This window comes from Hordeum vulgare, chromosome 5H, assembly GCF_904849725.1.
Source record: "Hordeum vulgare subsp. vulgare chromosome 5H, MorexV3_pseudomolecules_assembly, whole genome shotgun sequence".
In the NCBI taxonomy this organism is placed as follows: Eukaryota; Viridiplantae; Streptophyta; class Magnoliopsida; order Poales; family Poaceae; genus Hordeum; species Hordeum vulgare.
The window spans coordinates 546,617,713-546,689,801 of record NC_058522.1 but is presented as its reverse complement, the minus strand read 5'-3'; the positions used below and the strand labels follow the sequence as shown (position 1 = coordinate 546,689,801).

At 43.9% G+C, this 72,089-nt stretch overlaps 1 protein-coding gene and 1 long non-coding RNA gene across 14 annotated transcripts; one reads left to right on the top strand and one right to left on the bottom strand.

Annotated features, from left to right (window-relative positions):
• Positions 1-38,087: 38,087 nt before the first annotated feature.
• Positions 38,088-42,124, top strand: LOC123452689. Of its 11 annotated transcripts, XR_006632640.1 has the most exons (6): positions 38,088-38,612; positions 39,066-39,460; positions 40,045-40,112; positions 40,212-40,265; positions 40,395-40,738; positions 41,392-42,124. It is a non-coding gene; the product is annotated as an uncharacterized LOC123452689 (long non-coding RNA). The 11 variants fall into 11 exon arrangements; XR_006632643.1 differs by lacking the exons at positions 40,045-40,112; positions 40,212-40,265 and having other exon boundaries at positions 39,066-39,319; positions 39,407-39,460; XR_006632636.1 differs by having other exon boundaries at positions 39,066-39,319; positions 39,407-39,460; positions 40,045-40,738.
• Positions 42,125-52,178: 10,054 nt separating this feature from the next.
• On the bottom strand, positions 52,179-56,104 carry LOC123398830. Of its 3 annotated transcripts, XM_045093278.1 has the most exons (5): positions 55,601-56,104; positions 54,733-55,522; positions 53,496-53,568; positions 52,814-52,885; positions 52,179-52,501 (listed from the first exon to the last, which is right to left on the bottom strand). In XM_045093278.1, the coding sequence occupies exons 1-5, from the start codon at positions 56,051-56,053 to the stop codon at positions 52,363-52,365; spliced, it is 1,527 nt and encodes a 508-aa protein (XP_044949213.1). In that variant the 5' UTR covers positions 56,054-56,104; the 3' UTR covers positions 52,179-52,362. The 3 variants fall into 3 exon arrangements, with proteins under 3 accessions (XP_044949213.1, XP_044949211.1, XP_044949212.1); XM_045093276.1 differs by having other exon boundaries at positions 54,733-56,104; XM_045093277.1 differs by lacking the exon at positions 52,814-52,885 and having other exon boundaries at positions 54,733-56,104.
• Between the last annotated feature and the right edge of the window lie 15,985 nt (positions 56,105-72,089).

Here is a 72,089-nt window from a genome sequence, read left to right as displayed (position 1 = left end):
TCGTGCTAATCGATTTAGAGCAGATAGCGTCTATATGCAAGGAGCTTCAAGAACACGGCAATGGCGGAAGTTCAAGCGGAGAGTAAATCTATTCCTAAAAGATAGGTGGAAGCCTAACCTGATGCTGTCGGGTGAGAAGAGCCGACGGTGATGGGGTTTGCTGGAGAAGCACGGGCGTCCCGTCAAGCGAAGAGGTTTCCGGCGGCGGCGAAGTTCGTGGTGAATGGTGAGGTGACCGACGGTGATGCAGTCGACGATGACGATGGCGGATGTATTGGTTGCGGCACGAGAATGGACGACGGCGAAAGCCCACAGGCGGCACCGAAGCTCCTCGCGTGAAGGCCGAAAGCACGGTCGGCGACGGATTCCTCGGAGCGATGCGGTTTTCTCGCTGCACCGGTGGGGAGGAAGGTGACAGGACTGGTAGGTGGGAAGCGCCAGTTCTGTCCCCCCCGGCCTATTTATCAAGGCAGGTGCTGGAATCGAGGCGCCATGAGCGGGAACCGCCGGGGGATAAAAGATTCGGTATAAATGTGCGCCGAAAATTTCGGGATAACAATGCGCTAAAGATCCGTTGGAGTTGTGGCGGTCTTCCCGAAAAAAGAGGAGTAAGAAAAGGCCAGTTAGCAATGATCTGGCGACTTAAGGGGTTGTCAGTGCCCAAAGGCGATGGCGGGTGTGCAATTTTTTGACATATGAAGAAAAATAGGAGATGAATCGCCTTCCATGAAGTAGAGGTGTTGGCGTGAAGAAGAAAGGTTCAAGTCAATTTGGGGCCTATTGTTGGGGATGTAACCTGTGGATGACCCGCCCTAGTTGGGCCGGGTTATCCATTGGGCAATTCATCTAAGTGTTTAGTTGGGCCTCGTTTCGGCCGAACCAAGGTCGTACGACGAGGCCGGCTCTTGGCGGGTCTCCCAGCTTTGGAAGATGGCGACTTAGAGACCGCATTGGTCACGAGTTGTAGAAAGAAAGGAATCCTTGTAAACCCTAGGGAATCAACCTGTATATAAAGGCAAGGTCCCGGGGGACAGAAGACAAGGTTGAAAATCATCGAGTGCTACGTTTAGGCGAGTTACGCCTTCCTTGTAATCGAATTCATATCAATACACACCAAAGCAGGACGTAGGCTATTACCTCCTCTCGAGGGGTCGAACCTGGGTAAATCGCCGTGTCTCTCCCGCTTAACCCCTTTGAGTCGCCACCAGGGTGTGATGGCTCCAGTACTAAGTCCTTTTACGAGGACATCTGCCGTGAAAAAACCACGACAGCCTACCCCCAGATCTCAACCCGACCCACATGTTCGTTACTCCGCAAACTCCCGGGGCGGGAGCCGCCCCAGGGGGAGGACCGGGCCAAGCACCTAACCCGCCGGTTCAACCAATTGAGGATCGCATTCCCCGATTCCGGACACCTCAAGGTCACTTTTCCAACCAAGTGGATAACGTCCTTGCTGCAACTCGCCATTTGGAATCTCTTCCGATTCACGGCAATACTCCTGCCGAGATAGAAGCAAGGAACGCCATTGAGATGTTGAAGACGGCGGTGGTTCAAAATGCCCAGTTCTCACATAGCCTAGATAGGCTGCATTCCACTCCCCAGGCAAGTCACACCAGGAGTCGGCCAGAGGACCAGCCCGCTGTAAACAGCGGACCGCGACTCATCCCCCAGGATAACCCGCCTGATCATCAAAACCCGCCGGGCCGGGATCTCCCGAACATCCAAGTCGCCCCAGCCCCTCTCGTCGGGAGTGATGGACGAGTGGGGGTGCCGTGCTTGGCCCCTGCCCTTCGCAACGAAAGAATTCCCAAGGATTTTAAGGGACCAAGAAAGGTGCCTAACTACACCCCGGACCTTGAGCCGGCATCATGGGTCGAGAGTTATGAAATCGCCATGGACATGGTCGACGTAAACGAAGCATTTTGCGCCAGATACTTCACGATGATGCTCGAAGGGTCAGCACGCACTTGGTTAAAAAACTTACCCCCCAACTCCATCCAGACCTGGGCTGAATTGAAAGAGTGCTTCATCAAAAAATTCCGAGGAACCTGCAAACGTCCAATGACGATTGTCGATTTGCAGCACTGCGTTCAGCGTCCCGATGAGTCGGCCCACCATTGGTCACGGCGGGTCGCAGAAATTATCCATTCATCAGATGGTATTACGGCGGCTCAGGCTGTGTTGATCCTCGAGCAGAATTTCCATTACGAACCCCTGGTGCAAAAGTTGGGGCGACTCAAGCGAAAGGTCCAAGACATGGGGGAGCTAATGGATACCCTCACTAGGTACGCTGAAGCGGATGACACCAAAGATCCCGGTGAGAACGGTAAAGCTAATTCGCCAAAGAAGGGCGAGTCATCCAAAAATCATACCCGGTTCCAGGGACGTAACCGCCACAATCAGGGAGCCAATGGCAAGAGAAGGCAGCAAGAGGAATCTTCGGATTTAGTCGCCAATACCAACACCAACAATGGCAACCAACGCCAGAAGAAAAGCAGGGGATATAGTGGTAAGAAGCCGCGTAACTATGAAGAGTTACTCAAGGGCCCTTACCCGCACCATGCCATGGAAGACGGACCGGCGACTCACTCCTGGGAGAACTGTTTCGTGATGCGGGAGTTTCGGGCGGAGGCCATCAAGAAAAGCCAAAATGATGACCCGGACCAACGGCAGGAGCAGTTTGTTGCACCCAACCAACGTCAGAACCCCTTTGGCGGTTTTCCCGAACCGGGGGCTCAGGGAGGCTCACAGCCGAGTAGCGGCCAGTATCCGGTGCATCACCAGCGGCGGTATAACCCGCCCGGAGCTTTTCAGCAGTCGCCCCCACAGGGGGCTTCGCAGGGTCAGGATGACAACGGGGGCTTTCGCAACAACCCCAAACAGTTAAGCAATGGGCAGTACCACGTTTTCACCACCAATGCTTGCAGACGTGATAAGAAGGTGAGTCACCGGGCGTACAGTGTGTCTGAGCCGGCACTTTCCAGGTACCTCCACTGGTATGAGCAGACCATATCATGGAGTAGGGAGGATCACCCGCCAAGAGTTGACAATCCTGGCGACTTAGCGTTGGTCGTAGCTCCCCAAGTTGGGGGGTACACCCTGTCAAAGGTGCTAATGGATGGTGGTAGCAGCATTAACATCTTGTATTTTGACACTTTCCAAAGGATGAACCTATTGGAAAAGGATTTGATGCCATCAACCACAGCTTTCCACGGAATCGTCCCTGGCAAGTCGGCGTACCCCATAGGCCGAGTCAGACTCACAGTTGCATTTGGAACGGCATATAACTACAGGAGTGAGTCGCTGATGTTTGAGGTGGTCAAATTAAAAAGCCCCTACCATGCGCTATTTGGGCGGCCGGCTTATGCCCGGTTCATGGCTCGCCCATGCTATGTTTACCTTAAACTCAAGATGCCTGGCCCTAAGGGACCCATTACGGTCGATGGTGATAGAAGGATTGCAAAGGAATGTGAAGAAGGGGACGCGGCTTATGCGGAAGTCGCCTGCGCTGCAGAGGAGCTCAAAAATCATCGGGCCAATGTTGACCTGGCTGACATGTCACCCTTAAAGAAGCCAACGACAGATGCTGAGTCGCCCCTCAAGTTCAAACCAACGGATGACACTAAAACGGTTGATTTCGTTCCTGGCGATTCATCCAAGCAGTTCACCATTGGGACAGGTCTGGATCCCAAATAGGAAAGCGCGCTCGTCAAATTCATCCGTGAGAATCGGGACATCTTCGCATGGAAACCTTCTGACATCCCTGGTGTGCCGAGAGAATTCACTGAGCACCATCTTAATGTTGACCCAAAGGCAAAACCTATCCAGCAGTATCTTCGCAGGTTTAACGAGGAGCGACGCAAGGCAATCGGGGAAGAGGTTGCCCGTCTCTTAGCCGCCGGATTCATCGTGGAAGTTTTCCACCCCAAATGGTTGGCTAACCCGGTCTTGGTACTCAAAAAGAATGGTACCTTCCGTATGTGCATTCATTACACGGACCTCAACAGAGCTTGTCCGAAAGACCCTTTCGCTCTTCCCCGCATCGACCAGATTATTGACTCGATGGCGGGATGCGAACGTTTGTGCTTTTTGGACGCCTACTCTGGATATCACCAGATCAAGATGGCTATGGAGGATCAAGAGAAAACAACTTTTATAACCCCCTTTGAGGCTTTTTGCTATGTGTACATGTCGTTTGGGCTCAAGAGTGCAGGGGCGACTTATCAGCGCTGCATCCAGAATTGCCTCCACAGCCAAATCGGGCGCAACGTCCACGCCTACGTCGACGACATTGTGATCAAAACCCGCCAGGGGGAGACGCTACTGGAGGATCTCAAGGAAACTTTCGATAATCTGCGGGTGAATCAGATGAAGCTGAATCCCACCAAGTGTGCTTTTGGTGTTCCTGCAGGGAAATTGTTGGGCTTCCTGGTGTCTGAGCGTGGCATTGAAGCTAACCCGGACAAAATCGAAGCAGTTACGTCCCTTGGAAAACCGGCAAATGTTAACCAAGTCCAACGAATGGCGGGTCGCATTGCGGCTTTAAGTCGCTTCGTAAGCCGCCTGGGAGAAAAGGCGATTCCCCTTTATCAATTACTAAAGAAATCTGACCATTTTGTTTGGACAGATGAAGCAGACGAAACTTTCGAAGCCTTGAAACGGCAACTGGTCAACCCGCCGGTCTTGGCCGCCCCGACTGAGAAAGAACCCATGCTTCTGTATATTGCGGCAAACTCCAAAGCAGTGAGTGTGGCGGTGGTCTTTGAAAGAAAGGAGGAGGGGAAGGAGTACCCAGTGCAGCGCCCGGTGTATTTTATCAGCGAAGTGCTAACCCTTTCCAAGCAACGGTACCCACATTGGCAGAAGTTAGTGTATGGGGTGTTTATGGCGAGTCGGAAACTTAAGCATTATTTCCAAGAGCATCCCATCACGGTGGTTAGTTCCGCCCCCCTCGGGGACATCATCCAGAATCAGGAGGCAACAGGGAGGATTGCCAAGTGGGCGATTGAACTTGGGCCGCATCACGTACGATACACCCCTCGCACAGCCATCAAATCTCAAGCCTTAGTTGATTTCGTCAATGACTGGACGGAGTTGCAGGCCCCGGAGGACAGGCCTGATCTTACATACTGGACTATTTATTTTGATGGATCCAGACAGCTGGAAGGCTCGGGGGCTGGTGTGGTACTGGTATCCCCTCAAGGAGAGAAATTCTGTTATGTCCTCCGACTCATGTTTCCGTGCACTAAAAATCCTGCGGAATATGAAGCTTTGCTTCACGGCTTGCGACTCGCCAAGGAGATGAACCTTACGCGAGTCAGATGTTTTGGCGACTCTGATCTGGTGGCGCAGCAAGTTTCAGGCACTTGGGATTCTCGAGACCCCGTGATGGCGGCTTACAGAAGAGTTGTGTCTGACGTGGCGGGTCATTTCCATGGCTATCAGGTTGATCACATTGACCGGCGCCTCAACGAGGCAGCTGACACCCTTTCACGTCTTGGTTCCCAGCGAAAGCCGGTTCCCCCCAATGTTTTTCTGGATATTTTGCATAATCCATCCGTGAGTTTGCCGTCGGAGGAGGAGTTGGCGATACCAGATCCTGAGTCTCAATTCGTGGCGGCTCTCCACGTCACGTCGGATTGGGTTCTTCCCTATCTGGCCTATCTCGCCCGAGGCGAGTTACCAACAGACGAAGTTTCGGCACGCCAAATTGTTCGACGGAGCAAATCGATGGTGATCATCAATGGCGAATTATATAAGCGGAGTGCCTCTGGAGTTTTTCAACGATGCGTTTCCTCTGAAGAAGGATGCATAATCCTAAATGACATTCATTCCGGGGATTGTGTGCATCACGCCGGGTCACACTCTTTGGTTTCAAAGGCATTCCGTCATGGTTTCTTTTGGTTGACGCCTCATGCAGATGCAGAAGAGATAGTTCGTCGGTGCGAGGGATGCCAGTGTTATGGACGACAGGCTCATGTGCCGGCTCAGGAACTAAGAATGATTCCCATCACTTGGCCTTTCGTGGTCTGGGGGTTAGACATGGTTGGCCCCTTTAAGATGTCATCCAACAAGAAAACCCATTTGCTGGTGGCGGTTGATAAGTTCACCAAGTGGGTTGAGGCACAACCTATTGCAACTTGCGATGCGGAGACAGCGGTCAAATTCTTGAAGAAGTTGATCTTCCGGTTTGGATATCCACATAGTATCATTACTGATAATGGCACTAACCTGTCTCAAGGGGCGATGCAGGAATTTTGCCGTCGAGAGCATATTCGGCTCGATGTTTGTGCGGTCGCTCACCCGCAATCTAATGGGCAGGCGGAACGGGCGAATCAGGAAGTTTTACGGGGAATCAAGCCCCGACTCATGGTTCCCTTGGAAATAACCCCGGGATGTTGGGTCGAAGAGTTGCCTTCAGTGCTATGGAGCATCCGGACCACCCCGAACCGGTCCACGGGTTTTACCCCTTTCTTTCTGGTTTATGGAGCAGAAGCTGTTCTTCCCACTGACATAAGGCATGACTCACCTAGAGTCGCCGCTTATGTGGAACAGGACAACGAACTGGCGCGTCAAGACTCCTTGGACGCCTTAGAGGAGGCACGTGACTTGGCTGCGGCCCGTTCGGCCATCTATCAGCAGGATCTGCGGCGTTATCACAACCGCCGGGTTAAGAGCCGAACCTTTCAGGAAGGCGACTTAGTGCTTCGGTTGATACAGGATCGTGCTGGCATGCATAAGTTGTCACCACCATGGGAAGGACCGTTCGTCGTCAGCAAAAATCTTCGCAATGGCTCTTACTATCTGGTGGATCTCCGGCCTAACTGGCCAACCACGGAGGCTGAGTCGACTCGCCCCTGGAATATTGCCCACCTGCGGCCTTATTACACTTGAGATTTTGAGCTCTGCATTTTGTAAGTTTTTCGGTTCTTATTATAAAAGCAATAAAATTAAAACGCCTCCCGACTTGGGGGCTTCCTCTCATTGAGATCAATTTCGTTATCGTGTCGCGACCTTATGAGCCGACGAAATCATTATCTTGGGTGGCGCTCGAGCTTTCTGACTCGCCCTATCCTGTCGCGACCTTATGAGCCGACGAAATCATTATCTTGGGTGGCGCTTGAGCTTTCTGACTCGCCCTATCCTGTCACGACCTTATGAGCTGACGAAATCATTATCTTGGGTGGCGCTTGAGCTTTCTGACTCGCCCTATCCTGTCGCGACCTTATTAGCCGACGAAATCATTATCTTGGGTGGCGCTTGAGCTTTCTGACTCGCCCTATCCTGTGGCGACCTTATGAGCCGACGAAATCATTATCTTGGGTGGCGCTTGAGCTTTCTGACTCGCCCTATCCTGTCGTGACCTTATGAGCCGACGAAATCATTATCTTGGGTGGCGCTTGAGCTTTCTGACTCGCCCTATCCTGTCGCGACCTTATGAGCCGACGAAATCATTATGTTGGGTGGCGCTTGAGCTTTCTGACTCACCCTATCCTGTCGCGACCTTATGAGCCGACGAAATCATTATATTGGGTGGCGCTTGAGCTTTCTGACTCGCCCTATCCTGTCGCGACCTTATGAGCCGACGAAGTCATTATCTTGGGTGGCGCTTGAGCTTTCTGACTCGCCCTATCCTGTCGCGACCTTATGAGCCGACGAAATCACTATCTTGGGTGGCGCTTGAGCTTTTTGACTCGCCCTATTCTGTCGCGACCTTATGAGCCGACGAAATTGCTATTTTTTACCTTCCTGGTACTGCCACAAGGTTTTTCAGACTTTTTTTCTGATTCATCTCAAAATATTTTGGGACGACTGCTATTTGTTATCACTTATTATTCATTAAGATGATTTCACATATGTTTTTCAAGCTTAGAACAGGTCGATGATCAAAATCACTCTATCCATGGCGGATTAAGCATCATAAAAAAGCTTCAAACGGCGGATCAAGTATTTCAAAACGCCTTAAGGGCGACATAAGGATTTTTTAAGGTATCACAAAAGCAGTGTCGATTCCTAAAGGAGACCTATTACATGGCTCTCATGGACAATTCAATGAAATTTTATTCTGCTGACGCCCTTGGATCAGCTTGTTGCGAGCTTTGACCAACCTCAATCTGCAAGTCGCCCAGTACCCAGTTACACTTGGCCAGAGCGGCAAAGTCATCTTCATCGGTCAGGATTGATGAAAGATCTGCGTCCAAGTCAAAAGGATTCTTGGGTTGCCGCGGAGTTAAGCTGGTCATCACAAATGTTGGTGGGTTGACCTTCTTGTTCTTACTCTCATAGGCGGCCTGGTATTTTGATAAGTCCAGGCTTGCAGCAAGGTGAGTCACCGCCAGACGGGAGTCCTTGACAACACGCTGGTAGTCCTCTTCGGCGAATTCTGGCCCATCATCCTTAAGTTGAGGAAAGCCCGCCGCTACTTCTTCTGGGTTGATCTCTGGAACATATGCTAAGCATCGACTCAGCGTAGTCAGCACTCCTTTCCGGGCGGCTGACCGAGTTAACTCGCCAATCTGGGGAGGAAGCATGGATAGGCAACCAAGCATCTTCTTTATTGATGTTATAGGCTCCTTGGCGCCCATCACCGCTTTCACAGTCAGCACACTGCCGGTATATAGCTGCTCTATCAGCGTGTAAATCGCCTTCAGCGTCAGGATGCAATCATCTTGAAGATTGGCGGCTCTTGGACCTGTATAAGGGGTAATGATAGTCAGCGACTCAGGTAAGAGGTATTTCTTTGCAAAAGTCAAGAGTTAGTTATTTACCAAAGATGGCTTGTGCCATGTTTGAGATATGACGTTTTAAGCCGGACAGTTCTTGTTGCACAGTACCAATTTGGCCTCAGCTTTCTCTGCTCGCTTTGCTAACACATCTTGGTCAACTTGAGCCCTTTTTAAGTCGGCTTTTAGCTTTTCCATCTCAGCTCATCAGATAAGCTTTTCTTCAAATCGCCAAGTGTTGATTCAGTTTGGATAAGAGATTCCTGTTGAAGCATATAATTAAGGGGCAAGTCTCAGAACTATTTCAAGCAATATCCCTGACACTTGGGGGCTAATGTATAATTTTCAGACAAAATTATACATCATCAATACCCGGCTCATCTTTTTACTCATGACCCGGCCCTTGGGGTTTACTGGTCGAAAGTTTTTTAAGTCATCAAGACCCGGCTCATCTTTTTACTGATGACCCGGCCCTTGGGGGTTACTGGTCGAAAGTTTTTTAAGTCATCAAGACCTGGCTCATCTTTTTATTGATGACCTGGCCCTTGAGGGTTACTGGTCGAAAGTTTTTTAAGTCATCAAGACCCGGCTCATCTTTTTACTGATGACCCGGCCCTTGGGGGTTACTGGTCGAAAGTTTTTTAAGTCATCAAGACCCGGCTCATCTTTTTACTGATGACCCGGCCCTTGGGGGTTACTGATCGAAAGTTTTTAAGTCATCAAGACCCGACTCATCTTTTTACTGATGACCCGGCCCTTGGGGGTTACTGGTCGAAAGTTTTTTAAGTCATCAAGACCCGGCTCATCTTTTTACTGATGACCCGGCCCTTGGGGGTTAATGGGGATAATATAGTATACAACAAAACTTACCTCATGTTTGTTTTTCAACATCCGAAGCAGGCTTTTCTCCATCTCATAACTCGCCTCCAGGCGACTTGCAAAACCAGAGCAAAGTTCTTTGAATTCCAAATGTTCATATTCAGAGAGCTTAGCCTTGGAGAGTTCATACTCACGAACAGCTTGAGATGACGATGGCACATGCTTCGATAAAACCGTTGTGGCCGGTTTAGAGAAGCTGGTACCAGTGATAATTACAGAGTCCGGGTCTTCTGCTGTTGTCAATCGACTTGGCGGCTTGGGGGCATCCATTGTTTCCTTGGGAGAACTAGGGAGATCCATTTGATCCTCAGGTTTGTCTTGGTCCGGGTTATCTTGGATCGGTGCCGGCTCTTTGATTGGCTCCGAGATTATGACGGGAGTTGACCCGCCAGTTTTCCTTTTCTTCGCCTGTGTCCTGAAAGATGAAAGAGGCGCGTTTAAGGACTGCAAATTTATCATCATCAGACTCAAAGTAAAAATTATCAAAAGACTTACCCAGGGACACGGATCATTGGCGGAAGTGCCGACATTACTGAGTCGCCAGATGTAGGAGGAGAATTCTGCAAGAGTTGTACGTCGAAAATATAAGCGGGTTACAAATGCGATCCAAAGAGACATGAAGAAGTGTTGTTAAAGGATACCTCATTTGGCCTTTTCATGTTCCTTTTGGTAAACCAGACACCAGATCACCGGAATGACTTCGGGTCTTCCGATTTGAAGTGTATTGTGCTTTCTTCAGAAGAATATTTGGGTCCAAACAAGCATTTGGATGTGAGAGGGGAACTTTCCCACAAATTCTCCTGGCCGGCTTAGGTGGAGAAGGAGATGAATCGGAGGAAGCAGAAATTACCTCTACGGAATCCTCCTGGCTTTCGTTGTCTTCATTCTATTCAAGAGATGTAGAAGTATAAATACAAAGTTAATAGTAATGGATGGCGAGTTAAGAGAAGATAGGTTTTTACCTCCGAAGGTGCGTCGCCGACTTGGGATTCATCGGCCTCGGATGTTTCAGTCACAGCAGCTTTGCCCTTGCCCTTGGTTTTCTTCTTTGGAGGCGTCCTAGCTTGCTTCATGGCTGGCTTTTTGGGCTTCTTGGACCAAAATTTATCACCTTTCTGAAATGGCATATGTTATAAGAGGCCATAATTCAAATGAGACATAAGAAGTAAAAGACAAAAGGCGGGTTAAAGTTGCTTACCTTGGGTGCCGGATTAATCTTGCAGAAGGGTTTGAGGCCTATTTGGCCGCATTTTCCCGCAGGCTCGCCGGTCAGCTTCTTGATGATGGTGACAATATCACTTTCCGTTAAAGCCGTGCGGAAGTAACATTGAGGAAGATCTAGAGTGCCGTCAAATTCACACATTAACCCGTCCCGGCGACTTAAAGGGAGGATGCGCCATTTGACCCAGCAGCAGATCAAGTCAACCCCAGTAAGGCTGTTGTTTGTCAAAGATCTTAACTCGGACAATACTGGAATAAAATCTGATTCCTCCTCTTCGGTGAGCTTGTCCGGGAGCTTGAAATTCGTTGGAAGGCGATCTTCCCTATAACCCAGAAGCTTGTTTTCACCTACAGGCGGGGTCTCTTGACAGTAGAACCAAGACTCGCACCAGCCTTTGGGGTGGCTTGGCATGGCGAGTGACAGAAATGGGCTATCCCTGCGGCGCTAAACATTTACACCGCCGAGCTCCAGGCTGGGGGCGTTGTGAAATTCCATTTGGCGATTTAAGTGGAAAAAATACCAGAATAAGGGAACTGAGGGTTCCATCCGCAAGTAAGCCTCAGAAAACACCTGGAACTAGCATAGGTTGCTTATCTAATTGGGCCCTAGATCCTGGAGGCGGACATTCATGAAAGCCATGGCGTCTCTGAGGAACTTCGATCCAGACGGCTTAAAACCTCGCTCAAGATGTTCAATGAAAACAACTATTTCCCCTTCTTTGGGATTGGGGATTTCCTCTCCGAACCCGGTACGCCAACCGATAACATCCTGAGGGTCCAAATTTCCCGTTTTCACATAATCCTCTAGTATGGCATCATTGACCTTGGTAGGGAGCCAGTCACTTTTGAAGACGGCGCCCATGCTACAAAGGGATAAAGTGCGGGTGAATTGATATGCCAAAACATCTATTGTAAGAGGTGAAACGATTTCATTTGACTCGCCAAGTAATTTGTCCGTGGGCAGAGGAAAAATTTTGATCCGCCAAATGAAGGCCCGAGTCAGGTTGCTATGGCGACTTATGAAGCTTTGACTACTTAAAGGAGTGGTGTTTCAAGGCGTCAGAGGCATTTATCCAAAAATGGCGAAGTATGAAGACTACAAACAGTTTTCACATAACTAGCGGTAGATTATGGATCTAATGGACAGATGAAAATAAATGCGGAAAATGACCGGATATGGCAACCTACAACCCAGATGGGATAATGTTGTTGATTTGGTGAAATACTACTCTAAGTGTGCAAATCGAGAGCGGACAAATAAAGGTATTAGAGACATTGGTTTTCTCGTCGTCGCCGATATCAACTAATCAGGAACAAGTAACAATTATTCAGGAAAGCACCAAGAACATGGCAGTGATGAACTTCGAAAGAGAACTTGGATCTACTCTTAAGATGGCGGAAGCTAACCTGGTAGATATGGCCGGAGATGTCCGAAGAAGGGCTTGCCGCGAGCGCTGCGCGGACGGTGATGAAGGTCCCGGACGAATGCGAGAGCTTCGAGATTGCGACGAGATGTTCGGCGACGACGAGGTGGACGGCGGCGACAAAGTGCTCGACGGCGGCGAGGCGTTCGATGGCGACGAAACTGCTCGGCCACAACGAGGTGTGCAGCGGCGACGAAGTCTTCGGGCAGCACTGAAGCTTTCGAGCGGCGACGAGGTCTTTGAACGGCGGCGGAGCTCTCGGGTGGCGACGAGTTTTTCGCTGTGATATGGGGAGAAAAGGTGACAGGACTGGTGGGTGGAATGCGCCCAGTCTTGTCCCCCCACCTATTTAACAGGGCAGGCGCTGGAACCGAGGCGCCACGAGCGGGAACCGCCAAAGGATAAAGATTCGCCATGATGGCGCTCCGAAAATTTTGGGATAGCGATACCAAAGGATCCGCTGGGATTACGTCATGATCTTTTCCAGAATTCAAGGGATAAGAAGATACCAACGAGAAATGGTTTGGCGATTTAAGTCTTTCCGCAACAGATGGCGGGTTAAGTTCATGGCGTATGGAAGAGGATGAAAAATGAATCGCCCTTAATTGAGCAAGAATATTGGCGTGAAGAAAATTCAAGTCAATCTGGGGCCTAATGTTGCGGATATTATCTATTGATAACCCGCCCTAGTTGGGTCGGGTCACCAAATCAGGCGATTCATCTAAGCATGGTACGGGCCTTGGCCTGGCAAGACCGAAGGTTGTATGGCGGTTTACAACTTCCGGAAGGTTTCCAAGCTTTGGACGATGGCGACTTAGAGATCGTAGGAGTCACGGTTTGTAGAAAGGAAAGTACCCTTGTGAACCCTAGGGACTCGGCCTGTATATAAAGGTGAGTCCCGGGGAAGAAGAGGGCAGGTTAGAAATCATCGAGTGCTAGGTCTGGCGAGTTACGCCCTCCTTGTAATCGAAACTCCATCAATACAACTCAAAGCAGGACGTAGGCCTTTACCTCCTCACGAGGGGCCGAACCTGGGTAAATCGCCGTCTCACTCCCGTTCAACCCCTTTGAGTCGCCACCAAAGTGCGATGGCTCCAATACTAAGTCCTTTCACGAGGACATCTGCCGTGACAAAACCACGACACAATTCCAACTGTGCGTTAAGCTTGCATCGAGCTTTCCACATCATGTTGGTTGTCCTGAAAGGCAATCTCAATCCTAAAGTTAGCAGTCTTATCTGTGATTCCGACAACCTCTTTGCTTCATCATTCCCTTGTTTGATGTCGTCGCTGAACGATTATATCTTCGTGAAGCTTCTCGATAAATGTGTCGTGATAATCATCAGCATTCTGAGCTCTTGCAGAGTATCGACCGAATGCATGATGAGAGATACCATCCCTCCCCCTCGATGAATAGTATTATCATCGACATCCTTGTTTGCCTTCCCTCCAACACAAATGTGTTCATGTTTTGTGTTGTCCCTTAAGTTCCTTGCTATTCGGCTTATGTTATCTTCTACCTTGGAGTATTACTATCTTTTATGTCAAGAATGTCGTGAGAATTCCACACGTCTTAAGAATTCTTGATATAGTAATACTTCTCGCCATCTCCAGTCATTTCTTGGTCCCGTGTTATTTCAAACCGGAATACCAACAAGTGAACTCTGATGTGTGATCCCAATACTTTTGGCAACCCTATTGCCTTGAGGTTAAAAACTGATTGATCCATTCTTGGTGTGTTGGTTGTCGACTCACTATTTTAACATTGGTCATGCTACTCAGTCCGTATTTCCGAGTGCACCTTTTCACCAATGTTTAATTGTTGTTGTTCCCTCGAGCATACGACATTATATTATTTTGATTGACAAATGATATATCCTTGATGCTATAAACTTGGAAGTTCATCCCTGTCAAAATCTTGAGGGATTGTAGTTGAGCCCATCAGCCACACCCCCAACTTATTCATGGTGCGACGGTGAAGCTCATGAAAGCATTAGCCTTGTGCCTAGCTCATGAAGGATATGTTGATAAAAGAAGTGTTTTTCCCAAAGTTCTCGTGCACTCTTGCCGCCGTGAATATGAGAAAGTTTTGTTTCGCTTCCTCTCGGGAAATACCAAATCATTCACGCATGTGCGAAGTGTTATATGTTCTGAAGATTTGTTATCTTCACTTCATATAACTTCTCTTAGCATGTGAAGCCACTGACTGATTTGATCAAGGAAAAGAAGTTCCTTTCATAAGAGCTAATCGAGGCTAACACAAGGACCTCGATATCCTCGATGATGGTTCACAAAACAGAACTCGGTTGCATTGTGTTCTAAGAATTCCATGTGGGCACGAATGTCTTGACATTGTGTTCACGCATGTTACAATCCAACTCATAATCCAATACTTGCTTACGTAGTTCATACCCCGAGAATCTTGCATTATCATCTCGTCTGTTTTTGGTGGTCCCCTTTTTCGCTCACACATCCTGAGCCTTAGGTGTCGTTGTTGGAAATATGCCCTAGAGGCAATAATAAATTAGTTATTATTATATTTCTTAGTTCATGATAATCGTTTATTATCCATGCTATAATTGTATTGATTGGAAACACAATACTTGTGTGGATACATAGACAAAACACCGTCCCTAGCATGCCTCTAGTTGGCTAGCCAGTTGATCAATGATAGTCAGTGTCTTCTGATTATGAACAAGGTGTTGTTGTTTGATAACTGGATCACGTCATTGGGAGAATCACGTGATGGACTACACCCAAACTAATAGACGTAGCATGTTGATCGTGTCATTTTGTTGCTACTGTTTTCTACGTGTCAAGTATTTGTTCCTATGACCATGAGATCATATAACTCACTGACACCGGAGGAATGCTTTGTGTGTATCAAACGTCGCAACGTAACTGGGTGACTATAAAGATGCTCTACAGGTATCTCCGAAGGTGTTAGTTGAGTTAGTATGGATCAAGACTGGGATTTGTCACTCCGTGTGACGGAGAGGTATCTCGGGGCCCACTCGGTAATACAACATCACACACAAGCCTTGCAAGCAATGTAACTTAGTGTAAGTTGCGGGATCTTGTATTACGGAACGAGTAAAGAGACTTGTCGGTGAACGAGATTGAAATAGGTATGCGGATACTGACGATCGAATCTCGGGCAAGTAACATACCGAAGGACAAAGGGAATGACATACGGGATTATACGAATCCTTGGCACTGAGGTTCAAACGATAAGATCTTCGTAGAATATGTAGGATCCAATATGGGCATCCAGGTCCCGCTATTGGATATTGACCGAGGAGTCTCTCGGGTCATGTCTACATAGTTCTCGAACCCGCAGGGTCTGCACACTTAAGGTTCGACGTTGTTTTATGCGTTTTTGAGTTATATGGTTGGTTACCGAATGTTGTTCGGAGTCCCGGATGAGATCACGGACGTCACGAGGGTTTCCGGAATGGTCCGGAAACGAAGATTGATATATAGGATGACCTCATTTGGTTACCGGAAGGTTTTCGTGCATTACCGGAAAAGTTTCGGGCTCATCGGTAGTGTACCGGGAGTGCCGGGAGGGGTGCCGGGGACCATCGGGAGGGGTGTCACGCCCCAAGGGGTCTCATGGGCTATGGGAAGAGATAAACCAGCCCCTAGTGGGCTGGAATAAGTTCCCACTAAGGCCCATAAGGTTTGAGAAGGAAAAAACACAAGGTGGAAAGAGTTTCCAAGTGGGAAGGTGGAATCCTACTCCAAGTAGGATTGGAGTAGGACTCCTCCACCTCCAATTTCGGCCAAACCTTTAGGTTTTGAGGCTGCCTCCTCCCCTCCCTCCCACCTATATATACGGAGGTTTTAGGGCTGATTTGAGACGACTTTTCTCACGGCTGCCCGACCACATACCTCCATAGTTTTTCCTCTAGATCGCGTTTCTGCGGAGCTCGGGCGGAGCCCTGCTGAGACAAGATCATCACCAACCTCCGGAGCGCCATCACGCTGCCGGAGAACTCTTCTACCTCTCCGTCTCTCTTGCTGGATCAAGAAGGCCGAGATCATCGTCGAGCTGTACGTGTGCTGAACGCGGAGGTGCCGTCCGTTCGGTACTAGATCGTGGGACTGATCGCGGGATTGTTCGCGGGGCGGATCGAGGGACGTGAGGACGTTCCACTACATCAACCGCGTTCTCTAACGCTTCTGCTGTACGATCTACAAGGGTACGTAGATCACTCATCCCCTCTCGTAGATGGACATCACCATGATAGGTCTTCGTGCGCGTAGGAAAATTTTTGTTTCCCATGCGACGTTCCCCAACAGTGGCATCATGAGCTAGGTTCATGCGTAGATGTCTTCTCGAGTAGAACACAAAAGGTTTTGTGGGCGGTGATGTGCGTTTTGCTGCCCTCCTTAGTCTTTTCTTGATTCCGCGGTATTGTTGGATTGAAGCGGCTTGGACCGACATTACTCGTACGCTTACGAGAGACTAGTTTCATCGTTACGAGTAACCCCCTTTGCTCAAAGATGACTGGCAAGTGACGGTTTCTCCAACTTTAGTTGAATCGGATTTGACCGAGGAGGTCCTTGGATGAGGTTAAATAGCAACTCATATATCTCCGTTGTGGTGTTTGCGTAAGTAAGATGCGATCCTACTAGATACCCTTGGTCACCACGTAAAACATGCAACAACAAAATTAGAGGACGTCTAACTTGTTTTTGCAGGGTATGATTGTGATGTGATATGGCCAATGATGTGATGTGATATATTGGATGTATGAGATGATCATGTTGTAATAGAAATATCGACTTGCACGTCGATGGTACGGCAACTGGCAGGAGCCATAGGGTTGTCTTTATACTAACATCTGTGCTTGCAGATGCGTTTACTATTTTGCTAGGATGTAGCTTTAGTAGTAATAGCATAAGTAGCACGACAACCCCGATGGCAACACGTTGATGGATGATCATGGTGTGTCGCCGGTGACAAGAAGATCGTGCCGGTGCTTTGGTGATGGAGATCAAGAAGCACGTGATGATGGCCATATCATGTCACTTATGAATTGCATGTGATGTTAATCCTTTTATGCACCTTATTTTGCTTAGAACGACGGTAGCATTATGAGGTGATCTCTCACTGAAATTTCAAGACGAAATTGTGTTCTCCCCGACTGTGCACCGTTGCGACAGTTCTTCGTTTCGAGACACCACGTGATGATCGGGTGTGATAGACTCAACGTTCACATACAACGGGTGCAAAACAGTTGCACACGCGGAACACTCGGGTTAAGCTTGACGAGCCTAGCATGTGCAGACATGGCCTCGGAACACATGAGACCGAAAGGTCGAGCATGAATCGTATAGTCGATATGATTAGCATAGGGATGCTTACCATTGAAACTATTCTCGACTCACGTGATGATCGGACTTGAGATAGCGGATTTGGATCATGTACCACTCAAATGACTAGAGAGATGTACTTTTTGAGTGGGAGTTCTTAAGTAATATGATTAATTGAACTAATTGTCATGAATATAGTCTAATGGTCTTTGCGAATTACGATGTAGCTTGCGCTATAGCTCTACTGTTTTTATATGTTCCTAGAGAAAATTTAGTTGAAAATTGATAGTAGCAACCTTTGCAGACTGAGTCTGTAAAACCGAGGATTGTCCTCGTTGCTACGCAGAAGGCTTATGTCCTTAATGCACCACTCGGTGTGCTGCACCTCGAGCGTCGTCTGTGGATGCTATGAACATCCGACATACACGTTACTGATGACTACACGATAGTTCAGTGCAAGATACTTGATGGCTTAGAAGCAAGGCGCCGAAAACGTTGTAAAACGTCACGGAACATAAGTGATGTTCCGAAGAGATGAAATTGTGATTTCATGCTTGTGCCCTTGTTAAGAGGTACGAGACCTCCAAACAAGATTCTTTGTCCACAAAGTAAAGGAGAAAAGCTCAATCGTTGAGCGTGTGCTCAGATTGTCTGAGTACGACAATCGCTTGAATCAAGTGGGAGTTAATCTTCCAGGTGAGATAGTGATGGTTCTCCAAAGTCACTGCCACCAAGCTATGAGAGCTTCGTGATGAACTATAACATATCAAGGATAGATACTATGATCTTTTGAGCGATTCGCGATGTTTGACACTGCGAAAGTAGAAATCAAGAAGGAGCATCAATAGTTGATGGTTTGTAAAACCACTGAGTTTCAAGAAAGGCAAGGGCTAGAAGGGATACTTCGTGAAACGGCAAAGCAGTTGCTGCACTAATGAAGAGACCCAAGATTAAACCCAAACCCGAGACTAAGTGCTTCTGTAATGAGGGGAACAGTCACTGAGGCGGAACAACTCTAGATACTTGGTAGATAAGAAGGCTGGCAAAAGTCGAAAGAAGTGTATTTGATATACATAATGTTGATGTGTACTTTACTAGTACTCCTAGTAGTATGAGGGTATTAGATACCGGTTCGGTTGCTAAGTGATTAGTAACACGAAATGAAAGCTACGACATAAACGGAGACTAGCTAAAGGCGAGGTGACGATACGTGTTGGAAGTGTTTCCAAGGTTGATATGATCAAACGTCGCACACTCCCTCTACCATCGGGATTGGTGTTAAACCTAAATAATTGTTATTTGGTGCTTGCGTTAAGCATGAACATGATTGGATCGTGTTTATTGCAATACGATTATTCATTTAAGGAGAATAATGGTTACTCTATTTTCTTGAATATTCACCTTCAATGGTTTATTGAATCTTGATCGTAGTGTCACACATGTTCATGATGTTGGTGCCAAAAGATACGAGTTAATGATGATAGTACCACTTACTTGTGGCACTGCCGCTTGAGTCATGTTAGTATAAATTGCATGAAGAGGCTCCATGCTGATGGATCTTTGTACTCACCTGATTTCGAATCACTAGTGACATGCAAATCATACCACATGAGCAAGGCCTTGTTTTCATTAAGATGAAATAAGATAGTAACTTGTTGGAAGTGATACATTTTGATGTATGCAGTCCAATGGGTGCTGAGGCACGCAGTGGATATCATTATGTTCTTACTTCACTGACGATTTGAGTAGATACTAGAGTATTTACTTAATGAATCACAAGTCTGAAATATTGAAAAGTTCAATTCTGTTTCAGAGTGAAGTTCGTCGTAACAAGAGGATAAACTGTCTACGATATGATCATAGAAATGAATATCTGAGTTACGAATTTTTGGTACACAGTTAAGACAATGTGGAAATTGTTTCACAGTTCATGCCACCTGGAACATCATGGTGTGATGATGTGTCTGAACGTCATAGCCACGCACTATTTAGTATGGTGCATGCTGGGATGTCTCTTATCGAATTACCACTATCGTTTATGGGTTATGCATTAGAGACAACCACATTCACTTTAAATGGGGCACCGCGTATTTCCGTTGAGATGACACAGTATAGACTGAGGTTTAGAGAAATCTAAACTCTCGTTTCTTGAAAGTTTGGGGCTTCGAAACTTATGTGAAAAAGTTTCAGTCTGATAAGCTCGAACCCAAAGCGGATAAATGCATCTTCACAGGATATCCAAAACAGTTGGGTACATCTCCTATCTCAGATCCGAAAGCAAAGTGTTTGTTTCTAGAAACGGATTCTTTCTCGAGAAAAGGTTTCTCTCGAAAGAATTGAGTGGGAGGGTAGTAGAACTTGATGAGGTTACTGAACCATCACTTCAACCAGTGTGTAGCAGGGCGTAGGAAGTTGTTCCTGTGGCGCCTACACCAATTGAAGTGGAAGCTGATGATGGTGATCATTAAGCTTCGAATCAAGTTACTACAAACCTCGTAGGTCGACAAGGTCGCGTACTGCTGCAGAGTAGTACGGTAACCCTGTCTTGGAGGTCATGTTGTTGAGCAACAGTGAACCTACGAGTTATGGAGAAAGCGATGGTGGGCCCAGATTCCGACAAATGGCTGGAAGCCATAAAATCCGAGAGAGGATCCATGTGTGAAAACAAAGTGTAGACTTTGGTAGAACTACTTGATGGTCATGGGACTATTGGGTAAAATGGATCTTTAAAAGAAGACAGACGATGATGGTGATAAGTCACTATTAAGAAAAGCTCGACTTGTCGCAAAGATGTTTTCGACAAGATCAAACAGTTGACTATGATGAGTCTTTCTCACTCGTAGCGATGCTAAAGGTCTGTTAGAATTATGTTAGTAGTTGCTGCATTATTTATGAAATATTGCACGTAGGATGTCAAAACATTGTTTCCTCGACGGTTTCCTTGAGCAAACATTGTATGTGATACAACCAGAAGGTTTTGTCGATCCTAAAGATACTAGCAAGTATGCAAGCTCCAGTGATCCTTCAATGGACTGGTGCAAGCATCTCGGAGTTGGAATAAGCACTTTGATGAGATGATCAAAGATTTTGGGTGTGTACAAGGTTTATGAGAAACTTGTATTTCCAAAGAAGTGAGTGGGAGCACTATAGAATTTCTGATAGGTATATGTGGTTGACATATTGTGGATCAGAAGTAATGTAGAATTTCTGTAAAGCATACAAGGTTGTTTGAAAGAAGTTTTCAAAGGAGTACCTGGATTATGCTACTTGAAGGTTGAGCATCAAAGATCTATGGAGATAGATCGAAAGCGCTTAATAGAAGTTTCAACAAGATGCATGCCTTGACAAGTTTTTGAAAGAGTTCAAAATAGACCAGCAAAGAAGGAGTTCTTGGTTGCGTTGTGAGGTGTGAATTTGAGTAAGACTCAAAACCCGACCCCGGCAGAATAAAGAGAATAGACGAAGGTCGTCTTCTATGCCTTAGCCGTAGAATCTAAAGTATGCCATGCTGTGTACCGCACCTGATGTGTGCCTTGACTCAAAGTATGTTGAGAGGTACAGAGAGTGATCCATGATTGAATCACTAGCAGCGGTAAAAATTTATCCTTAGTAACTAATGGACTAAGGAATTTTTCTCGATTATGGAGGTGGTTAAAGAGTTCGTCGTAAAGGGTTACGTCGATGCAAGCTTTGACACTAATCCGAATAACTATGAGTAGTGAAACGGATTCGTATAGTAGAGTAGATATTCTGAGTATTTCCGAATAGCACATAGTAGCAGCATCTATAAGATGACATAAAGATTTGTAAAGAACACACGGATCTGAAAGTTTCAGAACCGTTGACTAAAACCTCTCTCACGACCAAGACGTGATCAGACCCCAGAACTATATGGGTGTTGGATTCGTTGAAATCACATGGTGATGTGAACTAGATTATTGACTCTAGTGCAAGTGGGAGACTGTTGGAAATATGCCCTAGAGGCAATAATAAATTAGTTATTATTATATTTCTTAGTTCATGATAATCGTTTATTATCCATGCTATAATTGTATTGATTGGAAACACAATACTTGTGTGGATACATAGACAAAACACTGTCCCTAGTAAGCCTCTAGTTGACTAGCTCGTTGATCAAAGATGGTCAAGGTTTCCTGGCCATAGGCAAGTGTTGTCACTTGATAACGGGATCACATCATTAGGAGAATCATGTGATGGACTAGACCCAAACTAATAGACGTAGCATGTTGATCGTGTCATTTTGTTGCTACTGTTTTCTGCGTGTCAAGTATTTGTTCCTATGACCATGAGATCATATAACTCACGGACACCGGAGGAATGCTTTGTGTGTATCAAACGTCGCAACGTAACTGGGTGACTATAAAGATGCTCTACAGGTATCTCCGAAGGTGTTCGTTGAGTTAGTATGGATCAAGACTGGGATTTGTCACTCCGTGTGACGAAGAGGTATCTCGGGGCCCACTCGGTAATACAACATCTAACACAAGCCTTGCAAGCAATGTAACTTAGTGTAAGTTGCGGGATCTTGTATTACGGAACGAGTAAAGAGACTTGCCGGTAAACGAGATTGAAATAGGTATGCGGATACTGACGATCGAATCTCGGGCAAGTAACATACCGAAGGACAAAGGGAATGACATACGGGATTATACGAATCCTTGGCACTGAGGTTCAAACGATAAGATCTTCGTAGAATATGTAGGATCCAATATGGGCATCCAGGTCCCGCTATTGGATATTGACCGAGGAGTCTCTCGGGTCATGTCTACATAGTTCTCGAACCCGCAGGGTCTGCACACTTAAGGTTCGACGTTGTTTTATGCGTTTTTGAGTTATATGGTTGGTTACCGAATGTTGTTCGGAGTCCCGGATGAGATCACGGACGTCACGAGGGTTTCCAGAATGGTCCGGAAACGAAGATTGATATATAGGATGACCTCATTTGGTTACCGGAAGGTTTTCGTGCATTACCGGAAAAGTTTCGGGCTCATCGGTAGTGTACCGGGAGTGCCGGGAGGGGTGCCGGGGACCATCGGGAGGGGTGTCACGCCCCAAGGGGTCTCATGGGCTATGGGAAGAGATAAACCAGCCCCTAGTGGGCTGGAATAAGTTCCCACTAAGGCCCATAAGGTTTGAGAAGGAAAAAACACAAGGTGGAAAGAGTTTCCAAGTGGGAAGGTGGAATCCTACTCCAAGTAGGATTGGAGTAGGACTCCTCCACCTCCAATTTCGGCCAAACCTTTAGGTTTTGAGGCTGCCTCCTCCCCTCCCTCCCACCTATATATACGGAGGTTTTAGGGCTGATTTGAGACGACTTTTCTCACGGCTGCCCGACCACATACCTCCATAGTTTTTCCTCTAGATCGCGTTTCTGCGGAGCTCGGGCGGAGCCCTGCTGAGACAAGATCATCACCAACCTCCGGAGCGCCATCACGCTGCCGGAGAACTCTTCTACCTCTCCGTCTCTCTTGCTGGATCAAGAAGGCCGAGATCATCGTCGAGCTGTACGTGTGCTGAACGCGGAGGTGCCGTCCGTTCGGTACTAGATCGTGGGACTGATCGCGGGATTGTTCGCGGGGCGGATCGAGGGACGTGAGGACGTTCCACTACATCAACCGCGTTCTCTAACGCTTCTGCTGTACGATCTACAAGGGTACGTAGATCACTCATCCCCTCTCGTAGATGGACATCACCATGATAGGTCTTCGTGCGCGTAGGAAAATTTTTGTTTCCCATGCGACGTTCCCCAACAGTCGTGTCACCAATCAGATCTGAATCTCGGGCAGATATGCTGGTTGGAACATTATCCAATAACTGTAACGTTGGTCATATGTAACCCGATACGGTGATGTCTTGTCTAGCACACCGGGCCGAAGGACCTATTGTTATAAATTCTTCCATATGTAGGATTCGCCACCTTCCATGCGGAAACTATATGACTTATTTCATAAGTTGTTCCATCAATCCTCTTTGTATACCCATAAGTCCAACCTTTATCTGATGACCACGTCGATGCTACCCCGAAGCATGGGTGTGGTACTTCAAATTTCAACAGGAACATTGGAAGCGCAATGCTAAATTGTTCTTGATCGATTATCCAAACCATATGGTATGGGTAAACATCATGATTCTCCTTTTCCTTTTATCAAAATGGGTATTTACTTCATGACCTATCATGTATACCATACTCTATGTTTTCCTTGGGAATGGAATACTTTAAATTCTTGAGTGTGTGAACACATTCTCTTTCCCATTGGTCTGTTTGACCTTTCTTGTGGCATAACTTATCTAAGCAGTGTTAATTCCCTGCTTAGGTAAAAATCTCGGTATACAACTTTGTCAGTAAGACCCTGTTACTAGTGTGGATATCATTCCGGTAGCCGCCGGTGGACGAGAACCTTGCCTATTGGTCCGCCTCGTTTCAACGAGCAGGAAAAATGGTTCTATTCGTCCCCCGCCCTTGGTACCGACGTTGTTGCCAACATAAGTGACAGGCTATCCTCTGACATGTCTTACTACCAAGACCGTATAATATGTCATCCCTATGCCTACTCCCAGCCCACATGGTGGACCCATAACCCAAAGTTCCACAGGATTGAAACCTGACTCTCCTGTACATCTTTGACTCCAAAGTATCCTTTACACTTGGCTTCGTATGGAATTCCAGAGCCACCGTTCAATGGACCAATCACTCTTCAGTCCGGATATTATCCAACATACTAAAGGTCAAGTCCGCATTATTCATGCGAATCTGAAGGTTTCTCAGCCTCGTTAGAAGAGTTAGTATGACAATCATCATCAAGATATGGTCTATCAACCTGGCGAAAAGGCTTATCTTCGTGTCACATCAATGAGAGTTGCACACCGTTTTGAGATCAAGGGCAATTTAGCTCCTCGCTATATTGGTCCTTTCACTGTTCTCGAAAGGCGTGGAAAAGTGGCTTATCAATTGGAACTGCCGGCGAACCTTTCTCAGGTTCACGATGTCTTCCATGTGTCTCAGCTTCGTCGCTGCTTGAAAGATCCTATTCGAGCAGTGGATCATGATATGCTTGAGCTGCAACAAGACCTCTCTTATAAAGAGCATCCGGTCCACATTCTCGATCAGGCTGAACGTAAGACTCGTCGCAAAGTCACCAAGTTCCTTAAAGTGCAGTGGTCAAATCATTCTGAAGATGAAGCCACTTGGGAACGCGAGGATCATCTTCGTGATGAATACCCCGAGCTCTTTCCTTCTACCTCTTAATTCTCGGGACGAGAATTCTTGTTAGTAGGGGAGAGTTGTGACGCCCCGGTAAATTAAGCTACAGTGATCACACACTAATGGTGCCATGTCACCGTAATTCTATCATTGATCTCGTGCTAGTCGAAATCGAGTCAAATTCAAAACTTAAAAATAAATCAAACGGGAAAAGTTTTCGAATGTAAAAATTAAAAATGTCGGATGAGCTGCAAGAATTCCCTAATACTTTATCAAATTCAATCGGATATTTTTAGAGTTAATTAAAACACTTAAATATTTAAAACAGAAACTATTTGGAAAAAAATATAAATAAAATAAATAATACAAAAAAGCAACAACAAAGCCCCTGGTCGACTCGGCCAAAGTGGCCCAGCCGGCCACACCCACGAGCGCCCTGAGCTCCCAAACCCTAGCGCCCCCGCTCCCCGTGTCCTCCCACGCGTCACCAGGGGACCGAAACTCCCACCTCTTCAGCCCCCGTGGCGCGAGCCCCCCCCCCCCACCTAACCCCGTCGCCCCTGTAATCACTCCCACGTCGCCCCGCTTCCCCCACCTACCGCTCCCACCAACCCCAGGCGCTCGTGACCCCTCCCCAATCCAGTCCCGTTCCCTCATCACCACCCACCCTCTCGCTCGCCTCATCTCCTTCCCCCGCGCGCCGCGCCTCCCGCCCCATCCCCTGGGTCTCCCTCACCCAGCGTCGGTCCTCTCCCGGCGGCCTCCCTCACCACGTGCGCCTCCTCCCTCCGGCACACAACCCCCCATCGCCGGCGACCCCTCCTCTCCCGGCGGCCTCACCCCCCCCCCCCCCACCTCGCACCATCGGTGACCCCTCCTCTCCCGGCGGCCTCACCCCCCCACCTCGCGTCGCCGCCTCGCCCCTCCGGCGGCCCCATCTAGGCGCCGCCCCTCTTCCGGGCCGGATCCGGCCAGCCCCGGCCCCCTCGCCTGTCACCACCACCGGCCCGGGGCCCCTCCGGCCATGACGCCTCCCCACATCGGCCGAAGCCCCGTCGAATCCGTTGCACCTCGCCTCCACCGGGAGCTCCTCCTCGCCGGAACCGCGCCGCCACCCCGGTCGACGTCGCCGGCCTCCTCACCTCGTCCCCGACGGCTCCGTCGAGCCTCGCCGAACCCGCCCCCCTACAACGTGGGTGAGAACACCCCTCTCCCTCTCCCGGTTCCATTTCGGCGATCGCCGCCGCGTTCCGGCGTCGTTAGGCTCCGGTAGGAGGAGGTGGGGATTGCCTCCTCCTCTCTCTCTCTCTGTTGAGAGTTCCGTGTTAGCATAGAGGTTGGAGATGAGAGAAAGAAGAAAATAAAAAATGAAATATGTATTATGAATGTATTATACGTATGTATGTATCATGTATGTATGTGTGTATGTATTGGGTATATATGCATGTATGTAAAAAGAATAAAATATGTGTATGTGTGTTTTGTGTGTATGTGGCCAATGCCACTTACCGGTGGGGCCAACACCCCCACTGTCTATGACACGGAGGCCCCACACCCTCTGTAAGAAAAATAAATAATAAAACAAAAAATATAAATATAAAAATATAAATGTGTTTTTATTAATAAAATAAATAAATAGATAATTAGATATATTATTTAATTAATTAGTTAATTAATTAAATATATATTTAGATAATCTATTAATTAGGATAATTAAATTATCCTATTAGAGTATGACACGTGGGTCCCCCACTAAATTAATCTGATTGATTAATATTAAGCCTAATTAAAAACTGAGTCTATGACACATGGGACCCATTGGTTAGTTGAGCAGTCAACTGTTGATGTCAGCGTGACATCATGCTGATGTCATAATTGCATTTAATCAAACTAATTAAATCTGTTTTTAATTTCTAAATATTGAATAAAACTTTAAAAATTAATATAAAATAAACCGTAAGTCAGATCAAAATAATTTCAACATGAAAGTTGATCAGCACAACGAGATGAATCCGGATACACGGTCCATTCGTCTGTCACGCGTCTCTATTATAGCAAACGTGGAACTTTTCCATCGTTTTCAGTCTGACCGGTAGTAGCCCGAGACCCGGGAAATATCGTCGGATATCCTTCCGGCCCGTCTATGACGGATGTTGTTGCGTTAGCTCATGCCTAATCTGCATATTGCCATGTCATGCTTAGTGTTGCACCTGTTGCTATTATTTATTGTTTCTCCCCCTCTTCTTACCGGTAGACTCCGAGACTGACGTTGCTGCCGGGTACATCTACGGCCCTGCCGACCAACCCTTTGCTGCAGAGCAACAAGGCAAGCAAACCCCCTTGATCATTCCTATATAGCCTATTCTTTCTTCCTCATGCTTGCATTAAAATTTTGCTACTGTTGTAATTAGCTCCTATATCTGATGGATAGCCTATTTTTGATGAAATGCTACTTTCAGTACTTCACCTTTAAACTATTTAGTATAGGTGGAGCAGTCTTCCCCTCTAACACCATAGTCGAGTTGCCCCGCTTTGTTTTCAAATCTTGATCCCTGATCGACGAGCCAGACCCGGCACAACACTTACACCCCCTTAGTTGTGCGACGCTACAGAGATAATATCGGCTACCGAGGGTGACACCTTGCTAAGTACTCCTGATGATATCTCTGTAGTACAGCTAGTCGGTCATGGTTATCGAGGGTGATTCCTCTTTCACCATTCCCGACGATACCTCTGTCCTGCAACTCCTCAAGCTTGGGACCCTCGAGGGTGATTCCTCTAGGTCCACCTTGACGGTTACATCGTTCGGAATCCAACGAGGGTGATACCTCGGATTCCCCCGATGTTACAACCACACATTTACTTGACCATGTTACTAGGATCATTGGTGAATAGATGTTAGGCGGGTGAATTCCCGCGTGTTTGTGTCGTTGGCCTAATTAAGATGATAATGGATTTGGGTATTTGATTTGGGTTGATTGGAGACCTTTTCGCACTAACCGGCTACGTGGGAAGAATTATGGGTACTCGACATCGTGGTATCAGCCGAAGCTTTTCAGATGTCAGCAATACAGTGGCGCGCGCCCGAGTGGTCCCGAGATGCATCGCGCTTGTGATTAAGGGGTGCTAGGACTGACCTCGGCCGCCCACACATCGTGTACGAGCGCGGAGGGCAAGTGGGTCCACAAACCCTTCGTGCTTAGGAGTTAGACCGGTGGGCTGGCCTCTCTGTTGGGTCTTAGGTGGGGCTGCGACGTGTCGATATTCCGAGGCCGTGCATGACCCAGAAAAGTGTGTCCGGCCAGAGTGTTATCGAGCGTGACGGGAAACTTGGTGCACCCCTGCAGGGATGAAAATTAAATGGAAATTTTGCCCTGGGATTGCTTCCTCGCAGGGAGTCGAGGAAGGATCTCTGGGCGTGACCTCATTATTTAATATTGCTGCAACAATATGACTATTAATTATGTTACACCTGTTCTACTCTCGTCTATTGCTGAAAGACCCTGAAGATGCTAGTATTCGATAGGACTAGGCCTTGTCTCTCTATTCTCGCATTGCTGCAGTCAGTCCACATATAACCCCCCCCCCCTTCTTTGATACTGATGCATACTTAGAATAGTTCTGATGTAAGACTTGCGAGTACTTTGGATGAGTACTCACCGCTGCTTTGCTCCCCCTTTGCCCCTTGTTCTGTTGCTGCGACCAAATGATGGAGCCTAGGAGATGGAGGTCCCCGCCAACGATGACTGCTATCCCGACGGTGCCTACTACTACGTGGAGGCCGCTGAAGACCATGAGTAGTTAGGAGGTTCCCAGGCAGGAGGCCTCGCCTCGTTCGATCGTTGTATCTTTTGTGCTAGTCTTCTCTAAGGCACCCTCATGTTTTACGTCTGTACTCAGATATTGTTGCTTCCGCTGACTCGTGTGTTTATCGAGCTTCCGTATTCTAGCCCTCGAGGCCCCTGGCTTGTAATATGAAGCTTGTATTGTTTTATTTGTGTCTATAGTTGTGTTGTGATATCTTCCCGTGAGTCCTTGAGTTTGATCATACGCTTTTGCGTGTATGATTAGTGTACGATTAAATCGAGGGCGTCACACTCATCTACTTCTCCGTCTTGCTTGTTGGATATAGAAGGTCGAGATCATCGTCGAGTTGTACGTGTGCTGAACGCGGAGGCGCCGTCCATTCGGCACTAGATCGGAGCGGATCGTGGGACGGTTCACGGGGCGGATCGAGGGATGTGAGGACGTTCCACTACATCAACCGCGTTCCTTAACGCTTCCTGTTGTGCGATCTACAAGGGTACGTAGATCCGAATCTCCTCTCGTAGATGGACATCGCCATGATAGGTCTTCGTGTGCATAGGAAAAAATTTGTTTCCCATGCAACGTTCCCCGACACAAACATGACATATAGCAAGTGAATTAGATAGCCACATGAGCCTTATCTAGCAAAACAACCTGAATTAGATAGCCACATGAGCCTTATATAGCAAATCAGCTCGTGTGTTGCAACAGGTTCGCTACGGAGCAAACACTTGGTCCTTCCTTCTGTGAGTCGGTGACGGATATCATCAAGTCAAATCATATCTTCATCTGCACCTCTGGTCGCACACAAACACTGACCGTACATGACCAGTAGACAACACAAACATAGAAGCTTTCACACAAATGGAGTGGGCTAATTTTACATACTCCACACAGATTGAAAATACTTACCGCATAACCTTCATCAGAACTTCACTTATTTAATTTTCGCAAACAACATCAAGAAATTGTATATACCGACGAAAGGAACAACATGTATGGTAACGAAGACTATTCAATCAGTCTCAAAGAATAATTTATATGTACACCAAGATAAGAACAACATGACAGGAGTCCTTTAGAAGCATAAGATAGTCCAACATGTGCAAAAACAATTACAATATCTTCCTAATTTATCCATGAATTTTGCAAACTAACCATCTTAGTCTGCTGTCAAGCATAGCACACCAAAAGCAAGTGAAGATGGTTGTAGTTGCATACCTAGAGTAAAAAACATAAAGCCTACGTTTGAACAACCCCCCCCCCCCCCGAGTCCAAGCCGATGTGACATATAATGTAGTTGGCTTGTTTCTTTAACCTAATACAATTAACTCTTCAGCTTGAGCGTGTATCTTAGAAATGCATCAGTATCAGTTTACAATCTGACCAAGTTCCGAATAAGAAACGAAGTTTAGCAAACACAAAAATTATAAATTATTGCCCGCTTCTTCATGTTGTGAGCCATATAATATTTTCTAGTTAGTCCTATCCTCTCAAGAAACATAGGGACCGAGTTATTATGTGAAAGTAGATACTTAAAAGCATGAAGCATGTGAACACCTATCCGCAACAAGGTGTGTCGTAAAGTATAGGATAAAGCATTAGCTACTAATACATGTAGGAACTCCCCAAGCAGAAGAAAATCAAAGGGACTAATAAAAACAGTTTCTTGTCAATTTTTACCTAGTGGCTCTGAAGAACTGTTGCTACCAACCTTGAGGCAATATTGCATCTCCATCAGTAGAAAATGAAGGTTAAGTTGTACGCAAAGGAAGAAATTGATTGGCGATTGATGACCCACAAGTATAGGGGATCTATCGAAGAGTGTCGAACCCACCGAGGAGCAGAAGGAAATGACAAGTGGTTTTCAACAAGGTATTCTCTGCAAGCACTGAAATTATCGGTAACAGATAGTTGCGGGATAAGATAATTCGTAACGGGTAACAAGTACCAATATTAATAAAGGTGCAGCAAGATGTCACAATCCCTTTTGTAGCAAGGGACAAGCCTAGACGAACTATTACATAAGGTAAAGCGCTCCCAAGGACACATGGGAATTTTGTCAAGCTAGTTTTCATCATGTTCATATGATTCGCGTTCGCTACTTTGATAGTTTGATATGTGGGTGGACCGGTGCTTGGGTGCTGTCCTTACTTGGACAAACATCCCACTTATGATTAACCCCTCTCGCAAGCATCTGCAACTACGAAAGAAGAATTAAGACTAGGTCTAACCATAGCATTAAACTGGTGGATCCAAATCAGCCCCTTCCGAAGCAACGCATAAACTAGGGTTTAAGCTTCTGTCACTCTAGCAACCCATCATCTACTTATTACTTCCCAATGCCTTCCTCTAGGCCCAAATAATGGTGGAGTGTCATGTAGTCGACATTCACATAACACGACTAGAGGAAAGACAACATACAACGCATCAAAATATCGAACGAATACCAAATTCACATGACTACTTATAGCAAGACTTATCCCATGTCCTTAGGAGCAAACGTAACTACTCACAAAGCATAATTATGTTCATGATCAGAGAGGTATTGAATAGCATTTGGGATCTGAACATACGATCTTCCACTGAGTAAACCAACTAGCATCAACTACAAGGAGTAATTAACACTACTAGCAACCTTACAAGTACCAATCCGAGTCGCGAGACGGAGATTGGTTGCAAGAGATGAACTAGGGTTTGGAGATGAGATGGTGCTGATGAAGATGTTGATGGAAATGAGTCCCCTCCGATGAGAGGAGTATTGGTGATGACGATGGCAACAATTTCCCCCTCCGGGAGGGAAGTTTCCCCGACAGGACGGCCCTACCGGAGCTCTAGATTGGTTTTGCTCAAGTTCGACCTCGTGGCGGCGGCGTTTCTTCCCGAAAGCTCTCTCTTGATTTTTTATGGGACGAAAGAGTCTATATAGATTTGGGGTTGGAGGCTTGGGAGCCACGTGGGCCCCACGAGCCTGCCAGGCGCGACTTAGGGGGGCACGCTTCCTGGGCTCGTGGGCCCCTGGCTCCGTGTCTTCGGGTAATTCTTGCGCCAGTATTTTTTATATATTCAACAAAAAATCCTCATAAGTTTACGGGTCATTCCGAGAACTTTTATTTGTGCACAAAAACAACACCATGGCAATTCTGCTGAAAACAACGTCAGTCCGGGTTAGTTCCATTCAAAACATGCAAATTAGAGTCCAAAACAAGGGCAAAAGAGTTTGGAAAAGTAGATACGATGGAGATGTATCAACTCCCCCAAGCTTAAAGCCTTGCTTGTCCTCAAGCAATTCAGTTGACGAACTGAAAGAGACAAAAGAAAAAAAATACGAACTTTGTTTGATCTTGTTGTTGTAATTATGTCTAACTCATATTCGGATTTTCAACAAGATCATAATCTAACCACATAAGCAATAACATTTAGGTCTCATGGTGTACTCATATCAATAGCATAATCAACTAGTGAGCAATGATAATAAGTTTCAAACGTCAACACTTCAATCAAAACAATCAGGATACAATATGAACAGATGGTATCTCGCTAGCCCTTTCTGAGGCCGCAAAACATAAATGCAGAGCACCTTCAAAGACCAAGGGCTGACTGAACATTGTAATTCATGGCAAAGAAGATCCAGTCACAGTCATACTCAATATCAATTAATAGCAAAGCATAAAAATGATGGAGGTGCTCTCTAATTGGTGCCTTTTATAAGAATAGGATGACTCAACAGTAATGTAAATAGATAGGCCATTCGCAGAGGGAAGCATTGATTTGCAGAGGTGCCAGACCTCAAGCTTTTAAAACAGAGATAAATAATTTTGGGTGGCATGCTTTCATTATCAACACGATGACCAAGAGTTTTCACCATCTTCCATGCTACACATATTATAGGCGGTTCCCAAACAGAATAGTAAAGTTTTAACTCCCCCACCACCGATCAATCACACTCCACGACTAGCCGAATCCTCGGGGGCCGTCCATACCAACAACAATCCAGGGGGAGTTTTGTTTGCAATTATATTTTTGATTTGATTTGATCATGGAACTGGGCATTCCGATTACCGACCCATTTCTTGTGAGTGATAGTGAATAAATACGTATCGAGGATAACACGCCTAGCATGGAAGATACGGACCGCCCCTTGTCACCACATGAGCGGTTCGGGCATACAAAACAGATTATTATTTGAAGATTTAGAGAGTGGCACATGCAAATTTACTTGGAACGGCAGGTAGATACCGCATATAGGTAGGTATGGTGGACTCATATGGAACAACTTTGGGTTTATGGAAGTGGATGCACAAGCAGTATTCTCACTTAGTACAAGTGAAGGCTAGCAAAATACTGGGAAGCGACCAACTAGAGAGCGACAACAGTCATCAATATGCATTGAAATTAACCAATGTTGAGTGCAAGCATGAGTAGGATATAAATCACCATAAACATGAATATCGTAGAGGCTATGTTGATTTTGTTTCAACTACATGCGTGAACATGTGCCAAGTCAAGACACTTGAATCATTCAAAGGAGGATACCATCCTATCATACTACATCATAATCATTTCGAAATTCATGTTGGCATCCAAGAAAAACCATTATAAGCTCCTAGATAATTAAGCATGGCATCAGAAACTATGATCTCTAAGTTGTCACTGCAAACATGTTTCTCTCATAATAATGATGAATTAGGAACGATGAGCTAGTCATATTTACAAAAACAAAATAGGTCGAGTTTATACCAGCTTTTTCCAGGCTCAGTCACTTCATCATATATCGTCATTATTGCCTTTCACTTGCACGACCGAATGATGTGAATAATAATAAGAGTGTTCGTGCATTGGACTAAGCTGGAATCTGGAAGCAAACTCAAAGGAGAAGACAAAGTAATATGGGCTCTCTGATAGATAAACAATAATGCATATGAGAGCCACTAACCATTTTAATCATGGTCTTCTACCTTGACCCAAAGAAAAAGAAAACTATTTACACGGGAAAGCTCCCAACAAGCAAAAGAAGAACGGGAAATATTTTTGGGTTTCCTTTTTAATTACATACTTCTTCGTTTTCAGAGTCTGAATCGGGCTGGTAAACATCCCTTATGTACTCCTCCAGGGTTATGGTATTAATTATATTGCTTTCAACATTTATGGGAGTACCTGAGATATAATGCTTGATTCTTTGCCCATTTACAACTCTCGGAAAATTTCCTTCCGCGTTGTTGATTTTTATGGCACCGGAACGATATACTTCCTCAACAATGTAAGGACCTTCCCATTTAGAGAGAAGCTTGCCTGCAAAAAATCTTAAACGAGAATTGTATAGCAAGACATAATCACCTACATTGAACTCACGTTTTTGTATCCTTTTATCATGCCACCTCTTAACTTTTTCTTTAAACAACTTGGCATTTTCATATGCATGAGTTCTCCATTCATCAAGTGAGCTAATATCAAATAACCTCTTCTCACCAACAAGTTTGAAATCAAAGTTGAGCTCTTTGATTGCCCAATAGGCCTTATGCTCTAGCTCAAGAGGTAAATGACATGCTTTACCGTAAACCATTTTGTATGGAGACATGCCCATGGGATTCTTATAAGCAGTTCTATAAGCCCACAGTGCATCATCAAGTTTCTTAGACCAATTATTTCTAGACCTATTGACAGTCTTTTGCAGAATTAATTTAATTTCTCTATTACTTAACTCTGCTTGACCACTGAATTGAGGATGATAAGGAGATGCAATTCTATGGTTGACATCATACTTAGCAAGCATTTTACGGAAAGCACCATGAATAAAATGTGAACCACCATCATTCATTAAATATCTAGGGACTCCAAATCTAGGGAAATAACTTCTTTAAGCAACTTAATAGAGGTGTTATGATCAGCACTACTAGTTGGGATAGATTCTACCCACTTAGTAACGTAATCAAGAGCAACTAGAATATGAGTATACTCGTTAGACTTTGGAAAAGGTCCCATATAATCAAAACCCCAAACATCAAATGGTTCAATAACAAGCGAATAATTCATAGGCATTTCCTGACGTTTACTGATATTACCTATTCTTTGACATTCATCACAAGACAAGACAAACTTACGAGCATCCTTGAAGAGAGTAGGCCAATAAAAACCGGATTGCAATACCTTGTGTGCAGTTCTATCTCCCGCATGGTGTCCTCCGTAAGCCTCAGAGTGACACTTCTGTAGGATCTGTCCCTGTTCATGCTCAAGTACACAACGTCTAATAACACCATCTACTCATTCTTTATAAAGGTGAGGATCATCCCAAAAGTAATGTCTCAAATGAAAGAAGATTTTCTTCTTCTTTTGTTGGTATGTGAAACTAGGTGGTATATATTTAGCAACAATATAATTAGCATAATCAGCATACCAAGGTGTACTATGTGAAGCATTGATGACATTCATTTGTTCATCAGGAAAGCTATCATCAATAGGTTGTGGGTCATCAAGAACATTCTCTAACCTAGACAAGTTATCTGATACGGGGTTCTCAGCACCCTTTCTATCAACAACATGCAAATCAAATTCTTGTAGCAAGAGAACCCATCTAATAAGTCTAGGTTTAGCATCTTTATTTTCCATGAGATATTTAATAGCAGCATGATCAGTGTGAATAGTAACTTTGGAATCAACAATATAAGATCTGAACTTATCACATGCAAACACAACTGCTAAAAATTCTTTTTCAGTAGTAGCATAGTTTCTTTGGGCATTGTCTAGAGTTTTACTAGCATAATGAATAACATTTAATTTCTTATCAACTCTTTGTCCTAGAACAGCACCAACATCATAATCACTAGCATCACACATAATTTCAAAAGGTAGGTTCCAATCAGGTGGTTGAACAATAGGTGCAGTTATCAAGGCCTTCTTAAGTATTTAAAATGCTTCTTCACAATCATCATAAAAAACAAATGGAATATCTTTTTGCAAGAGATTGGTGAGAGGCCTAGAAATCTTAGATAAGTCTTTAATAAACCTTCTATAGAAACCAACATGACCAAGGAAACTTCGTATACCTTTAATGTCTGTAGGCATGGCATTTTCTCGATCGCATCAACTTTAGCCTTATCAACTTCAATACCTCTTTTAGAAAATTTATGTCCTAAGACGATGCCTTATTAACCATAAAGTGGCACTTCTCCCAATTCAAGACAAGGTTTGTATCTTTACATCTCTGCAAAACTCGATCAAGGTTGCTCAAGCAATCATCAAAAGAAGATCCGTAAATGGAGAAATCATCCATGAAAACCTCAACAACCGTTTCACAAAAGTCAGACAATATAGCCATCATACATCTTTGAAAGGTAGCAGGTGCATTGCATAAACCAAAAGGCATACGTCTATGAGCAAAGGTACCGAAAGGGCAAGTAAAAGTGGTTTTCTCCTGATCAGATTGTGCAACTGGTATTTGGGAGAAACCAGAATAACCATCTAGAAAACAAAAGTGTGTGTGTTTAGACAATCTTTCTAGCATTTGGTCAATAAAAGGTAAAGGGTAATGATCTTTCCTAGTGGCTTTATTTAATTTCCTAAAATCAATTACCATCCTATAGCCAGTAACAATTCTCTGTGGGATCAATTCATCTTTATCATTTGGGACAACGGTAATACCTCCCTTCTTGGGGACACAGTGCATCGGACTTACCCAATCACTATGAGCAACATGATAGATAATACCTGCTTCTAGGAGCTTTAGTATTTCTTTTCTTACCACCTCTTTCATCTTAGGATTTAATCTTCGTTGATGATCGGCAACTGGTTTGGAATCAGGATCAGTTTTAATATTATGCTGGCATAGAGTGGGACTAATGCCCTTAAGACCATCAAGAGTATATACAATAGAAGCACGGTGCTTCCTCAGAGTTTTCAATAATTTCTTCTCTTCATGCCCTGAAAGGTTAGCACTAATAATAATAGGATATATCTCTTTTTCATCAAGATAAGCATACTTAAGAGTACCAGGTAATTGTTTAAGCTCAAACACAGGATCACCCTTTGGTGGGGATGGATGTCCAAGTAATTCAACAGGCAAATTATTCTTAAGGATGGGATGTTGTTCAAAGATAACTCTATCTATCTCATTCCTTTCATCCATATGCATATAATTTTCATGCTCAAGCAAGTATTGCTCTAAAGTATCAGTAGGAGGCACAGCAATAGAAGCAAGAGTCATAAATTCATCCTTACTAGACAATTCTTTTTCATGAGGTTGTCTACCAAACTTGGAAAAATTAAATTCATGTAACACACCTTCAAAGCCAACAGTAACAGTTTGTTTCTCACAATCAATCTGAGCATTAACAGTATTGAGGAAAGGTCTACCAAATATGATGGGACAAAAGCTATCTTGTGTGGTAGCAAGAACAAGAAAATCAGTAGGATACTTAGTTTTACCACACGAGACTTCAACATCTCTAACAATTCCCAGAGGGCAGATAGTATCTCTATTAGCAAGTTGGATAGTAACATCAATAAATTCCATCTCGACAGGTGCAATCTCATCTTTAATTTCATTATATAAAGATCGAGGTATTGCACTAACATTAGCACCCATGTCACATAAACCATGATAACAATGATCTCCTATCTTAATAGAAACAACAGGCATGCCAACAATAGGCTTATGTTTGTCTCTAGCATGAGGTTCAGTAATTCTAGCAGCATCTTCACAGAATTGAATAACATGCACATCAACATTATCGGCCAAGAGATCTTTAATAATACCAATGCTAGGTTCAACTCTAATTTTCTCAGTGGGTGTAGGTGTTCTAATGTAGCCCTTACGTGTCACAGTTGAAGCTTTAGCATGATCCTTTATTCTAACAGGGAAAGGTGGTTTCTCAATGTAAGCACTAGGAACAAATAGAATCATTATAAGCAATGACTTTCTCTTCAACTGGATTGGTTTAACTACATTGACTTTTATGGGAGGATGATTTTTAAACCACTTCTCCTTAGGGATGTTAATATGAGCAGCAAATGATTCACATACTATCGCAGAGTCAAGTCCATGTTTAGCACTAAAATCAAGAAAAGTATTTGTTTCAGCGAAGGATTTAACGCAATCGAACTTAAGATTCATACCTGACTCCTTACCTTCATCAAACTCCCAATCTTCAGAGTTGTGTTTAATTCTTTCCAATAAACCCCATTTGATGTCAATATCTGTCTTCATAAAAGAACCGGTACAAGAAGTGTCAAGCATGATGCGATTATCAAATGAAAGCCGCGCATAGAAGTTCTGAATAATAATTTCTCTCGAAAGCTCATGGTTGGGGCATTTCTCTTATAAAAGACGCTGGGCTCGTAGTAAGAAGGAAGCCATCCACGTCGCCTTATAACGCGCTATGAATAGTGCTCTGCCACCGCCTGTAAATTTAATGCCCCGCCGAGGACATTTTAGTACTTTGACATGCAGGTGTATAAAAGTGAGCCGCTCCCTTGGCTAGAAACCCTAGCCGTCGCCCACTCCCGCACTCTCCTCCCTCTCTTGCCCGCTCTTCTCTTCCCCGCCCCCTCCCACCCACGTCGCCGCCCGCCGCCGCCCCCGCCCCTCAGACCTCGCCGCCGCGGACCTCTTTCCCATCCCCCCTCGTCACCCCGGAGCAGCCACCGCCGTGCCCGGCCTCGCGTACCAGGACCCCGCTCCCTCTGGCGATTGGTGACGGCTCCCTCATCCCCTCTTGCCGCCGCCGGTTCTCCTGGCTCTGCCTGGCTGCGGTGATGGCGGCGCAATCGAGCTCGTGGTCGGCCGGCAGACGACACCAGGCGGCGACACGACCATCAGCCGTCGACTCCAGAGCGGAGGGTCACGGGGCGTGAGGAGAGAGAGTGGTCAGATGCGTGGCGCAACAGAGGTCCTGCTCTGCTCATGGGCAAGAAGGCCATGGAGTAGCTGTCTGGTTCAAGGGCATGCCGTGGTTGCTCCCTGTGTTGAGCGCGTGGACGTAGGACCCTCCTCACACAGCCAGACAAGATGCAGCGCTGGGTATGATTATGGCTACCTCCTACTCCCCTCTCTCTCTCTCTAGCACTCAGATTTGAGTTGGATTCACCTTGCAACTGTATACTTAGTATGAAATGCAAAACTGCAGCATCCTCCATCACCCCCTTTTGGAGGTTCAGTTTACTGTATGTAATTATGTATCATGTGGTCCGTGGCATATAAGAGCATTGTGGTTAACATATGTGGCCAAAAGATCATTACTAAAAGCTCTAGAGAAATCTTCAGAGAGAATGCTATGAATGAGAAGGGACTTAAGAAATTGTATCATCAGGAGATTCTATAGTGTACCCTTAATAGAACTTAGCATGAACATATTGTTGCTGATTTGCCTCGATACATATATATTTTCCTGGTCATTTCACTGTAATGAGTATTGATAACTTGCATATTATTTATCCTTGTTTACCATTTGACAATATTTTGTTGTGCATGCAGGGAAGAAGCACATATCTTGGTGCAGCCCCCATTGTACATTGCTTGGAAATCAGCAGATTCTGTAGTGTATCCATAATAGAACTTAGCATTAACATATTGTTGCTGATTTGCCTCGATACATATATATTTTCCTGGTCATTTCACTGTAATGAGTATTGATAACTTGCATATTATTTATCACTGTAATGAGTATTGATAACTTACATAACTTGGTGCAGCCCCCATTGCACATTGCTCGGAAATTGCAACTTAAGGTAACGAACCTAATATAGTATAAAAATCTCGGACGTTTGACTCACAAGTATAAAAATCTAAATGTAATATAACTATGCTAGGAGCAGCGTATCAATAATGATGGACCTGCTGGTATCTCGGATGTTTGCCAATGATAGATGGTGAGATTCATTCTGTAAGCACATGTATGCACAATTGCTAGGAGCAGCGAATGAGCTCATGAAAGCTCATTACCTTGATTAGGTAAAACTGTTATGATTTTGTATCGTACATATCATTCCTGATCTTGGACAAAGTGCTAGCTCCAAAGAGCCTCTCCTTTTCGATGTGTCATGGTGTCCATCTCCAGGCTAGCTCCAAACTTCTGCCCACATAATTCCCATGGTGTCTAAGAATATCATAGGGAAGAGGCTCTGGGAGAGGGGGTTTGGTTTTACTTTTCTGGTTTTGCAACACGATGCGACGAATTTGTACTGCACGCATGGCTTCATTCCTTCATTTACCATATGCAAATCTTGGTCTTCAATTTGTTTGGTTTCCTATGAGTGACCGGAGATTATTGTGATGCTATATAAGCCTACATCGTAGAGTGAATCAGATATGTGCTAAGTAAGTGTGATAAGCAGGCCCTGCACTTCTCTTTACTATTAAACGTCAGCTAAATTTCTGATAATGGAATATCAGAGATAATACAGCCAATCCAACTGTTAACTTTGCTGTGCATTTTGGATGGACTAATATGAAGACGATGGCTAGCTCGCATTGCCATCATATAGTCTAGAAGAAAGGGCAAGGATTATAGGAAAAATAAAGGTACAATGCTCACAATATATTTTACCTTTTTGGCGAAGTTTTGGTGCTTGCGCAAGAAAATAACACCATCATTATACCTAGTGCTCATTTTTTATTCAGGCAATTAGCCATCAGTAGGAAATGCCAACTAATTGTACTTTCTTTGTTACAGAGGTGAAATTACTACTACTTTTTGAAAGCTTTTTTTGTTGCATGTTCCCCTTTCTTAATCTTCTGTTTGTTCAAATGTACATACATGTCCTTACACAATGAATCTCACCATGCTATCATTTCCTGAATAAGCTGAGGATATATGTTTTCAAAGCCTCTGTTACGAGTGAAATGCGGCAATGGAAGCAAGGAGTCACGGCTTACTTCTATTCGGATTCCATCTCTACTAGGACAATCCTGATATCCTTCTCACCATTTATATTTGATTCCTTGGAGATTCATAAAGAAGGTATGTGCAAAATATCCGAATTTCAAACAGACCCACACTTGAGGTTTTTTGTTGCATTTTTTGTATCTTATTCTTTTGCAGGAATGCATCCATGGTCTTGGTATAAATTTGTTTGGATGGTTCAGAATCTTCAGATGGCATGGATGAGACATAATTTGTTGTATTCGGATATTTTTCATGGTTACAGGTTAGGAAATTTTAGTTCTACTGCCTGGGCGTACTTTATCTTTCCATTTCCATCAAGCCATCTTGATGTGTGATCGGGTTGCTGTGTGTTGCTGTTAGCTATTTATATGGTGTCTGCTTACATCTGTTCATAAATACACTCTTTGACTATTGTTTGTTTGAGACATATAGAAGAAAAATCTGCTAACGAATCCTTAGAAAGGACGAGGATAGACGAACGTATTTGGCAGGTGGTCGGTGTATTGGGCTGGGCCAAATGCTTATAGTATACTTAATTATGATTTTCAATTCTGAAAGGGTTTGTCATGGCACCCTTTAGCCCAGATAAGGTTGTCGTGTATGTTCTGTTAGGTTGCCTTTTCTATGCCAGTTAGTCTAGTTGTACGTTTATTCATTTTTTCTTTCGTTTGTTTGTATTTCTTGAAATCTAATGCCGTTGCATAGATTTTTTTTAACTTTTCATTTTTGCTGGGAGAAAGATGATGCTCTTTCTTAGGAAATTACTTATTAGATGGAACGATAGTCACCTTACAAAGTTCTTCCACCAAATGTTTTTATGTGTGCATCTATGATCGGTTTTTCTATTCATTTATTGTACAGTTTTTGAGGTTCGGGCTACCACAACCAGTCTAACATGTGCGTCGGCTTGAGCAGGGTGGATATAGATCACAGGTTGAATTTCACCGTACAAAAAGCGTTTCCATGCTTCAGCACGCCGGATTAAGTTGTCAAGCCCTGTATGTGAGGATGGGGAAACATCAAAGCACCATGCAGCCGATCTGGCCATCGAATGCATGGAAACCAGCGAGTAGAAGGTGCTTGTTGACTATAACCATTATCAGATAGAGCAACAGAAAAATGCATGTGCAAGGGTAGCCATTAGAAAAATCAGAAAAAATAAAACAACACAACAAGACCAGCAAGCAGATACCAACTTTACATCCGGATCAACATCAAAAGACAACGATGTAAATCATATTTTGAGACAAGATATGTTGATGATCGTGTTAGTGACACAATGACACAGTAAAAGTATGATGTCCAACAGACAAACAAGTGTCATTGGAGCTTGATGGTGATATGGAAGGAATCTCTTCTTTAGGCAATGACAAACTACTTTTCAATACCGATGGTGCATGCAATGATGACTCTGCTTGATGATCATTGCTTTATAACTGCAACCATCTATATGCTGCATCTCTTGCTATATACTTTGCTCATTGTAAATAATCTATTGTAGACTTAAACTACTATGTATCATCAATGGGTTGTCTTAGAACGCTATATGTCACCACATGTTTCCATTTGCTTATGCTCATCACAGACTTCCAACACTGTGTCAGTATTGAGTTCTCTTAGAACAATATGTATAAACACCAAATTCCTATTTGCTTGTGCTCTAATCCTGTTATGCCTTGCTTTATGAAACCAATGTATGCTAAATAATGTCATTATTTTCTTCTTCATTTATCATGATACCGCTATCACATACACATGGTTTCAAGAATCGGCTGGCCGATGCTTTTTGCGCCATCGGCGCAATGGGTCATCTAGTGAATATAACATTGACTTAAGCCTCCCCCAACCTTGAGCAATACTTTCTCTATCACGAGGCCAAAAATTATAGATATAATTCCGATCACGATGTACCAAATGCATAGGATAAAATTTTTGATGAAATTCCAATTTCAATCGGTTGTAGTTCCATGATCCAGTATCATCACATAGCCTATACCATGTCAATGCTTTATCCCTCAAAGATAAGGGAATATCTTCTTCTTGACCTCATCCTCGGGAAAACCTGTAAGCTTAAATAAACCACAAACTTCATCTACATAGATTAGATGCAAGTCGAGATGTGATGTTCCATCTCCTGTAAAAGGATTAGCCAACAGTTTCTCTAGCATACCCGAAGGAATTTCATAATAAATATTTTCAGTAGGTGCAGTAGGTTGAGGAGCAACTATTTGTGCTTCCGGTCGAGGTGAAGATACCCCGAACAAACTCCTGAAAGGATTAGTTTCCATAGTGATAAGTGACAAGATACCTCGAACAACCCCGGCAACGGCGCCAGAAAAGAGTCTTGATGACCCACAAGTATAGGGGATCTATCGTAGTCCTTTCGATAAGTAAGAATGTCGAACCCAACGAGGAGTAGAAGGAAATGACAAGTGGTTTTCAGCAAGGTATTCTCTACAAGCACTGAAATTATCGGTAACAGATAATTACGGGATAAGATAATTCGTAACGGGTAACAAGTAACAATAGTAACAAAGGTGCAGAAAGATGGCCCAATCCTTTTGTAGCAAGGGACAAGCCTGGACGAACTCTTATATAAGGTAAAGCGCTCCCGAGGACACATGGGAATTTCTGTCAAGCTAGTTTTCATCATGTTCATATGACTCGCGTTCGCTACTTTGATAGTTTGATATGTGGGTGGACCGGTGCTTGGGTGTTGTCCTTACTTGTACAAACATCCCACTTATGATTAACCCCTCTCGCAAGCATCCTCAACTACGAAAGAAGAATTAAGACTAAGTCTAACCATAGCATTAAACTGGTGGATCCAAATCAGCCCCTTCCGAAGCAACGCATAAACTAGGGTTTAAGCTTCTGTCAGTCTAGCAACCCATCATATACTTATTACTTCCCAATGCCTTCCTCTAGGCCCAAATAATGGTGGAGTGTCATGTAGTCGACGTTCACATAACACCACTAGAGGAAAGACAACATACAACGCATCAAAATATCGAACGAATACCAAATTCACATGACTACTTATAGCAAGGCTTATCGCATGTCCTCAGGAACAAATGTAACTACTCACAAAGCATAATTATATTCATGATCAGAGAGGTATTGAATAGCATTAGGGATCTGAACATATGATCTTCCACCGAGTAAACCAACTAGCATTAACTACAAGGAGTAATTAACACTACTAGCAACCTTACAAGTACCAATCGGAGTCGCGAGACGGAGATTGGTTACAAAAGATGAACTAGGATTTGGAGATGAGATGACGTTGATGAAGATGTTGATGGAGATGAGTCCCTTCCGATGAGAGGAGTGTTGGTGATGACGATGGCCACGATTTCCCCCTCCGGGAGGGAAGTTTCCCCGGCAGGACGGCCCAGCCGGAGCTCTAGATTGGTTTTGCTCAAGTTCCGCCTCGTGGCGGCGGCGTTTCTTCCTGAAAGCTCTCTCTTGATTTTTTCTGGGACGAAAGATACTATATAGAGTTGGAGTTGGAGGCTGTGGAGCCACGTGGGCCCCATGAGCCTGCCAGGCGCGACCTAGGGGGGGCACGCCTCCTGGGCTTGTGGGTCCTTGGCTCCGTGTCTTCGGGTAATTCTTGCGCCAGTATTTTTTATATATTCCACAAAAAATCCTCGTAAGTTTCCGGGTCATTCCGAGAACTTTTATTTCTGCACAAAAACAACACCATGGCAACTCTTCTGAAAATAGCGTTAGTCCGGGTTAGTTCCATTCAAATCATGCAAATTAGAGTCCAAAACACGGGCAAAAGAGTTTGGAAAAGTAGATACGATGGAGACGTATCTGCCATAAGTTCAAGAGTGGATTTTTGTAAATGAAATAGCAATTAAAATGGTGTTCATTTTAGCAATATCTTCTTTAATTCTTTTGCTTGGTCTGTCATATCAGCAGTGCATTGTAAGAGGCCCATCATGTTTTATTATCTCTCAGCATACCGAAAAATCTAGCTATGAAGTTTGACCTCTCCAAACCATGATTGAATATCCTGACTCATCTCTACTTTCACGGTATACTGGAAGTCCAATCCTATATACATTATAGCTTGAGCGTGGATGTGACATTGTAGAAACATGAATGGTTTGCCACATGGATAACAGGAAATGTATTAGAAGAATAACATACTCTATATTTTGTGATTGTAGATTATTTATCAGAGCAATTTTCTTGGCAACCAACAAATATTTGATGAACAATCTTAGGTTACTGTGAAAAAGAAATTGAGGATCCCCATATCCAAATTAGATATCCCCATTTGGCCAGATCTTTACCTAAAGAAGCAACATCCACTAAAATAGAGGAAGCATTCGGTGACTGGCTAATTACCTCCAGTAGGAGAGTCACGTGTGGTGCAACCCCTGCAGCGGCGGATTCGACCATATCTTCGGGTGCCTCGGAAGGCGAGGAGTATTGCAACGGCCTTGTGGGAAAAGGGTCACAACATCTGCGCTCCCAACAGCCAGATTCCCTCCCTCTCAGCTCCAGCAACGACTGCACTAAGCAAACCTTCTGTATCTTTTATGAGAAGTAGCTCGTGGCCAACAATACCTGAAGAAGAACACCATTGATGCAAGTCATTGAAAATTACGACTAACAAAACAAAGCATCAAACCCATTCTGTTGTAAATCATCGGGTGGGTGGCGTGCGACACTCCATGTTCGAATTCATACCTGAACATGGTGAGATAAAATGGTTTTGTTTTTGTGATGAGATCATTTTGTCGACAGACTCATCATCAATTTTCAACAATTTCTGACTTCATTTGGTATTTTTCATGCATTTACTTATTTTTTTGAACTAAATGACCCTTAAGTTGAAAAACACTACAAATGAACTGTGGAAAGGTTGAAAGTTGGCATGGTATCATCATTTCACCCACATAGCATGTGCTAAAAAATTGAGAGGGTTACGTCAAAAACTGGATGCACTTCGTGTACAAAACGGACAATCTCTTTCGAAGTATCAGGGTTTCATATGAAAACTCATCTGTTACAAAGGGATTTCATTTTTTTGAACTTATTTGAAATCGAGACTTTTTGTGTGTTCAAAATGCACCGTTCAAAGCCACGTCATCAATTTTCAACAATTTCTGACTTCATTTGGTATTTTTCATGCATTTACTGATTTTTTTTTCGAGCTAAATGACCATGAAACTGAAAAGCACAACAAATCAACTCTGAAAAGGTTGAAAGTTGGCATGGTATCATCATTTCACCCACATAGCATGTGCTAAAAATTACGGCAAAAAGTGGATGCACTTCGTGTATAAAACAGACAATCTCTTTCAAAGTATTAGGGTTTCATACGAAAACTCATATGTTACAAAGGGATTTCACTTTTTTTGAACTTATTTGAACTCCAAACTTTTTGTGTGTTCAAAATGCACAATTCAAATCCACATCATCAATTTTCAACAATTTCTAACTTCATTTGCTATTTTTCATGCATTTACTGATTTGTTTTGAGCTAAATGACCATAAAATTGAAAAGCACTACAAATGAACTCCGAAAAGGTTGAAAGTTGGCATGGTGTCATCATTTCACCCACATAGCATGTGCTAAAAAGTTTAGAGGGTTACGACAAAAAATGGATGCACTTCCTGTACAAATCGGACAATGTCTTTCAAAGTATCATGGTTTCATACGAAAACGCATCTGTTACAAAAGGAATTTCATTTCTTCACTTTTTCTTCGCTTGTGTTCTTTGCTTATTGCGTTGTAATCATGGATAATCTTCATCGTTTAAGAGGGTGCTTGGGTCAGCCTTGACTTTGAAGGGAGAAATTTCATAAAACTTTTCAATATCTTCAGACATGTCTGTCTTGCCCTCCAATCCCACGATGTCTCTTTTTCTTGAAAGAACTATGTGGCGCTTTGGCTCATCGTATGATGTATTCGCTGCCTTGTATTTTCTTTTTCTCAGTTTGGTAGACATGTCCTTCACATAGAAAACCTGCGCCACATCATTGGCTAGGACGAATGGTTCATCTATGTACCCAAGATTGTTCAGATCCACTGTTGTCATTCCGTACTATGGGTCTATCTGTACCCCGCCTCCTAATAGATTGACCCATTTGCACTGAAACAAAGGGACTTTGAAATCATGTCCATAGTCAAGTTTCCATATGTCCACTATGTAACCATAATATGTGTCCTTTCCCTTCTTGGTTGGTGCATCAAAGTAGACACCGATGTTTTGGTTGGTGCTCTTTTGATCTTGGGTGATCGTGTAAAATGTATTCACATTTATCTCCTACCCTTGGTAAGTCAATGCAGTCGAAGATGGTCCCCTGGCCAACGAGTACAGCTCATCAGAAACAGTGTTGTCACGCAAGAGACGTTTTTGCAACCAACTGCCAAAAGTCATGATGTGTTCATATGTAATCCAGTCGTCACACTGCTCCGGGTGTTTGGAGCATAGAATATTCTTGTGTTCATCGACATACGGGGTCACCAAGGTAGAATTCTATAGAACGGCGTAGTGTGCTTGAGACCAAGAATGCCCGTCCGTACATATTATTGAGTCCGCTCCTAGTGTGCCTTTTCCAGTCAGTCTCCTCTGTTTGATGGCCCATGGAGATGCTTCCTTCCAGCCTAGCGCGGTTACGAACATATTTATTTAAGACTCCCATGAACCTCTCAAAGGGGAACATGTTGTGTAGAAATACATGGCCCAGAATGACAATCTCGTCGACTAGATGAACTAGGACGTGCATCATGATATTGAAGAAGGATGGTGGGAACACCAGCTCGAAACTAACAAGACATTGCACCAAATCACACCTTAACTTTGGCAGGATTTATGGATCGATCACCTTCTGAGAGATTGCATTGAGGAATGCACATAGCTTCACAATGGCTAATCGAAGTTTTCTGTTAGAAGCCCCCTTAATGCAACCGGAAGTAGTTGCGTCATAATCACGCGGCAGTCATGAGAATTTAGGTTCTGGAACTTTTTATCTGCCATGTTTATTATTCCCTTTATATTCGACGAGAAGCCAGAAGGGACCTTCATACTGAGCAGTCATTCAAAGAAGATTTCCTTCTATTCTTTGGTAAGAGCATAGCTGGCAGGACATTCATACTGCTTTGGATGCATGACGTCTTTTTCATGCACACGTTGATGCTCCTCCCGTGCCTCCGTTGTATCTTTTGTCTTCCCATACACTCCCAAGAATCCTAGTAGGTTCACGCAAAGATTCTTAGTCACGTGCATCACGTTGATTGCAGAGCGGACCTCTAGGTCTTTCCAATAGGGTAGGTCCCAAAATATAGATTTCTTCTTCCACATGGGTGCGCGTCCCGCATCGTCATTCAGAACAGATAGTCCGCCAGGACCCTTTCCAAAGATTACTTGTAAATCATTGACCATATCAAGTATGTGATCACCAGTACGGAGGGTGGGCTTCTTCCGGTGATCTGCCTCACCTTTGAAATGCTTTCCTTTCTTTCGACATTGATGGTTGGTCGGAAAAAATCGACGATGCCCGAGGTACACATTCTTCCTGCATTTGTCCAAATATATATTGTTGGTGTCATCTAAACAGTGTGTGCATGCGTTGTATCCCTTGTTTGTCTGTCCTGAAAGGTTACTGAGAACAGGCCAATCGTTGATGGTTACAAACAGCAACGCATGTAGGTCAAATTCCTCCTATTCGTTCTCATCCCACACACGTACACCATTTCCATTCCATAGCTGTAAAAGTTCATCAACTAATGGCCTTAGGTACACGTCAATGTCATTGTCGGGTTGCCTAGGGCCTTGGATGAGCACTGGCATCATAATGAACTTCCGCTTCATGCACAAACAAGGAGGAAGGTTATACATACATAGAGTCACAAGCCATGTGTTATGCTTGCTGCTCTACTCCCCAAAAGGATTAACACCATCTACACTTAAACCAAACCATGCGTTCCTTGGGTCACATGTAAAGTCACTCCACTTTCTCTCGATCTTTCTCCACTACGTCCCGTCAGCGGGTGCTCTCAACTTAGCGTCTTCCTTACGGTCTTTTATGTGCCATTGCATCAACTCGGCATGCTTTTTGTTTCTGAACAGACGTTTCAACCGTGGTATTATAGGAGCATACCACATCACCTTGGCAGGAACCATCTTCCCGGTGTGCTGGCCCTCAACATCACCAGGGTCTCTCTTCTGATCTTATATTGCAATGCGCCGCATACCGGACATGCATTCAAATCCTCGTACGCATCTGATAGAGGATGCAGTCATTAGGGCATGCATGTATCTTCTGCACCTCCAATCCTAGAGGGCATATAACCTTCTTTGCTTCGTACGTACTGTCGAGCAATTCGTTATCCTTTGTAAGCTTCTTCTTCATTATTTTTAGTAGCGAACTAAATCTCTTGTCAGATATACCATTGTCTGCCTTCCATTACAACAATTCCACTTTGGTACGGAACTTTGTGTTGTCATCTTCGCAATTTGGGTACAACCCTTTTTTGTGATCCTCTAACATGCAATCGAACTTCAACTTCTCCCTTTCACTTCTGCATTCTCTATGTGCATCAACAATGACCCGACGAGGATCATCATCGGGCACATCATGTGGTTCCTCTTGATCTTCAGCTTCCCCGTTTGCAACACCACCGTATTCAGGGGGTGGGTAGTTGTCATCATCCTCTTCTTCTACGTTGTCTTCCATCATAACCCATATTTCTCCGTGCTTGGTCCAAACATTATAGTGTGGCATAAAACCCTTCTGAAGCAGGTGGAAGTGAAGGGCTTTATAGTTAGAGAAAGCCTTCGTATTCCCAAAGACAGTACATGGACAATGCATAAAATCATTCTGCTTGTTTGCCTCAGCCGCTTTGAGAAAATTATGCAGACCCTTAATATACTCAGAGGTGCGTCGGTCACCGTACATCCATTATCGGTTCATCTACGTGCGTTATATAATAAAGTGTATTAAAAACCATTACAACATATCATGAATAGAGAAGTGACCAAATTAATAGAAATTCATTCTCAAATTAAAGCCAAAGTATAGTAGTGACCAAATAAATACATAACGTTCATACATAATTCTCATTATTGAACAACATATAGCTCTCCAGAGCATCTAATTAGAACATGCATTGAAACTATAAAATTTAAATGCAACAACAAATGCGATCATAATCGCAACTAAAGTACCAAATGATCCAACGACATAATGATACCAAGCCTAGGTATGAATGGCATATTTTCTAATCTTTCTAATCTTCAAGCGCATTGCACTCATCTTGATCTTGTGATGGTCGACGACATCAGCAACATCCAACTCCAATAGCATCTTCTCCTCTTCAACTCTTTGTAATTTTTCTTTCAAGTAATTGTTTTCTTTTTCAACCAAATTTAACTTCTCGGCAAGAATTACTATGTCGGTTGGAATTTCCGGTTCATGTACCTTCTAGATTAAAAAATCTATGTCAAGTTGGTCGGCATAATTGTCATAAACACTAAATAAAACAAATAGTTATAAAAGATAATATATACTACATCCGAATCATAGGCGGGACGAAGGCCGACGGAGGCGGATACCAAAACCATCGCACTATATAATAACAAACAATAATAAAAGTAAGAAAATTACGCAAGTATCTATCTAAATCATACAAGTAAGAATTTTATTCTTTTAGAAAGAAGAGACTAACCACGGTGGTGAGGATGGGGACGGGACAGGACGGACTGCCAAAGCTACACAAAACTTGAGGAAAATGGAGCTTGCACAAGGAGATTAGAGAGGAGAAAGCTTAAGTGTCGCTCGGGCATTTCATCGAACACCTCATGTGCATAGGAGGTGCGCTAGAGCACCATAAAGCTCTCCCACGGCCGGCCAGAAAAACAGAGCAGTGCACTGCTCGGCTCGCGGGTAGGGGGTATATATAGGCCAACCATTGGTCCCGGTTTGTGGCTGGAACCGAGACTAAAGTTAAACATTTGGTCCCGGTTCCAGCCACAAACCGGGATTAATGGTTGTGGGCCAGGAGCGAGGCACATTGGTCCCGGTTCATGTATGGAACCAGGACCAAAGGGGTCATACGAACCGGGACCAATGGCCCACGAGGCCCGGCCGGCGCCCTGGCCTCACGAACCGGGACCGATGCCCCCATGGGTCCCGGTTCGCGAGTGAACCGAGACTAATGGGATTTCGTCAAGTGGACCAAAGCCCTCTTTTCTACTAGTGCACGCCAATATTCTCCTCCAAGATGACCTCCAACGGTGAAGTGTACAATAGGAACACTCTTTTGGAATCATCTTCGAAGTCAACGTTGAGGTTCCAGGCAATCCAAGGGAGGTTCCGGAGTCAACAGGAATACTCTTTGATCAGGAGTATTGTTTATCTCTTCGAAGTCAACAATTTCTCTTTTAGTATCATCGCAATCCGAGGTCATATGCAACCTGCACGAGGCATCACAGAAATCTATTTTATATATTCCCAGCTTGGAAGTTCTAGGCAAAATTTCCGAGGAGGTTCCGGGCTAAGTAGAAACATTGCACCTGATCGGTGGGCACAAAGAATTGAAGTTTCAATTTTTGTTACAGCTTTGTGGGCCCAAAACACACCCAAGATGGTCATCGATGGAAAAGTGTACAACATACAAAGTATTCGCCTCGACGTGACGAACAACTTTTCTTTTGGCGGCATCGCAATCCGAGATAGTGTCCGACCTCCATGATCAGTGCAAGAGGACTATTCTATGTAAAATAGGCCTGAAAATTTCAGCCTGGACCGGAAATTTCTGAGTTAGGTTAGATTTTGATGTTTTGGACAGGATTTGAGTCATTTTCTTGTACGAAAAGTTCAGCCGCCCTAAAGGTGACGGATGAATGTATTCAGATGTATTTTAGTTTTAGATACACCCATTCTTATCTTATTTTGTTATAAGTAACTTCGATCGGAGGGAATACTTTTTATCATAGCTTTACATATTTCCTTAGTTTTTTCTCTCTCGCTCTTTGCTCGTTGTGCACTAAGTTGATTTGGAGGAATGCTACGACACCTTCACTCAAACCAAGGGCTCATAATAGGCTTCTTGTACTCCCTCCGTTCCTAAATATGAGTTTTTTTTAAAGACTTCATTAGGTGACTACATAGGAATTAAAATGAATGAATCTATACTCTATTGTATACATGCATATATAATGACTCATTCGGAGAGCCAATTATGCACCCTGGTAGCGGTTCCGTCCACCAAAGTTGCTTTTGAAAGAATCTCGTCGCAAGAACCTAACAGTTCTGTTCAAAAGTTATACTTCCTTCGTTTGAAAAAGCTTGCCCCTCCCTCAGTACTCCAAATTAATGCTACATACATCCATTTAAGGGACAAGTTTTTTCCTTTTTCGGAGAGAGGGAGTAGCATTTTGAAACTTCTGAACAAAATTTAATTCCCAACAAAGTACCTGCCTTGATTGAACGCATTAAATGTCATACCAACTTTGGCCTTTTAAAATAAAAGTTGTTCTATGTTCCATGTAGACTCATATGGTACCACATCTGCGCACGTTTGGTTTGGATTTTGATTACAAGTTGTCTTCATCTGCAAGCAATTGATTTGGATTTTCATATGCACTCTGCCTGAGTTTGATTTGACTGCTAGAAGGTGCATTCGTTCTGTCCAGATCATGCAGCTAAATACAGATATTTGGCTCAAAGTGCAGTTAAATTTGGAACAACTATGGTCGAATGAGGGGTGCATTCCCCATTTTCAGATGTCAAGGCTGAAAGAAACAATGTTCAATCTCAAACTTTAGTTCTTAAGCATATGATTACATGATCAAGAACATGTTCCATTTAGATATTCATGAGCACATCATCTTCATCACATCAATGAGACATTTTGCCCTATTGACTGGGTTCTGCCAGCTTTATCTTCAAATTGGCAATGTCACTAGATTCCAGGTCTTTTACCTTCAGCGTATGCTTATGCTTCTTAGGCCACACACCAAAAGACGAGTAGGCCTGTCCTTGTCCAATGTCATCCCTTCAAAATAGAAATAAAAATAACTCAGATATAACCCCATCTCAGCATCTTGCTGAGCAGTCTAGGCAGATAACATGAATTGGCACTTAAAAATTGATGGTGTACACAACAATACTATTTATAAAGGAAGGAAATAGACAAACAAGAAAGAGAAATGATATTGCACTAGAGTATACTTTCGGCCTCAATATTAATGTAAACGGAAGTTTCAGATGCTAACAACACCATGCTCTTCACCATTAGCTTTCAGCTAACTGGTAATCAAAGCATTGTATCTTTCTTTTTGCGACAAGGGACTGGCGTGGACCATACCGCAGACGCGCAGGGGGGTCGTCAACACAGGTGGCAGGGACGGCCGGTGTGAGACGAAGAAAACAAGACTTCCTGTCAGAATCAGGAGGGAGTAGGCCACATGAGAAAGCAGCTAACACTAGCAGAGTTTGATCTAATGACATTTCCATGGATAGAAGATGGCATTTCACTGACCCAGTATCCAGTGACACAATATCATAAGTACATGCAATAGGAAACAGAAGCTAACAGAAACAGCCAAAGATGTGAGCTGATTGACTCCAAAGTAACGCAATGGAACACGTTCTAAAACTTTTGCCAACAAAAAAAGTTGTGTTAAAGGCTTCATATATATCATCTAAGGGTAAGAGACATTTGCGATACAGAAAATATAGGACAATATAGTTTTACACTATACAAGCACAATAAAAATAGTGTGTTTCGTAGAGTTCTCTTGAAAATAGCACATCAGACTAGTGGCAACAGAAAGCAGCCTAATGAATCTACTATACGTACAGATAATAGCTATTCCCATACAGGAAAGATCCAACAAGGAGAAATAGAGGATTCCAGGTCTTTACCTTGCACGCCTATGCTTACGCTTATAAAGCAGCCTAATGAATCTACTATACGTACAGATAATAGATATTCCCATAAAGGGCAAAGATCCAACAAGGAGAAATAGAGGATTCCAGGTCTTTACCTTGTACGCCTATGCTTACGCTTATTACGCCCAACTGAAAGACCAGTACACTTGTCTTTGTCCAATGCCATCCCTTTAAAAATAGAAACCAAAGTAACTCAGCTATATACACCATCGCAGAATCTTGCAAGCAGTATAGGCAGTTAAATGAACTGGCACTCATAAATTATAGCTGTACACAATAATAATAGTTCAAAAAAAGATATCGACAAACAAGAAAGAGAAATGATATTGCATTAGGGTACAGTTTCGCCCTCAATATTATATTACATTCGAGTACAGTTTCGCCCTCAATATTATATTACATTAGAGTATAGTTTCGCCCTCAATATTAATGTAAATGGAATGGCACCATATACTTGATTTGGTTTCGGATGCTAACGACATCATGCTTTTCACCATTAGCTCTCAGATAACTTGTAAACAAAGCATTGTCTCTTTCTTTTTACGAAGATCAAGCTTTTCCAATCAACACTGCCATGAAGGAACTCGTGTTGGTTTAGGGGGGCACAAGGCAGGACAGTGGAATCGAGAAAAAACTATTCCTGCCGAAAGGTCCAAGGATGTCGTGTGAGAGCCATGAGAGGACGAAGAAAATAAGGCTCATCACCAGAATCAGGAGTTAGACAGTTATAAGAGAAGGCGGCTAATACTAGCAGAGTTTTAACTAATGACATTCCCATGGATGGATAATGGCTTTTCACTGGCCCAGTATCCAGTTACACAACATAAGTACTCGCTATCTGAAACAAAAGGATTCTAACAGAAACAGCCAAAGATGTGACCTGATTGACCCAAAGTAACGCAATGGTACACGTTCTGAAACTTATGCAACAGATAAATACTCCCTCCTTTCCGGTTTATAGGGCTCAAATCTGAAATCTCATCAACCAAAGTGAATTGTGAGTGGATGGCACTAGTTTTAACTAGCCAATGAAATATTTCTCACATATTCAATTTCCAAGGCAATAAATGTAACATCCTCCTTCTCATTGGACTTGCATGATGGATGTAAAAATCGATGCATGCATAGCCACTCATCCCCTTTCTCTAAACTCTATGAATTAAATATGGTGTGGGACTCAAAGCACTTTAACTCAATTAGACTCAAAATGAGCCTAGTATAATGGAAATCTGAAAAATTTGAGATGAGCCCCCGTCCAGAAATATTTGTCATAGAAATGGATACAATGAATGTATCTAGCATTTGAATACTGAGAGGGCTTCTTCTAGTTACCTGTCGGCCTTTCAAGGTATTTGCAGAAGGCAGTTGGGAGTAGGGGGGCATTAGGAAACTTGTTAACGTGACCTTTCATACCCACAGACTCACATGACTGCAAGTGTGCATTCTTCATGTCAAGCATGATCATCCACCCGTTACCATGAAATTCCTCCTCAGTTAACAGGCAACACAGAACATCAGGGTCGTCCGCGCTGATGGTTGGGAACTCAGGAAGACGCTGATGTATTTGCAGATCTCGGTAACCAGCTTGCACCCATAGAGAATCTAGGTTGATTATGCGGTGCAGCTTCCAATCTAACTCTGAGTTCAAAGTCCAAATGGTGATATTCTGGGTAGTTTGCCTTTTTCTATCATGAAGCTCAGGACATCTGCGGCAGCGACCATGGATTCTGTCATGGAAGTCATTATCAATGCGGACAAAGTAGATCTTGCCTTGGCTGATGGACACACTTTGGAATCTCTCTGGGAAGTACCTATCAACCCGAACCTTATCAGGGTACTCTTTTCCTCCAGGGAAAGGCACGTAGCAGAGCGACGGGGAGTCTATATTTTTGGAGAAGTCACATAGCAGGACACCGCTGAAGTAGTCTACCCAGCACAGGAAACGGCCGTCGAAAGCGAGCACATAGTGGGTTGACCAGAGTTCGGGGAACTGGCCCAGGTCGATTTTGCTGATGATTTTCCACTTTTCAGTCTCTGAGTTGAAGACGCAGATTTCGGCACGCATGCCCTTTTTTTTGTGATAGACATTGAGGTCGGCGACGACGAAGCGGTCCCCCTCGAGCTGCAGGATGCCCGTGGTGAGGTAATCATTCAGGAACGGCCTTGTACTGTACTCGAGGTAGGGAGGGAGACACTGCACCGAGGGGCGAGGATTGCCGGCCTTGTAGACAAACAGATCTGCCGGGGGCTGCCGGTAGCAACTCCGGTCCGGGTTGGAGATGTCGACGAGGACGAGTTTCTTGTCTTTTTTCTCCGGGTTGGAGATGTCGAAGAGGACGAGGTTGTTGTCGGTTGCCCGGAGGAAGGAATAGGCGGTCGGCGGGATGCCTGGTGTCAGTGGAGGTTTCTCCGGCAAGTGGAGGTTGAGGCAGGAGATCCCTTTTTGAGGAGGCGCGAGGGTGAAGGACACGTAGCAGGAGGTGCCTCCGTCCATGTCGAGTGGAGCGGCGGTCTTGTTCTTGTCGACAGCCACACGAGCAGCGTCTAGGCTGTTGTGGCAGCGGGTGCTGCCCCTGCGGTGCAGAACCACCCAATGGGGGAGGACGACGGTCTCCTCCTCCGGAGCGCCTCCGGTGTCCATGGCGATCGGCATCGGGAATAAAGCAGCCGCCGCCGCCCTAGATTTTGGTGGGGGGAACTGATGGACGGGAAAGAAGGAAGAAAGGGCGACAGGCTCAACTTATACTAGCATAGAAGGGCCGTCGTTCTGGTTGGGCCAGAGACGCTAAAGAAGGGCGACAAAAATAGCAAGCAGGGCGGCTCGTTGGGCGAGGCGAACCAAGTGGGCCGTCTCATTGGTCTCCCGTTCTACTTTCTGCATCCAATCCAAACAGAGTTGTCTTAAAAAAAAAAAACAAGACCACCCAAAATGATACGGTAGATATTAACATCACACAAGTTTTGAATGTGGTCAATTCCCGGCTGACCCTACTATTGTCATGATTCCAAAAGTAAATTCCCCGGGAGACAATGTGGTATACAAGGTAATTTCTAAGATGATAGCTCCACATCTCATTGGGTGTTACTCCTAGAGATCATTAGCCCTACCAAGAGTGCATATTTGTTCCTGGTAGGCTCATTACGGATAATGTGCTAATAGCTTACGAGAGTTTACATGCAATTAAACAAAAAAAAGGTCGACAAAGATGGTTGGTGTGCTGTGAAACTTGATATGCATAAAGCCTATGACAGAGTTGACCGGGTTTTCCTAGAAGCAATGTTGTTGAAGCTTGGTTTTCATGAGGACTAGGTTAAGATGATAATGTTGTGTGTCTCTTCTGTTGAATATAAGGTGAGATATAATTCAGTGGAGACAGAATCTTTCAAACCCTCCTCGGGTCTTCGAGAGGGTGGCTCTCTCTCCCCGCATTTGTTTATCCTATGTACGAAGGGTTTGACGGCCCTACTTTCTCATGCGGAACAGTGTGGAGGCCTAATGGGGGTTAAGGTTTGTACAGATGCACCTACGGTAACGAATCTACTCTTTGTTGATGGTTTATTAATTTTTATGAAAGCTAATATTCATAATGCAATGTGCTTGAGGTCAATTCTGGATTTATATTGTGGTGCTTCTGCGCACCTTGTTAATGTGTACAAATCAAGCATCTTCTTTAGTCCCAGCACCGAGGTAAATATGAAGGCTCGGGTTTGCTCTTGTCCAGATATCATGGTCGAGGCCTTGAATGACAAGTATCTAGGACTACCTGCTACTCTTGGACTGAATAAAAGTGACAGTTTTCAATACCTAGAAAAGGGACTCCCAGTGCCTAAAAAATAGGAGTACTTGTCGGAAGGAACTCGGAGGTATTCCGAGTTCAACTCACTTTTTTTCAACTAAAAGATTTAAATATGCCGCAGGTGCCTTAACTAGTCTAACGCGATCATTTGATTGACTAAACTTGAAAATAACATGAAACTAGTGTTGCAACTTGTCTATGCGTTTAAATACGGTGCCTCCGTTCGTATTTGGACATATGCATTGCCCACATGACATGCTAGCATGTCGGTGGCCCACATATCAATGGGTGCAAGAGGAACAGGCTGGTTGTTTTATAGAAAGATCATTGGACTTCAAAAAATTGCGTAAGCCCTTGACATTTTATTTAAATATGCCAAGCTGCATTGATCCCATTTGTCAGATCAAGGTCCCACACGTCAGCACGTGGGATGAAATAGTAATAAGAAAAAAATGGCACCCAAAGTATTGGAACCCGTACGTGGGTGCACAGCATGCACACATGCGCTAACTACTACGGACAAGAGTAATTGTCTGGGTAATTTGGAGATACACTTTTATTTATAAAGGATACCGGGTGAAATAATAAAGACTCTTAGAAAAGAAAAATGTTGACTCGCGTGAAATTGAAAAAAATTAAGAAGTTCTCACGTTTGAAAAAAAGAGAACTATTCAACATATTATCTTCCATCAACTTACGAAAGTGTTACAACATCTATTTCATAAAATGTTCAACATGTCTTACAACAATTATTGTGTAAAATTATTCTTACATTCTTACAAATAAGTTTAACACATTTATATAATTTATAGTTTTTACACCATGATTTTTAATACATGTTAAACTGTTTTCGAAATATAACATTGTTGATATTTAATAATTATGTATTCTAAAAATACAGTGAGTATACAAAATAACCCGGCGTGCTTGTGGTCCTGAATGAAGATGTGAAAACTTTACACAATATTTTATAATACACATTGAACCGTTTAAATCCAATTAAATTTCAGAAAAAATTCATGTTTACCTCTTCGAACTACAAATAACAAAAAAGAATGATAAATATTTAAATATAAAATGATTGCATCTGAATAATTATTATATTGTTTATTTGAAAAATTATATATCATAAAAAACAAACAGTAACTTGAATAACAAACAGAATAGAAATCGCAGAGCGATAGATAGACTATATAAATTTTCAGCTAACATGGGTACACAATGTACTAGCAATCTCGGTGGCTAGTGTGTGTGCTATTTAACCTGGAGGTCTCGAGGTTGAAATCCATTCAAAAACGCAGTTTATTTTTTTTTGTTATTAGCATTACAGAGCAAGGGCTTGTTTGTGATACTTAACTAAACCTCAGGGTTTTTTCTATAAAATAAACTAGCATGGATTTCAATAGGTGCAGACTACGCTCACACACACTGACATGTGGGCCATACGCCGGTTGTGACGCCATGTGGGCATGACGCCTCCTTTTTTTGTAATTAAGAATGCTCTATAAAGTGGCATACCGGGCAGGTGTACCGTATATGCACCGTGCGATAAGTTATAGCACCATTTTTATGTAACAAAGTTAAAGCACCGACTCCAGCTAAAAAAGGGAAGTCTCCCGAGTGAGGAGAGGATGTCATGTCGTCGTGGACATGACTACCTGTCTGCACTATCTCACCTCCAGTTATGTGTTGGGGATGTGTGCCATAATAGTCACACGAGTACGAAGAGCAGTACCCCATAAAAAAGTATGAAGAGCAGCAACATGAGGCCCATGAGGTTGACGCCACGTCTGAAAACTATCTCTCAGTGGCAGGACATATCATCCTTCTCGCTTTGTTGTTACTAGTAAAAGTGCATGTGCGTTGCACCCGGTGTAAAATAAATAAATATAACAAGTAAACATGGATATGCTCTTACTTGATGTTCCAAGTTGCATAGTGTCTGTACTGTTAGTGAACTGGTGCATGGCAAGTTGAAACAAAGTTGAAACAAATTCTGTTGCAGAAATAGAAGTACAGTTGTGATCAAAAGTACTGGGATAAAATTTCTAAACAAAATGGGTGACTGATTTCAGTTTAAATGGCTCACAAAACAGGGCAATAAGATCTCATTGTTGCATGGCTAAGGCTCAAACCCAAGAATAGCAATGCACTCTGGTTGAAGAATAATCATGCAAATCCTCAACAAATTCATTCAGAAATTGGCTTCTTGTAGTTCATTCAGAATTCAGAAACACCAAGAGTCCAATCGCGGGCGTTGGTAAGGTTCATAGCTTCTGATAGAATTCACTTAGCTAAAATATAGTAAAAAAAAACTAACAAAATGAAAAGCAAACTAATCGATGGATGGATGATCATGGCTGGTTGTCAAATAGTGTCGAGTGTTGGAAAACAGTGATACAACTAACCAAGGAAAAATAGACTTGCTACTTAAATTGGTTGCTGACTAAAAGAATAGATCCTTTAGTTCTCATATATAAAGATGGTACAACGAGAGAGTTCAAACAGTGACATATGTTCTTCTAAACAAACAGATTCACTATGTTCTTGAGAGCTCGAACATGACATATAGCAAGTGAATTAGATAGCCACATGAGCCTTACCTAGCAAAACAGCCTGAATTAGATAGCCACATGAGCCTTATCTAGCAAATCAGCTCGTGTGTTGCAACAGGTTCGCTACGGAGCAAACACTTGGTCCTTCCTTCTGTGAGTCGGTGACGGATAGCATCAAGTCAAATCAGATCTTCATCTGCACCTCTGGTTGCACACAAACACTGACCATACATGACCAGTAGACAACACAAACATAGAAGCTTTCACACAAATGGAGTGGGCTAATTTTACATACTTCACACAGATTGATAATACTTACCGCATAGCCTTCATCAGAACTTCACTTATTTAATTTTCGCAAACAACATCAAGAAATTGTATATACCGACGAAAGGAACAACATTTATGGTAAGGAAGACTATTCAGTCAGTCTCGGAGAACAATTTATATGTACACCAAGATAAGAACAACATGACAGGACTCCTTTAGAAGCATAAGATAGTCCAACATGTGCAAAAACAATTACAATATCTTCCTAATTTATCCATGAATTTTGCAAACTAACCATCATAGTCTGCTATCAAGCATAACACACCAAAAGCAAGTGAAGCTGGTTGTAGTTTCATACCTAGAATAAAAACCATAAAGCCTACGTTTTAACAACCTCCGAGTCCAAGCCGATGTGACATATAATGTAGTTGGTTGGTTTCTTTAACCTAATACAATTAACTCTTCAGCTTGAGCGTGTATCTTAGAAATGCATCAGCATCAGTTTACAATCTGACCAAGTTTCGAATAAGAATCGAAGTTTAGCAGACACAAAACTTATTAATTACTGCATGCTTCTTCATGTTGTGAGCCATATAATATTTTCCAGTTAGTCCTATCCTCTCAAGAAACATAGAGACCGAGTTATTATGTGAAAGTAGATACTTAAAAGCAAGAAGCATGTGAACACCTATCTGCAACAAGGTGTGTCGTAAAGTATAGGATAAAGCATTAGCTACTAATACATGTAGGAACTCCCCAAGCAGAAGAAAATCAAAGGGACTAATAAAAACACTTCCTTGTCAATTTTTACCTAGTGGCTCTGAAGAACTATTGCTACCAACCCTGAAGCAATATTACATCTGCATTAGTAGAAAATGAAGGTTAAGTTGTACGCAGAGGAAGAAATTGATTGACGATAAGCTCAGGAGTGGATTTTTGTAAATGAAATAGCAATTAAAATGGTGTTCATTTTAGCAATATCTTCTTTAATTCTTTTGCTTGGTCTGTCATATCAGCAGTGCATTGTAAGAGGCCCATCACGTTTTATTATCTATGAGCATACCGAAAAATCTTGCTATGAAGTTTGACTTCTCCAAACCATGATTGAATAGCGTGGAAGTCCAATCCTATCTGCATTCTAGCTTGAGCATGGACGTGACATTGTAGAAACATGAATGGTTTGCCACATGTATAACAGGAAATGTATTAGAAGAATAACATACTCTATATTTTCAGATTGTTGATTATTTATCAAAGGAATTTTCTTGGCGGGCAACAAATATTTGATGAACAATCTTAGGTTACTGCGAAAAAGAAATTGAGGATCCCCATATCCAAATTAGATATCCCCATTTGGCCACATCTTTACCTAAAGAAGCAACATCCATTAAAATAGAGGAAGAATTCAGTGACTGGCTAATTACCTCCAGTAGCAAAGGAAAGTGTGATGCAACCCCTGCAACGGCGGATTCGACCATATCTTCGGGTGCCTCGGAAGGCGAGGAGTATTGCAACGGCCTTGTGGGAAAAGGGTCACAACATCTGCGCTAATCCCAACAGCCAGATTCCCTCCCTCTCAGCTCCAGCAACGACTGCACTAAGCAAACCTTCTGTATCTTTTATGAGAAGTAGCTCGTGGCCAACAATACCTGAAGAAGAACACCATTGATGCAAGTCATTGAAAATTACGACTAACAAAACAAAGCATCAAACCCATTCTGTTGTAAATCATCGGGTGGGTGGCGTGCGACACTCCATGTTCGAATTCATACCTGAACATGGTGAGATAAAATGGTTTTGTTTTTGTGATGAGATCATTTGGTCGACAGACTCATAAGTCATGATACAACCTCAGTGTCATGTTATACAAATTCCCAAAATACCGAATAGCTTCCCTCATCAAATCTGGACCGAAGGAACGAGAGGATGCACACAACTCATTATGCAAAACATGATCGATAGACGTACAATGATAGTCATCCACCCTCGCCAAAGTAAGTAGGGAATTAGCATAAATAGCTAGTCACTGATATAATTTAGATAATCTAGCACCATAAGTAAGAACAATATTCTTCCGCGATAACAACACAAACTCAATTGCAGCTGAAACAGAGTCGACACATCAGAGACCAGATCAAACAATTTCATGGTGATGCTATTTAGAGTGAGTGTTTTTTCACTAGAATACATGAGTCATTTGGAGCGAAATTTTGGGACGCCTGCACACTGTACTATTTTCTGATGTATTGTATCAATATCATGGAGCTACCTATAATTGTGCTTCTATCGATTAATTCACTTGGTAGATGTACATCACAACAACCTCAGCGCATAATCAAAATTCTATTAAGGCAGTCTACCCAGTGAGATTAATACACTATCTACCTAAGACAGGGGAATGAGGAATGAACTACACCATGGAGGGGTTTCCCTCTAAAATAATCTTGCAACACAAACAAATGAAAGGTGCTTTATCTTAAGCAGAATCCACAAAATTTATCAGGGTTGAGCACAACTCTAATTTGGATGAAACTTTTGTCAAATTTTATGTACTAGTTACTGCTAGAATACAACAGCAGATCCCTGATGAACAACTGAAAGAAAACTACACCCAAAGCCACCATTGGCGTTTCACCCACCACCAACCCCAACCCCAGCCCAACATGAACTCAGGCAATACAGTCGCTAATCGCTGGTAACAAAAACGAATCTACAACCAAATCGACCAAAACGGGGTTCACTTCTTTGAAATCCCCACCCTAATCCAACATTCCAAGGATTAACACGCCGCAATACAGGCGAGACCGGACAAATAGGATCAACGGACATCTAGGGCTCCGCCGACAGGCACTACGTGGAGGGAGTTGGCCTTGACATAGTCCCAAACGATCTTGAGGACGCCAGAGCAGGAGATGTTGGGGGTGCCGCCGAACTTGCTCATGGCGTCGGAGACCGGCACCGGCTGCATGATCCCGCGGAAGTTGTTGATCCACCAGGCCCTTCTTCTTGACTGCCTTGGGTTTCGCAACAGCCGTTCTAAACTTCTTGCCCCCCGTCGCCGCCGCACTGGCAGCCATGGAACGATAGTGAGGCTCTTCTTCATCCCAAATTTCGGTTGTTTATTTTAGTTTTCTATAATAACACCTCTAGTCCCAAATATATGCTCTCGATGTAAGGATGTCCATCGTCACCTCGTTGAGCAACTTCCATATTGCCGCAGCATACCGTTGGTAGCTCATAGGAAGCGATCATCGTCACCAATGTAAGTCGCTGCAACACGAGCAACGGGAGGGAGGGAGATAGTAAGAGTGTATGAGAGCATAGGAAAGTTAGAGCATCCGCTCAAACCTTCTCTATATGTCCGGACCGGGCGGTACGGAAGCTTTTAGGCCTTCAACGCAACCATTCAAATTGGGTCGACATCGTTCGGACGTCTGAAATCCTTCGGTACAGCCCCAAATGGGGGGGGGCTCTAGGGGAATTCAAACGTCGCCACATTGGACTTTGATAGGCCAAATCCATCGAAAACCCAGTCGGTGCCCATGCAATTTCACAATTCGCCTTTTTGTTTCCCATGCTCCACCCCTCCGGTAGAGCGATGTCATTTTGCTGCTTGGTCCATTCCGAACATGCACATTTCGTCGCTGCCCAACCCCACCTAACTGATGAGTTCGTCTTGCTCGGGCCTCGCCGATGGTGAGGCCCACACGCACCTTCAAGGAGGTTCGCGTCGACTCATCCAACACTGGGACGGCAACGACTTTCGTTTGCTGGCTGGCCTGCCTACGAGAAGCAATGACAACCATGTATTTGCTATGCTCCGAGGAGTAGGTATCCCAAAGGGCTTTGGAGGGCGAGGAGGCCATGCCGGGCATGATGCGGAGAGGAAAAAAGGATAGGGAAAAGATGACTGCGGCTATGGCCGAGGCTAGAATTTATATTACGGGCGGATGGTAATAGGCTGTAGCGCTGAGGTTAATTGTGGGCGGAAGATGGACGGACAGTGTCACTGGAGTAGGTTCCTCGGCAAACACATATTATTAATTTAGGGGCGATGAACCAACACGGTGTCGTTTGAACACGGAGCGATTGCACGCAGCAGGAAGTAGTGTGGGCGACACATCTCTTCAATGACGGCAGCAGTGAGAGGTCGCGTCAGCTCTGGCCGGGCCTGAATGCGACACTGACGGTCTGGAGTGGCACCGAATGTTTCAGGTGTGAAAGTACGTTATATCGACTAGAGGGGGTGAATAGGAGGATTTTACAATTTCATAACCGAGGAAATTCTTAGTGAGGAAAGTCTTCAGTCATGAACTGAGTGCAGCAGAAAAAGTACTAACTCAGAAGTGCAAAAAACGTCTACAACAAAGTGCTCATCGTGATTTCAGAGAATCGGTTTGCACAGGTCACGAGTATAGGATAAGCAAGTGAAGAATATATAACTCAGGTGAAGAATTTGAGGCGAGGAATTCAGAGAAAGTCTTCAGTCAAATTCTTTAAATAGTACAGATGAAAATCTTCAACATGCAATTGAGGAAATGAACCTAGTTGAGGAAATAGAACCAGTAGCTCGATGAGGACACTTGTTGATGACCCAGTTCTAACTGTTGTGACAATTGTACGTCTGGTTTGGAGCGGCTTGGTATTGAAACCAAAGGACACACAGTCCCTTCCGTATTCTCCTTGAGCTAAGGACACACAGTCCTCACCCAACACTCGTGGTAAGTCTTTGGGGCATACTTCCAAACCCTCACAAACTTGGTCACCCGGCGATCCACAATTGACTGTTGGATGCTCTAGACCATGACGCCTAGCCGTCTGAAGGATGCACAATCCTCAAAGGTGACAAGCGTCGGTTCCACATAGGAATAACTTCTTCGATGATGCTCAATCACTTGGGTTTTTGTTTGGGTTTGGGTGTTTGGGGTATTTCCTCACTTGATGATTTTCGCTTAAAGACTCTGAGGAATTTGGGTTGCTCTAAATGAAATGTGTCAGTTTCTCTCGGAGCAGCCAACCAGCTTGTGGTTGTGGGGGAGGCTATTTATAGCCTGGGAGCATCCCGACATGAATTGACATAAATGCCCTTTAATAATGTGACTGTTGGGTGGATAAGATCTGGGACAGGTGACGCGTGGCGCGGCAACGGTCAAAACTTTCAACTGTGAAAGTCCTCATGTCTCTCATGTTCCGCACTCTGAGGATTTGGTAAATGTAGGCTTGGGATGAGCATCATGAGGAAATTTGTTCCATAGTTTTACCTCGACCCCCTTTAACAGTATGGTGTTCCTATGACTCAAGTATAAAGAAAATGAAACACAAAGAGTAAATCTTCAAGCTTCAAAGTCTTAAGTGTGTTTTCTTCGGGACACACCGAATTCCTCATCTTCAATATCTTCATCAGGAATATCAATTTATTCGCAATCAAAGTCTTCAAGGAATGACCAAAGTCTTCACCCGAAGACGTTTATTTTTAGGGGTCAATATTCATCGAATAACTCAAACTCCTCACCGACTTATAGATCCCGTGTACACTTACAAACATATCAGTCTCTTAATGTCACGACTAAGATGCGACACTTTCCTTATTTGGGGGCGAATCCTCAAAAGGGGAAAGGTCACATCTAAGTGTATCGCAAGCAGGATAACATTGCCATTACATAAATAGAGAGATGAGTATAAGATTCGGCTTACACTCGCCACATGATAAATTACAGTCCACACAAGCATTCATTATTCATACATAAGACAGGGTCCGACTATGGACAAGATAAACGACAAAATCATGGTATCCCATCTTGCTAGTCCCACGATCATGACCATGCGCCTCTAGTCCTCGGGATACGTCACATACAGCCTGCCACTATCTTCGTCGAACTCCCACCTCAGCTGGGTATCCTCTGGAAGACATGCATCTGGGGTACGTGTACCTGTGGGTGTTTGTAGTAAACCGTGAGCCACGAGGAATCAACAATATCATGACCTTGGTATCGAGTCTAACTAAGTTACTGGGTGAGGTAGGGTTAAATGTTTGAGTTGCAGCATCCTAACCTTATATGGTGGCTAACTTACGAAGAACAGAAATAAAATATGGTGGTCTACGTGAGACGGTCGAAGACTAGAATGATCACTAAGTGATCCTGAACACCTACTTACATCATTCATAACCCCACCATGTCCTCGATCAGAGAAGGAGCTCTGAAAGAAACAGTCATGGTTACGCACTCAGTTAGCAAGTTTTATTGAATTACTTTAAGTTATCTAGAACCGGATGTTAACAAAATATCCATGTTTGCCACATAACCGCGGGCACGGCTTTCCGAAAGATTAAACCCTACAGGGGTGCTCCAACTAGTCCATCACAAATTACCACAGGCCGCATAGTAATCCTCTACCACGAAACTCGTGATCTCGTCGGATTCCTTAGTGGAAAACCTCAACTCTAAGAAGACCCAAAGTCTCACCGGAATCCCAATCCACAAGATATATTGCTAAGGTAAGATAGGACCTCCCGATGTGTCGACGAACCCGATAGGGGCCGCATATCTCGTTCTCAAGACACGACAGATGAGCTATGGTTACCACGCCAAAACCCGAGTTGCCCCGGGGAGCGTTAATAAGCTGCTCTAGGTTGGACCAACACTCATGAGGAGCACTGGCCTGGGTTGCAGATTAATTCCTCGGGGCAGCTATTCCCTATGCTTTTTTATTAAGTTATTAGCAAATTAACACCAAAGTTGGGTCCTTCCAGACAAGCCTTAACACTACAATATTTATCAAGGGGGTCCCCATAACAACCCCGAACGTGTTAGGAGCGCTCAGTTATGGAATAAAACACCGGTAGCCGAAACTAAGGCGGCAACAACGGAACAAATCACCCAACAAAAGGCTAGGCCTTCCGTTATTTACCAAGTATATAGGTGCATTAATTAAATAGCAAATAAATAGGATGTTATCAAATGGCCATGTTATCACATGGACCAGCTGGCACCTGCAACTAGCAACGCTAACAAATTAGTGGTTGAGCAAGCCTAACTTAGCCAAACAATATTTGCTAGACGGGGAGGTGTTTGAGGTTTCATGGCAATGTTTGATGGCCTATATATCATGTGGTAGGAAGCAGAGATGTAACGATAGAAACGAATCACTAAACAAAACAAAGCTAGAAACGGTGTCAAGGTCACGATCATATTGCCTGTGATTTCTTCAGAGTGGAACTGTTCCTGATCTTCCTACACGAACTCACCGGACTCTTCGAACTCGTTTCCGGCCCCAGAAGCTACCCAAAAGAAACAAACAGGAAATAAATACCAGCAAGAAGATGATGCCACAGACATAATGATGCATGCATGCACTACCTCTAACCATGCACATGACCACCCTACACAGGTAAAACTATTGCCACCTCACCACAAGGTGAATTTCTACAGAAATGCCCAAAACCAGTACCACCGTTGGATTCCTTGGGATTTTCTACCCCAAATTCATATATCGTACTGCCCATGTTGCATGCAGAAAAACACCACCAACAATGAAAGAACAATTAGCACAGATCAAACTACAACAAAGACCAAGAACATGGCTGTTCTTGAGCCTGCCCTATTTGGCAAGTTCAAATATGGACATATTCCAGAAATGGAAATATTCCTAATTTATCACAAAATAACACAAACAAACAAAATAAAACAAAATAATAATAATGAGGAGGGGGATCCACCTAGCAATGGCCACGACCCCTCACTGGATGACACGTGGGCCCATGCAGCCCACTGTCAGCCCCCCCCACACAACACACAACACCACAACACAACACACACAAAACACACACACACCGAAATTAAAAAGGGGTCAGGGGGATTCGAACCAACGACCCCCCCTAGTGGAGGCGTTGCGCTGGAACCACTAGGCTAGGAGGGGGTGTGAACGAGAAGGGAAGCCTCGCTAGGTGAGCATCACAAGGATCCAACTTCCTGCCAACAGACAGATACAGGCGACGGCGCAACTGTAGGTGCATGATGGCCTGTGATATGTCCATTTTGCATCATGTTTTCATGTTGATATTTATCGCTTCTTTGGCTGTTATTTCACCTCACGGTAACATTCTTATGCCTTTTCTCTCTTATTTTGCAAGGTTTACATGAAGAGGGAGAATGCCAGCAACTGGAATTCTGGCCTGAAAGTGGAGCAAAGTTGAGATACCTATTCTCGCAACTCCAAACGCCGTAAAAATCAACGAGGATTTTTTTTCCCGATTTATCAAAAATACTGGGCCGAAGAAGCGCCAAAGGGGGCGTGGAGGTGGCCACAAGCCTGCACGGCGCGACCACCCCCCAGGGCGCACCATGAGGGCTTTTGGGTAGCCTGCTGGCCCACTTGCCCCCCTCATTTGCTATATGAAGGGTTTCGTCCAGGAAACAATCAAGGAGGAGCTTTTCGTGGATTCGCCGCCGCCACGAGGCGGAACTTGAGCAGAACCAATCTAGAGCTCCGGCAGGACGATCCTGCCGGGGAAACTTCCCTCCCGGAGGGGGAAATCGTCGCCATCGTCATCACCAACACTCCTCTCATCAGAGGGGACTCGTCACCACCAACATCTTCATCAGCACCATCTCACCTCCAAACCCTAGTTCATGTCTTATAACCAATCTCCGTCTCGCGACTCCGATTGGTACTTGTAAGGTTGCTAGTAGTGTTGATTACTCTTTGTAGTTGATGCTAGTTGGATTACTTGGTGGAATAGTTTATGTTCAGATCCTTGATGCTACTCATTACCTCTCTGATCATGAATATGATTATGCTTTGTGAGTAGTTACTTTTGTTCCCGAGGACATGGGATGAGTCATGCTAATAGTAGTCATGTGAATTTGGTATTCGTTCGATATTTTGATGTGTTGTATGTTGTTTTTCCTCTAGTGGTGTTATGTGAATGTCGACTACATAACACTTCACCATTATTTGGGCCTAGAGGAAGGCATTGGGAAGTAGTAAGTAGATGATGGGTTGCTAGAGTGACATAAGCTTAAACCCTAGTTTATGCGTTGCTTCGTAAGGGGCTGATTTGGATCCACTAGTTTAATGCTATGGTTAGACTTTCTCTTAATTCTTCTTTCGTAGTTGCGGATGCTTGCGAGAGGGGTTAGTCATAAGTGGGATGCTTGTCCAAGTAAGGGCAGTACCCAAGTGCCGGTCCACCCACATATCAAACTATCAAAGTAACGAACGCGAATCATATGAACATGATGAAACTAGCATGATAGAAATTCCCGTGTGTCCTCGGGAGCGTTTTTCCTCCTATAAGACTTTGACCAGGCTTGTCCCTTGCTACAAAAGGGATTGGGCCACTTTGCTGCACCGTTGCTACTTTTGTTACTTGTTGCTTGCTACGAATCATCTCACCACACAATCACTTGTTACCGACAATTTCAGTGCGTGCAGATTTTACCTTAATGAAAACCACTTGTCAGATCCTTCTGCTCCTCGTTGGGTTCGACACTCTTTCTTATCGAAAGGACTACGATTGATCCCCTATACTTGTGGGTCATCAAGACTCTTTTCTGGCGCCGTTGCCGGGGAGTGAAGCGCCTTTGGTAAGTGGAACTTGGTAAGGAAACATTCATATAGTGTGCTAAAATTTATTGTCATTTGTCACTATGGATACTAATCCTTTGAGGGGCTTGTTCGGGGTATCTTCACCTTGAACGGGAGCACGAAGAGTTGCTCCTCAACCTGCTGCACCTACTGAAAATATTTGCTTTGATTTTCCTTTGGGTATGCTTGAGAAACTGTTGGCTAATCCTTTTACAGGAGATGGAACATCACATCCAGACTTGCATCTAATCTATGTAGATGAAGTTTGTGGTTTATTTAAGCTTGCAGGTTTGCTCGAGGATGGGGTCAAGAAGAAGGTCTTTCCTTTATCTTTGAAGGATAAGGTGTTGACATGGTACATGCTATGTGATGATACTGGATCATGGGACTACAATCGGTTGAAATTGGAATTTCATCAAAAGTTTTATCCTATGCATTTAGTACATCGTGATCGGAATTATATCTATAATTTTTGGCCTCATGACAGAGAAAACATCGCTCAAGCTTGGGGGAGGCTTAAATCAATGCTATATTCATGCCCCAATCATGAGCTCTCGAGAGAAATTATCATTCAGAACTTCTATGCTCGGCTTTCTCATGATGATCGCACCATGCTTGACACTTCTTGTACCGGTTCTTTTATGAAGAGAGATATTGACTTCAAATGGAATTTATTGGAAAGAATTAAACGCAACTCTGAAGATTGGGAGCTTGAAGAAGGTAAGGATTCAGGTATGAGTTTCACGTTTGATTGCGTTAAATCCTTTGTTGAAACAAATACCTTTAGTGATTTTAGCGCTAAGTATGGACTTGACTCTGAGATAGTAGCTTCATTGTGTGAATCTTTTGCTGCTCATATTGATCTCCCCAAAGAGAAGTGGTTTAAATATCATCCTCCTTTAGAAGTCAATGTAGTTAAACCCACTCCAGTTGAAGAGAAAGTCATTGCCTATAATGATCCTGTTTTTCCTAGTGCTTACATTGAGAAACCACCTTTCCCTGTTAGGATAAAGGTTCATTCTGAAGTTTCAACTGTGATATGTAGAGGCTATATTATAACACCTACACCCCCTGAGCAAATTAGAGTTGAACCTAGCATTGCTATTATCAAAGATCTTCTGTCCGACGATGTTGAGGGACATAATATTCACTTCTGTGAAGATGCTGCTAGAATTGCTAAACCTCACGTTAGAGACAAACATAGGCCTGTTGTTGGCATGCCTATGGTTTCTGTTAAGATAGGAGATCATTGTTATCATGGCTTAAGTGACGTGGGTGCTAGTGTTAGTGCAATAACTCAATCCTTATACGATGAAATCAAAGATGAGATTGCACCTGTTGAGATAGAGCCTATTGATGTCACCATTCGGCTTGCCAATAGAGATACTATCTGTCCTGTGGGAATTGTTAGGGATGTTGAAGTCTTATGTGGTAAAACGAAGTATCCTGCTGATGTCCTCGTTCTTGCTACTGCACAAGATAGTTTTTTTCCCATCATATTTAGTAGACCTTTTCTCAATACTGTCAATGCTCATATTGATTGTGAGAAGCAAATTGTCACTGTTGGCTTTGAAGGTGTGTCACACGAGTTCAATTTCTCTAAGTTTGGTAGACAACCTCATGAAAAGGAGTTGCCTAGTAGGGATGAAACTATTGCCTTAGCCTCTATTGCCGTGCCTCCTACTGATCCCTTAGAGCATACTTGCTTGAGCATGAAAATGATATGCATATGGATGAAAGGGATGAGATAGATAGAGTTGTCTTAGACAATATCCTATCCTTAAGAATAACTTGCCTGTTGAACTGCTTGGGGATCCACCCCCACCAAAGGGTGATCCTGTGTTCGAGCTTAAACAGTTGCCTGATACTCTTAAGTATGCTTATCTTGATGAAAAGGAGATATATCCTGTTATAATTAGTGCTAGCCTCTCAGAGCATGAAGAAAATAAGTTACTAAAAACTCTAAGGAAGCACCATGCTGCTATTGGATATACTCTTGATGATCTTAAGGGCATTAGTCCTACTCTATGTCAGCACAAGATTAAAACTGATCCTGATTTCAAACCAGTTGCTGATCATCAAAGGAGATTAAATCCTAAGATGAAAGAGGTAGTAAGAAAAGAAATACTAAAGCTCCTAGAAGCAGGTATCATCTATCCTGTTGTTCATAGTGATTGGGTGAGTCCGGTGCATTGCGTCCCTAAGAAGGGAGGTATTACCGTTGTCCCTAATGATAAGGATGAATTGATCCCACAGAGGATTATTACTGGCTATAGGATGGTGATCGATTTTAGGAAATTGAATAAAGCCACTAGGAAAGATCATTACCCTTTGCCTTTTATCGACCAAATGCTAGAAAGGCTGTCCAAACACACACACTTCTGCTTTCTAGACGGTTATTCTGGTTTCTCCCAAATACCAGTTGCACAATCTGATCAGGAGAAAACCACTTTCACCTGCCCTTTCGGTACCTTTGCTT

Bases quoted from the DNA above. Each gene is read 5' to 3' on its own strand.
- LOC123398830 (XM_045093276.1), bottom strand. From the start codon at position 56,053: ATGCCGATCGCCATGGACACCGGAGGCGCTCCGGAGGAGGAGACCGTC. The intron at 52,886-53,495 runs GTAAAGACCTGG...TGATTCTGACAG, and splicing joins CGTAAGCATAGGCGTACAAG to GAAGTCTTGTTTTCTTCGTC. The intron at 52,502-52,813 runs GTATGGTCCACG...TCTATTTTGAAG, and splicing joins GACCCCCCTGCGCGTCTGCG to GGATGACATTGGACAAGGAC.